The sequence below is a fragment of the Misgurnus anguillicaudatus genome, chromosome 18, assembly GCF_027580225.2.
Source record: "Misgurnus anguillicaudatus chromosome 18, ASM2758022v2, whole genome shotgun sequence".
NCBI classification, from domain to species: Eukaryota; Metazoa; Chordata; class Actinopteri; order Cypriniformes; family Cobitidae; genus Misgurnus; species Misgurnus anguillicaudatus.
Window position 1 is genome coordinate 2,085,869 of NC_073354.2, and position 63,130 is coordinate 2,148,998.

Genomic DNA, 63,130 nt, shown 5'->3' on the forward strand with positions numbered 1-63,130 from the left:
ACTTGATATGTTTAAAAGTATTTGATTCTTTTTGAACTAACAAAAAATAATGCAAACAATCCTAGAGCTTTTTTCAGAACTTCAAAAATGCATGTGATGAACTTTTAAATATTTCTCCTAGGGGTTTATGCGATTGACACCAAACGTGGTGATCATGATGCCGAGACATTGTAATTGCTAAATTGCGAAGGGATTTTTGATATCTCGAAAGGTGCTGCAATGGTGAGGCGACAAATTTATGGAGAAATCAGAGAAAACGTCTAATATCTAAGGCAAAAAATGTCTTATTGGGATGCCATGCGGGGTGTTTGAAGATTCCAATCGCATCAATGTGCCTATTGTGACTCCCGGGTATAGCGCCAACACCAGGCGCCAGGAAGTGTGTCAGTCACAAAGGGGGATTTTTTTAATAGTTCCATGTGATGTTCTTTTAAATACTTCTAGAATATTCATGCGATTGACTTAAAAAGTGGTCAACATGATGCCGAGACAGTGTAGATGATAAATTTGTTTAGGGATTTTTGACATTTCGAATGCTGTTTCCATGGCAACGTGTCAAACTTTGCTTTCAGTTTCCGGCATATTTAAGGCTGACAGTTACATGCTGCGAGCTTTTAAATACTCCTCCCAGAGGATTCATGCGATTGACATCAAACGTGGTCAACATGATGCTGAGACATTGGAGATGATAAATTGTGAAGGGATTTTTGACATATCGAACGCTGTTGCCATGGCATTCATTTTAGCGAGGCAATAATAAGTGCTATACAAAGTTAAAAAGTTTCAGAAATTGCTGGAGATCACAGCCAGCCTACACACATGCATCTACAGCAGGGCTGGGCAACTTCAGTCCCGGAGGGCCAGTGTCCTGCAGAGTTTAGCTCCAACCATAATTAAACACACCTGAAGCAGCCAATTAAAGTCTTACTAGGCATACTAGAAACTTTTAGGCAGGTGTGCTGAGGCAAGTTGGAGCTAAACTCTGCAGGACACCGGCCCTCCAGGATTGAAATTGCCCATCCCTGATCTACAGCATGGCTATCAGCTTGTCCAATTTGTTCAAACTAATGGTGTTCCCATAGTATAAAAACAAAAAATGGTAAAAGTTATAAAAGATCAAGTTGCAAAATCTTAACTAGTGCACTGTTTTACAGATGGAAATACTGTATTTTCGAGTGCCAAATTCGACCAGGATTGTATATTTCCTGTTTAATTGACTCTAAACTAACCCACAATATCACAATAACCATCAGAATCGTGTTGAATGACACACAACAGAAGCGCTCTCTCGCATGCGCGATCAGTTCCAACACGATCACATGACAATGCATATCAATAGTGTGTGTGTGTAATCTCGTAGAATATATACACCAAATTGAGTTTTGGCGTGCATAGCATACCAAAGTCAACTTTACTCACATAAACTGTCATTCCCCAACAGAAAATTGTGGTCAGTGGTAAGTGACTAGTAACTTTGGAAAACTAAGGCCTAGTCCTGGTTTAAGCTAATCCCTGTCCTCCAACACCTCCAATACAACAATTTCTACCACACAACCCAATTTTCTACTAAAATAATTTTTGAGTAGATACATTGATAAAACAGATGCGAAATTGTTTCTTTTTCCTGTCCACAAAATTCACAAGCATATGAAATATTAAGCTTAAATAATCCAACACATATTTAACAGGATCAATTCTAGAACTTTGTACGACACCTCCTTAATTTTACACTCAAAACTTGTTCCGTATTTTCCATGTTTTATCCCAGTATATTAGCCTGGGTATATCAAGATGTAAGGTCTGGCAACTCTTCACACAAACGGCTCAATGCAAGGGGCGGGATATAAGGTTGTCCCTCAAAATGCCTCTGTACGCAATAGGATAGCGCTATGACCAATCAGAGCAACGAAGAAGGTGACGTATGAGTCCCATGCGTTTCCCCACAAGTGGAGCTAATTGGTATATCAAACTTTTACCGTAACCAGTCGGCAAAACTCCAAACACATCTTTCTTGCTTAAAAAGGACTTCAGTAGGGTTATTTGCTCTTCTCTCAAAGAAAAACATAAGTCCTCCAGAGTCGCGGCCAAAGCCGCTTCAAAAGAAAGCTGTTCGCCAGCAGCAGCAGCCATTCTTTGTTTTCAAGTACTAGGAACCGTCGCAGGCAGCTCTGTCGTCATCATGTTAAGCCCGCCCAACAGACGCTACACACGATGTGATTGGCCTGACCAAATTTTGGTTTTTGGAGCTGTTAAGTGTATTGTGAGTGACTAAACCCTGGCAGCAAATATATTTTGCGGCCGCTAGGGTGCGTCTAGATTTCTAGGCTACCAGTATATATTACCAAATAAGGAAGAAAAGAAAAAACTTGCTGCAGGAAAAGAAACAAAACAAAGGGTATTTCTTATAATGTTATTGCTACATTCTTGTTTCATTATCCCACGGGTCTGTTGAATGCTGCATTCTGATTGGCTGAAAAATGTTCTATGGGTGTTGATTATTTTTCTGTAAACCGCACACCTCATTTTTCAAATGTCTTAAAAATAGGCATCAGAGCAATGTTTGTGGTAACCGTGGTATAAGCGGAATAATTGACTCCGGTCCTTTGAATTATTTGATAATAATGCACACCTGCGGTGTAACATTATTTTAACCTTGGTGTGCATTATTTTCTTATAATTCAATGGCCCGTCGTCAATTATTCCTTACAGATATAACAGTTTTTCTTGATTGCTTTGACCTGGTTAAAGAAACTAGGATCCACTAAGTTTTCATCTTCACTGTCTCAGCAGAGCAGAAGACACGTCTTGCAAATGTGTTAACCCTTTCTCGTTGGATTGACACATTTTTGCCACCCTTTTGCAAAACAGTTAACACGGATGTCATTCAAGCAGTCCAAACTCCAGGACCTTGGTTTCCGAATAAAACAAACAATTTGCTCTCATCTGAAATGAGGACTTTGGAGAACTGGGGAACAGTTCAGCTTTTCTTCTCTTTAGCTCAGGTAAGACGCCTTTGACATTGAGTGCATTTACATGCACAGAATAAGCGGATAACTATCAAAAATCTGCTTATTATAGAAAACTGTTTCAATGTAAACTTTCCACCTCCAAGCACTGAAAATCTCTTCTATGGGATTCAAAAATGGGGAATATGCTGAGAGGAACATGTACCCCAAACCACTTATTTACAAGGCAAGAGTGGTGGAAAGGCTTAGGCTACGTTTACACGTGGGCGGCTATTTTCATAAACGGACATTTCAACCTCTCCGGTTTCAAAAATAATATCGTGCACACATGTCAGTTTTCAGACAAGTGTTCATTTACACGTACCCGTGCATATATGTCTTCAAGAGAAGCTCAAGCCCACGTAAGCCAATCACCGTCAGCGCTGGTGGTTACGCGAACTGGTTCTTCGTGTTGGAGGGAGGTGTTGTTGCAGTAGGTGTTCGATGATGTCATAGTACCTTGAGAGCGATTAGAAATTAGACCTCTACGTGTGATTTCTCAACTCGGTCTCGCGGTAAGTTGACATCATTTGTCTGTCGTTAAATTGCTGACCTCCGAGCACTCGTCTCTGCTCTTCGACATAATGGAGCAGCTGTATTTGCAAATACAAACACATGAAACGAGTTTGCACGAACATAAATGTGATCATGGAAGCGTTCAGAGTAGCAGTCACATGTAAACATAGGTCGCACTTTTGACGTAGATGCGAGCTCTGGCGCATACTCTGTGACGTTGCCTGCTTAAACATCCGTTTGTCTCAGTTTACATGCAACCGTGCAACCGAAGATTTTCAAGATCTCCACTCTGGCCGGAGATTTTAGAAACAATCGGTTTCAGAGGCAAGTTCTCCGTTTGCGTGTAAACAAGGGGCACAAACAAAGGTAAATCTCTCAGATTTTAAAAATAACCATGTACGTGTAAACAGGGCCTAAGACCTCCTCCATCCGTGCTGGCAAAGAACAACACACACGTGGCACCTTTTTTATAAGCACTGCACACTGATTGCTATTTGAAGATGTGTGTGAAGGAGTGTCAAACAAGTGCTTCAGTGATTTCATACTGATCTAGGTAGTTTCTAATAGTTATGAATAGATGGTTTCTGTTTGGTTATCATAGCTAAAACAATGGAGTTTGGACTGCTTGAGTGACATCTATGTTAACTGTTTTTGCAAAAGGGTGGGAACAATGTGTCAATCCAATGAGAAAGAGTTAATACATTTACAAGACATTTCTTCTGCTTTGCTGAGATAGTGATGATGAAAACTGAGTGGATCCTAGTTTCATTAACCAGGTGTCACAGTGTGTAAACACCGAATAATGGAAAACAAAAGGAGAACCCAAACGCAGAGGATATATGAAAATATAACTATGAATTTATTAAATAATAACAAAAAACACCCACGTGGGGGTAAAACAGAGGATAAACTAAACACTGTGATGAAACACAAACCAAAACACAGGAACAAAACAGGAACTGGTAATAAAGCACACGGAATACATGAAACACTGAACTTTCAACAACGCACGCGCACAACACAGAGAACGCGAGGGCATTATAAAGACACCACATCAATGGGGAACAGGTGAACATAATTAATTACGTAAGACACGAGTACATAAGGGAGTAGGGTGAAAGTGACAAGACACTGGGAACATGTGTCACACATACATGATGTGAAAAAACACGTGTCCCCACGTAAACACAATGCTGCCATAGCCTTGCCCTCTAACATCCGACCTGAATAATAACCAATGTCAGGCAAGACCATGACAGCCACAAAACACTGGGAACACGTGGAAGCCACACAGAACATAATACTGCCATGGTCCTGTCAGATGCATCCATACCTAAATCCAGCACAGATGTCCGACAAGACCATGACAGTGACAAGACACTGGGAACATGCGGAAGCCACACACACAATGTGACTCCACATGTCCCCACACAGAACATAATACTGTCATGGTCCTGTCAGATGCACTCAGACCTAAATCTAGCACAGATGTCTGACAAGACCATGACACCAGGTCAAAGCAATCAAGAAAAACTGTAATGTAAAGGTTAAATAAAAAGTAAATAATAATTCACTTATTCACTTAAAAAATATTTAGTAATAAAGTAAAATAATAATATAAAGTAATTTTACTGCATATAAAGATCAAGCTTGAGTTCCCTTTCAGTCGGTCACTACGACGTCACGTCGTGACCGACGAATTGGGAACTCGCTTAGAGAGACCAATCTGCTTCGAATACTACAAAAAACGCCAATGAACTTGGCATTGAGATATTTGCATAATGCTGGCGCCGCCCCGCCAGGTGCGTATATAAGGCGCACGTGCAAATAAGGAAATCAGCTTTTTATCGCTTCGAAAGCCGGCAGTATCTGCTACTGAGAAGCTACTTTACTCTGTTGGGATCGATTGCGGAAGTTGGTTGGACTGGCAGTACCACAGCGGACGCTTCGCAGTATTCCACAGGCTCTGCATCTTTTTGTTTTGAGTTTAGTGTGTGCGTTGCCTTTCCCTGTGCGCATCATCAACTGAGCATCTGAGTGAATTTCCCTAAAAGAGTGATACGAGAGAGCTTTGTGCCTTGTTAAAGGCAGCCACTCTCTCGTATATCCGGCGATTAGCGTCCTTTTCAGGATGGCTTTTCGTCCGTGTGATCTTGGATGCGGGAAGTATATGGGTCCGAAGGACGGTCACGAGCGTTGTCTTTCGTGTTTGGGCATCGAGCACGCAGAGGCAGCGTTCGCTGGGGGTAAGTGTTCTCACTGCGAGAACATGTCCCTTGTGGATTTGCGGAGACGGTTGTCTTTCCTCCGGGAAAAACGCAACCCACGTCCAGCGAGTTCCGAACGCCGCCACGGAGCGGCCGTGAGGCTCTCAAAGGATGATCTCCGCATCACTGTGCTGAGCCGGTCGGGGGATTCGTCCTCCGGCTCTCAGCCTCCTCATCCACAGCCGGTTGATGTGCCGATGGAGACTGCAGAGTCGTGTTCTGCGATGTCTGCAGGATCTGTCGTCCCTCCCTCCGGGTCCACGGAGACCGCAGCATCCGAGGGTGGGCCCTCTCCCTCTGAGGATCCGGATGTCCTCCCCCCTTCCGGACGGGTCGTGACGCCGGATTTCGATCCAGAGATGGTGGCCGTGCTCTCTCGTGCGGCGGAGACCGTAGGGTTGGAGTGGGTTCACCCCCCACAGCCCGAACCGTCCCGCCTGGATGATTGGTTCTTTGGAGCTGCCCGGGTTTCACAACCCTCTCCGCCGGTACCATTCTTCCCCGAGGTGCACGAGGAGCTGACTAGGACCTGGAAGTCACCGTTTTCTACTAGATTACGGTCTTTTCAGCCCTCCCCCCTCACCTCCCTCACCGATGGAGCTGCTAAGGGTTATACGGGGATCCCCCCGTAGAGCGTGCGGTCGCGATGCAACTGTGTCCGGCCACCGCTCCCTCCTGGAAGGACCGCCCAACCCTACCCTCCCGTGCTTGCAGACAGTCTTCCGGTTTAACGGGGGCTGCCCACCAGGCATGCGGAGAGGCGGCTTCAGCCCTGCACGCTATGGCGTTGCTGCAGGTACATCAGGCGAAAGCTTTGAGAGATCTGCATGAGGGAGGACACGACTCGCCTGTGCTTTCGGAGCTCCGGGCCGCTACGGATCTGGCCCTTCGTGCTACAAAGGTCACAGCGCAGGCGATTGGTCGTGCGCTGTCCACGATGGTGGTCCAGGAACGCCATCTATGGCTCTGTCTGGCGGACATGTCTGAGGCGGAGAAGAACAAGTTCTTGGACGCCCCCGTGTCCCAGGCGGGTCTTTTCGGCGAGTCGGTGGAGTCTTTCGCCCAGCAGTTCTCCGCCGCCCAGAAGCAGACGGAAGCGATCGCTCAGATCATGCCCCGGCGCAAGCGACCTGCATCTCGCCCTCCAGCGCCGGCGGCCCCGTCTGCTCCTCGCCGAGGGCGCCCTCCGGCGGCTGCCTCCGCCCCCCCCCGCTAGAACATCTTCCAGGCCACGGAGGGGGAACAGCCGTCGGCAGCCCGCCCCGCCCGCCCCACCCGCTTCCCGTGGTAAACGGAGATCGAAGCGGCCCTGAGACGGGCGACCTGGATTTGGATGGGATCACTCTACGGGAGACGGTGATGGCACCACTCCTTCCACCGGTAGAGGGCCGGGTGGAGAATCTTTGGTTTCGTTTTGTTTCTGTTCCGCCGGCTTCTCAGCCGGCACCCACAAAACCACAAAAAGAGTGCATTCCTATTCCTTCTCCAGGTCTCCAGAGGATCGAGAGAGATGTGAGCGGGCAGTCAGATGCTCTTCCTCCCTCTCCTCTATCGCTAGCGGGTGTTCTGGTGAGTTCGAGTTCTCCACTGCGGAGACCGGACCACCAGCATACCCTTCGGAGTCTGCGTCCTCCGCTGAGGAGACCGGACGACCGTCTCGGGCTCAGGTCAGTGTCACACACACACACACTGTAGATGCTTATGCTGTCACGGCAGACGCACCAGCAGTCCCGCCTGTCCCGCCTCGCTGCCCCGCCGCGGGTTCTCCGGTTGTGCCGTTAATTCCTCTCGTACGGTACTTGGGAGCTTGGCTTCAGCTTCCCAACCCGTCTCGTTGGGTTTTACGCACGATCCGCCTCGGTTACGAAATTCAATTCAATCGGCACACTCCCAAATTTGCGGGCGTACGTTTCACCACGGTGAAAGCGTCCGATGCACATGTACTGCGTGCAGAGGTCGAGGTCCTGTTGGCGAAGGACGCGATCGAGCCGATCCCTCTTACCGAGATGAGATCGGGTTTTTACAGCCCGTATTTCATAGTTCCCAAGAAAGGCGGCGGGTTACGACCGATTTTGGATTTGCGGGTCCTGAACAAATCTCTTCAGAAGAGGTCTTTCAGGATGATTACACCGAAACAAATTTTCAGTGCAATACGCCCCCACGATTGGTTTGCAGCGATAGACCTGAAAGACGCGTATTTTCATGTGTCCATTCTTCCCCGCCACAGACCGTTTCTCCGGTTTGCGTTCGAGGGTCGGGCATATCAATACAAAGTTTTACCGTTCGGGCTGTCTCTCTCTCCCCGTGTGTTCACGAAAGTAATAGAGGCGGCGTTACAGCCCCTCAGAGAGAGCGGTGTTCGCATATTGGCTTACCTCGACGATTGGCTTATAATAGCGCATTCTCGGCGGACGCTGTGCGAACACAGAGATCTAACACTTCAACATCTCGCCCGTTTGGGTCTTCGGGTCAACTGGGAAAAGAGCAAACTCTGCCCCACGCAGAGGATCTCTTTTCTCGGTATGGAACTGGATTCGATCGATTTATCGGCGCGTTTGACAGAAGAACGTGTTCAATCAATTCTGACTTGCCTCGGGTCATTCCGAGGGAAGAATGCGGTCCCTCTGAAACAATTTCAGAGACTCCTGGGGCGTATGGCAGCAGCAGCGGCCGTGACACCGCTCGGACTGCTCCATATGAGACCGCTTCAGCGTTGGCTTCACGATCGAGTCCCGAGGAGAGCGTGGCGCGCCGGCATCCACCGTGTAACCATTACACCTGCGTGTCGCCTAACATTCCCCCCGTGGTCAGATCCCGCGTTTCTCAGAGCAGGGGTCTCCATGAGACAGATCTCCCGGCATGCTGTTGTACACACAGATGCCTCCGACACGGGCTGGGGAGCCACGTACGACGAGCTCACGGCTTCGGGGGTGTGGACAGCACCCCAGTTGCATTGGCATATCAATTGCCGCGAGTTATGGGCAGTATATCTGGGACTCGTACGCTTCGCGACGGAGCTGCGAGGGAAAGATGTACTAGTGCGCTCAGACAACACTGCGACTGTAGCGTATATCAACCGTCAGGGCGGTTTGCGCTCTCGTCACCTGTCGCATCTCGCTCGTCATCTCCTCCTTTGGAGTCAGAAGCATCTGAGGTCCCTTTGTGCCATTTACATCCCGGGATCGCTCAATACAGCGGCAGACGCGCTTTCCCGAGCGGCGCGCCCCGGCGAATGGCGACTCCACCCCCAGACGGTTCAGCTGATTTGGAGGAAATTCGGTCGTGCACAGATAGACTTATTTGCGTCACCGAACGATACCCACTGTCGCCTGTTTTATTCACTAACCGAGGGCAGCCTCGGCGTGGATGCGTTGGCACACAGCTGGCCGCGGGGCATGCGCAAATACGCGTTCCCCCCAGTGAGTCTAATAGCGCAAATTCTGTGCAAAGTCAGGCAGGACGAGGAGAGCCTTTTCATGGTCGCCCCATATTGGACGACCAGGAATTGGTTTCCGGAACTAATGCTCCTCGCGACAGCCCCTCCCTGGCGGATTCCCCTGAGGAAGGACCTTCTTTCTCAAGGAGGGGGCACATTATGGCACCCGCGCCCCGACCTGTGGAATCTCCACGTCTGGTCGTTGAGCGCGCGCAAGGTTTAAGTGATTTACCCCAGGCGGTATCTAACACTATCGACGCGGCTCGAGCTCCGTCTACGAGACGGGCTTACGCGTTAAAATGGAACCTTTTCGTCACTTGGTGTTCTTCGCAACGCGAGGACCCCAGAGAATGCCCTATTAACATCGTGCTTCTATATCTTCAACATAGGTTAGACGGTAGGCTGTCACCCTCCACTATTAAAGTTGATATTGCCGCTATATCTGCCCATCACTCACTTATTAATGGCAGATCAGTGGGCCAGCATGATTTGGTTGTCAGATTCCTAAGAGGCGCTCGCAGGCTAAACCCCTCGCGCCCCCCTTCTATTCCTCCCTGGGACTTGTCCATGGTGCTGAAAGCACTTCAGAGTCCTCCGTTCGAGCCTTTGCAGTCTGTGAGTCTGAAGCTTCTATCTATGAAGGCTCTGACCCTACTAGCATTGGCCTCAGTGAAGAGAATAGGAGATTTACATGCATTCTCTGTTGACGAGTCGTGCCTTCAGTTTGGTCCTGCTGTCTCGAGCGTGACATTGAGACCCAGACCAGGCTACGTGCCCAAAGTTCCCACCACTCCCTTCAGAGATCAGGTGGTGAGCTTGCAAGCATTGCCTTTGGAGCAGGCAAACCAAACAGAAGCTTTGTTGTGCCCCGTACGCGCACTGCGATTCTACGTGGACCGCACGCAAAGCTTCAGGACCTCGGACCAGCTCTTTGTTTGTTATGGTGGCCAGCAGAAAGGGAAAGCTGTCACTAAGCAGAGGATGTCTCATTGGATAGTTGATACTATCGCCCTTGCTTACAATTTGCAGGGCATTCCTTGCCCCCTTAAACTGAGGGCGCATTCCACACGGAGTGTTGCCTCATCTTGGGCATTAGCTCGTGGTTCCTCGCTGACAGACATTTGTAGAGCTGCGGGTTGGGCGACACCTAATACGTTCATTAGATTCTACAATGTTCGTATCGAGCCTGTATCCTCTCGTGTTCTTTCCTCACCAGGGAGGGCACGGAGAGCAGACTCGCAAGTCGGCTTGCAGCCTCCGACTGAGGCTCCAAATTGAGTTTCAGTATGGAAGGCTAACAGAGCAAAAATGCGTAATGGTTTGATTTGCTCTCTCCACTGCCTTGACAACCTTTGTTGCGGAGCATTGGCTGTCAGCCTTTCACTAGCTGTATTCTTACGAACCTACGTGTTTGGCCTGGGCCCCACATTGTGTCCCAACGGGTTCCTTTGTGAGTATTATTCCGTGGGGTTAATCCTACTAGCCCACGTTTCCCTTAGCAAAGCACTGCTTTGCTTACACAGCCACGGCTGTCATTTATACCTCAACTACGGTTGACTTTTGCCCACCAATAGCCCTTAACGGGGCGGTGGCTTCCGCAGCGTTCCTATTCCGCTCTGGTAGGGCGCTTCCCAGTCGCTGGCACTACTGTGGGTTAAAGGAACATCTAGTGCCCGGCCTTCTGCCTTAAAACCTAATTCTCCTTATCCTTAAGTGGAACCGGAGGGCTTTACGCAGACACTGGAAGAGGTCAGCCCCTAGTGGCGTTTTGGTAGGGATTCCCAATTCGTCGGTCACGACGTGACGTCGTAGTGACCGACTGAAAGGGAACGTCTCGGTTACGGATGTAACCCTCGTTCCCTGAAGGAGGGAACGGAGACGTCACGTCCCGTCGCCACAGGTGCTGCCACCTGCTGTTTAGGCCGGTCACCTTCCGGCTTTCTCAGCGAACAGAAGCTGATTTCCTTATTTGCACGTGCGCCTTATATACGCACCTGGCGGGGCGGCGCCAGCATTATGCAAATATCTCAATGCCAAGTTCATTGGCGTTTTTTGTAGTATTCGAAGCAGATTGGTCTCTCTAAGCGAGTTCCCAATTCGTCGGTCACGACGTGACGTCTCCGTTCCCTCCTTCAGGGAACGAGGGTTACATCCGTAACCGAGACGTTTTGTTATCAATATTAAATTACATAATAAATTATTTGCAATTTGAATCGCCATGTATTGGGTGATATACAAAAGCCTTTTAATTAAATTTTATATTCTGCAGGCGAATAATTACATAGCTAATGCTAATCATATAGGCCTATCTCTCTTTACCTGTTGCCACTTGTGTTTGTCCTCTTGAATATAAATCGTTAAGCTTGGCACATTTGGCAGCATCATACTCCAATGCCTTTTTCAGCCCCTCCTGGCCTCTTCCTCCCACCCATCTTCCCTAACGAAAACCATTACAGTAGGGCCAGCCCAGCTATAGGTAAGCACCAGCAGTAGCCTACCTGAGAAAAGTTTAAGAAAAGACGGGCTATGGACCCAACCAACTCTATTGGAACTCCCTCACATTGTACAACCCATACAGAGGCTGTGCACTGCAGTGTCAGAATGCCGAACGTGTGCAGTGTTATTTAAGAAAAGATAGACTCACTAATGTGACAAATGTAAACAAAAACTCGACCGGCCCAAAAATTAAGCGGCCCACCGGGAACTCTCCCGGATCTCCCGATTACCCACCCCGGGCCTGTCTATATGAAAAACCTGACATACCATATATTTCATGGCATTACGGATTGTAAAGGCATTACACTATGTTGTGAACATATTTGCTTTTAGAAGATCTGATTATGTTTGGGCCTAGCTTCATGAGACTTTGAAACATTTACAAATCTTTTGTTTCGAATAATTGGGGGGACATTTACACAACATCAAATGTTTGCAATTAAAACCTGTTCTATTAATTCCACAGCGAAGTAAACAAGTACTCAATCAGTAGATTTTAAAATGATGAGAAACAGAACAAGAGAGTTATAAATGCACACAGGTGGCATGTCGTCTCAATATCTGCATGCCACTAAAAATACAAGAACATCAACTCGGTCTTCTGCTCAGCCCTTTCAATATGGACCAGAGAGAATAACATAAATGATAAATAATACAGAAAACATACAAATGAAAGGTGATCAGAATAAAGACGATTTGAGAGGTGAGAAGGTGAGAGTGGGAAGTAAACATTCTCACATGAAAACCTATAGTAAATACCACAGTATTGTATGGTAGTTACTGTAGAACAGTGGTTTTCAAACTGGGGGCCGGGGCCCCCAGGGGGGCCGTGAGATGGTGCCAGGGGGGCCCCAGTTTTATGACATTTTATGAAATACATTAATTTATCATGAATTCTGTGTAATAAAACCTAAAAAAAATAGGCTACTAACCAAAAGCACTACTTTTTGTATAATTTCATGTTTTTTTTATTAAAATGTTGAGTTTTAGAATAGTTTTTTGTCACAAATGTTCTTTGGGGGGCCGCGAAGAAATGCACCGTACACAAGGGGGGCCGCACACTGAAAAAGTTTGGGAACCACTGCTGTACAATATTTTGTTACACGTCATTGACCCAGACTGCACTCGCCCGGAACATAATGCCGACTGATGGGCGATAATTTGCATGTTATTATTATTGCGCATCTCGTCAGTGAAGCTGGTTCCGTGATTAGAAGTAAATCTACATCAGCTGCTTTCAGATGGAGCGGCATTTACTAAACAAAGCCATAGTTCACTGACAATCGGGGCAATTTTGCATTTATTTTCTGCAATATGTATGCGATACACCACTGAAAATATAGTTATGTATAACATATTGCATTTCTGTTTAGAGATCCTCCTAAAAGTTACACAGTGCACATCTAGTTACACAGTGCACCTCTGATTTTTGTAGTAGAAGGCAAATTAAAGCATAAAAGTTTCTTTGTAATGGAAAAAATGTATTTTTAAACTTTATAAGGTAAGAATCAAACAAACTTGATTACAACCTAATGGAGCGGTTTCAAGACTAGGACTATAACTAGTTTTAACAAACACGCCTTTGTCACAGGTGATGTTTTGAACCAACGACGGGCGGAACCCGTCTTCCACATCCTTGGTTGAACCGACGACGGGCGGAACCCGTCTTCCACATTTCATTTCCGGGGTTTCCCCGAAGTCAAAATTAAGCCTGATTGCGCGCAGGTGGGGATAATTTGCACAGCGGTCGCTGATAGGCTGACGAGGAGAAGAGTCAGTGCATAAAAAGACCTTTGGAGACATCAAACGGGGTGCTTGTGGTGTACTTTGTATACGTTGTGTTGCTGCTTTGCAGACGGACCACGCTGGCTGGATCGTGTATTTGGGGAAAAGAGGAAGAGGGACAGTCAGTTGACGAAGGAATATTGAGGGATTTCATCAGAGAAAGAGTGGACACAGAGCTATCAAGAGTGTGGCTAATAACAGTTGTTGACAACTAAGCGTGAGTAACAGCTGTGGTAATTATCTGTGCAATGCTTGTACGAAGAGTTGTTTGGTGTGTTCCTTTGTGTTTTTGAGGTCCCTGGCCCCACTGGAGAGGAGAGCGTGGGCGAGCCGCGGGTTGACCGGAAGCACGGACGAAGCATCTGGTAGGAAGCACCATTCACCAGCAGAATAGTGGCCCTGTGGGAAAACGGAAGCACAGGTGAGCCAGAGGAGTGATAATCAACACACCGGGCCTGTAAATAACACACATCTCACCCTCATTGGCGGTCCAGCTATTGCCAACCTTCCTCTCGAGGTCGTCGTAGCCAGGTGGCAAGGGCGATTTAAAAACCACGTGAAGTGTATAAGAGTGCTGTGGGTGAGTTTCACGGATTGATGGTGTTTACGTTTTACTTGCTGTGTGTATGCTGTGCTTGTAGCGTTCAAACTGCCTAGCCTCCGAGTCACGAGACGACGACATCTGTTGTGGCCTGGGTCCTAAGGAGAGCGAGAAACTTGAGCCCTGTGCCCGGGGTGTGTTAACGAGAGCTTCGTTTGTCCATAGAGCAGACAGTGGTGAAACCCAGTGAGTATTACCAAGAGTGTACCGTGCGGACTGTGGGTTGTAGCGGTGTGTGTACTGACCTCTCCAACAGAAGCTCGTGGTGAGCGGAGCCCCGACGAGAGTTCGCCCCAACTCGTGACCCCGGTCGTGGAAGAGGGAGGGGGGAGTTTGGGAAGCGTTCGGCTCCGTGTCATCGGACCCACTAGTCCCTACGACGCCCGGACAGCCTGAGTGGATGGGCGAAGGAATACGGTGCACCAACACTGTAGTGAAAATCCACTGTTTGCAAGTAAAGCTCTGTGTGCATGAAGATCCTCAGTGCTGTGAGTAACATAACCTGTGAAGTAAATCTGTTCTGTGCTTATAGCAATTACCTACCTGTACAAGTAAAGCTCTGTGTGCATGAAGATCCTCAGTGCTGTGAGTAACATAACCTGTGAAGTAAATCTGTTCTGTGCTTATAGCAATTACCTACCTGTACAAGTAAAGCTCTGTGTGCATGAAGATCCTCAGTGCTGTGAGTAACATAACCTGTGAAGTAAATCTGTTCCGTGCTTATAGCAATTACCTACCTGTACCAGTGAAGCTGTGTGTGCATGAAGATCCCCAGTGCTCAATTACCTACCTGTACCAGTGAAGCTGTGTGTGCATGAAGATCCCCAGTGCTGTGAGTACCGTAACCTGTGAAGTAAACCTGTTCTGTGCTTATAGCAATTACCAACCTGTATAAGTGAAGCTTTGTGTGTGGACGACGATCCCCAGTGCTGTGAGTAACATAACCCGTGAAGTAAAGCTGTTCTGTGCTTATAGCAATTACCTACCGGCACAAGTGAAGCGGTGTGTGCATGAAGATCCCCAGTACTGTGAGTAATATAACCTGTGAAGTAAACCTGTTCTGTGCTTGTAGCAACTACCTACCTGTACAAGTGAAGCTCTGTGTGCATGAAGATCCCCAGTGCTGTGAGTAACATAACCTGTGAAGTAAATATGTTCCGTGCTTATAGCAATTACCTACCTGTACCAGTGAAGCTGTGTGTGCATGAAGATCCCCAGTGCTGTGAGTACCGTAACCTGTGAAGTAAACCTGTTCTGTGCTTATAGCAATTACCAACCTGTATAAGTGAAGCTTTGTGTGTGGACGACGATCCCCAGTGCTGTGAGTAACATAACCTGTGAAGTAAAGCTGTTCTGTGCTTATAGCAATTACCTACCGGCACAAGTGAAGCGGTGTGTGCATGAAGATCCCCAGTACTGTGAGTAATATAACCTGTGAAGTAAACCTGTTCTGTGCTTGTAGCAACTACCTACCTGTACAAGTGAAGCTCTGTGTGTGGACGAAGATCCCCAGTGCTGTGAGTAACATAACCTGTGAAGTAAAGCTGTTCTGTGCTTATAGCAATTACCTACCTGTGCAAGGAAGCTCTGGGTGAGTGAAGATCCCCAGTGCTGTGAGTAACGTAACCTGTGGAGTGAACTCGACCTGTGTCTGTAGCCACCTCTTACCGTTCCAACGAAGGTCCCGTGTTGAACGAACAGCGACTAATAGCAAAGTACCTTACCCCTGTCTGAATTTTATTTGATTCTGCCTCCAGGGAAGCGGAGCGCGCCACGGATTATTGGGCCGGAGCCCCAAAGGAGCCCCTGTCCCCAGTCCTTCCCCCAAGTGGCCCTGGAGGCGAAGAAGAGACACACTAGTTTTAAATTACCCTTTCCCCTTCCCCATTTCCTTTTAAATATTTAATAAAGCTTGTTTTAATTATAGTATACTCGTCTGTCTGGTCATTGGGGTGGTCTTGGGAAACTCCTCGAGGTGGAAGAGTTGAGAGGGGCGTGGCCTTTAGTATAGTCGGGTCTGCCCCCGGCCGTGACACCTTACTAAAAACATACTTGTGTGCATTTTGGAACAAACCAAAGAGCACTGATGTATTTTAAAATATGTCAGTACAAGTTATTTTTTTAGTTTGGACAGCTCTAGGCTTTCTGTTTCCACTTCCCTATCCAGTTATAAATATGTCGATGAATCATTAAGTATCATTTATCATACTTGTTTATCACATGAGTGTTGGTCACATGATGTCCAACAGCTTTTTTGACACTTTGCCTATGTTGTATGTAATAAAGTGCTTTTATTACATAAATCTCAAAGTTTAGATTTCATACGTTTTATATAATTTAAAAATGACATTTCAGCTGTAGATGTGGTAAAAGATAATGTGACACATATTTGTTGGGAAACGGTCTTTAGGCTCTTAGCATTTCCTGGACATGGCTTTTTGGGAAGTAGTAGGATCACAAAAGACGTTAGGTGTGTTCGACTTCATGCGGCGCTGCGCAGACCGATCGGCGGCTGACTTGAAGCAGTGCATTTTGGTTAGTACTTTTGTCCGACTTCAGCTGGCGCTGCAGGCACGTGACTGTGTCATATGGTTTTTAAGTACCGCGAGAGCGATTCGAGATCAGCCGCCTGAGTTAGCCAGCGCAGTTCCCGAAGAGGAGCTGCACGGGCTGTAATGACGACACAGCTGTTTCACCATTGGTCGGATTCACCACATGACAACACTCACGTGTGTTTCGTGTGTATTTTTACGCCCTTAGTTCCACAAATGCTCACAAATCTGTATTTTTTTATAACAGTTAAAGCTCTTTTCATGTAGTCGCGATGTTATATTGTGTCATCTTCATTAAAATAAAATGGATAAAAACGTAGACCCCACTACATTGGTATTTAAATAATATATACTTATGTTAAACTTTATTCTTGTAAAAACAGAGCTGTAAGCGTCTTCAGTTCCACTCATGCTCATACACGGACATTCAAAACAGTATAATTCACTTTTTATGTAGTTTACATCTTACAAATCATGTTTATTGCGATAAAGCAAGCAAACGGCACGTGACCAGGCATGCCTGACGTAAATGCTGCAAACTACGGGAAGCACAGCGCGTCCGACTTCACGGCTGTTTCTCAATTCCAAGAACGCAAAGAACAGACTTGCGTCCTCGTGGAGATCGGTCTTGCCAGGAGACCTTGGAAGAACGAACTCGGAAGTTTTGCCGCAATGACTTCTGGGGCGTAAAGCGATTTCAGCAAGTCTGCACTCGATGCATCCTCGATATCAAGAACACATCCGGGTATTTTCATGCGTCCTCTGTCCTTGCGTTCTTGAGAATTGGAATGAACTTCGACCGTTAATGATGACGTAGAGCGAGGACACGAGGACGCAAGATCGCTGAAGAACGCATATTGAGAAACAGCCCACGTCTCCGTTTTCAGCTCCTCCCCGCCTGCACGCGGCTAATCTCGCCGATCGGTTACATCCAGCCACAGCCGATGTCGAACACACCTAACGCTGGGAACAGGGAAGTTAGCTCAGGTCACATGACCTTAGTTGACATTCAATTAAATTTTATTTATGTAATGCTTTTCACAATTGTTTAATTGTCCTAAAGCAGCTTTACATTAATAAAAACAAGAGAAAACAGACAAATCATAGGACAACTGTACAGTTTAAACCATACTAGTGAGTGGAGTAATAATGTAACATCATGTAATGTAACGTAAAATAGTTCTAATGTCATCCAAAGGGGTTGAAAACAATTTAGAGGTTGTGCACATCTAAAGGAAAAGGTATGATCTTTGAATAATGATAACTACTACATATGATGTAAGGTTAACAGAATACGAAATATAATCGAAAGAGTAGCTAATATAATTCTAACAGTGTGCATTTTAGTGCATTGTTATTATAGTTTTGATACTGCCTTTTTCATTTTGCTAACCACTTTTTATTAGTTATTTTTTGTTTTTGTGTTTTTAATATGAAAAGGATATATAAAATGTAACAAAAGAACGTCTAGTTTTTCAAAAGATTTTTTGATCACAAATATATTTTTTTAAACAAATTAGATAAAAAAAATCTAAATTTGTTTTGTTTGTTAATCGGTTATATTTTCACAGATTTACAACTGCCACACAGGAGGTCATATTAATAACTTATTTCATTTTAAAGAGAGAAACTGACGTTAACAGAAAGATTTGTTTGACTTCATGCGACCCCACAAGAACTGACAAGGCGGACGACAAAGCATCACGAGAGCTATTCGAAATTACACTTGTCCGCATGCTTTCTCGAAGTACTCTCACGGTACTTTGGCGTCATCCGCGTGTCAGTTCTGGAGGTGCTGCAATGCATGAAGTCGAATAGTATTCAAATATTCCTCGGTTGTGGCTAGATGGGATATAGCCTAGAAATCAAGACGCACCCTAGCGGCCGCAAAATATATTTGCTGCCAGGGTTTAGTCTAGGCACTCACAATACACTTAACAGCTCCAAAAACCAAAATTTGGTCAGGCCAATCACATCGTGTGTAGCGTCTGTGGGGCGGGCTTAACATGATGACGACAGAGCTTCCTGCGACGGTTCGGTTCCTACTTGAAAACAAATAATGGCTGCTGCTGCTGCTGGCGAACAGCTTTTTTTTGAAGCGGCTTTGGCCGCGACTCTGGAGGACTTAGACTTAGGTTTTTCTTTGAGGGAAGAGCAAATAACCCTACTGAAGTCCTTTTTAAGCAAGAAAGATTTGTTTGGAGTTTTGCCGACTGGTTACGGTAAAAGTTTGATATACCAATTAGCTCCACTGGTGGGGAAACGCAGGGGACTCATACGTCACCTTCTTCGTTGCTCTGATTGGTCATAGCGCTATCCTATTGCGTGCAGAGGCATTTTGAGGGACAACCTTATATCCCGCCCTTGCATTGAGCCGTTTGTGTGAAGAGTTGCCAGACCTTACATCTTGATGTAGGTCTGGCTAACCAGGCTAGATGGGATACACTTACGGCCAAAATCTCGCAAAATGATCGCTGTTTTTATCTAAATCCTATCCCCAATCTTAACCATAAACCCAACATTTCCCGAGATTTAAGCCGTAATTGTATCATATCTAGCCACAACCTACCACAAAACCAAACCCTAAAACCAACATCTCGCGAGATTTGGCAGTATCTGTATCCACTCTAGCCAGAACCACTCCAAAACGCACCTCCTCCAGCAGATGTGACGTTACGTCAGTCTAGTACTTTTCCCTGCGCAGCTGATTGCGGTTTTACACATATTGACGATAAACACGTTAAACAGCACGGATGCCCTTCAATATGCATGCAACCGATGGTCTCGGCGTTTCTTGTGAAGGCGAAGATAACGAAAACAAGGCGGAAAGGTAATTCGACTTATTTGAACTTTCTTTGCTATTTAATAACTCGTGAGTTTTGATTCGTTTTGGGAGACTACATCATTTGATTCCCTATACCAAATCATACAAACGTATTTAAACAATTATTATATTAATACTATTACTATATTACTGTTATGCTGTTTTTTAAATTGTTGTTAAAGGTTTCACTCGACTTGGCTATTGTGTTCAAGAAATTAACTGAAGGCTTTTTAGCTTCTTTTAATGACATTCTGTTTAATGAAACATGATAAAAGATTAACATTTTAAATGTAGATTTCTCTTAGTGTATGAACTAAGTTATAGGTATAAGGAGATTTAAAGCGTGCAACTGGATTAAAACAAGCTTTGTAACCATGTGTTTCATAGTTCCTTCACACACAGCTTACAAGCATTAGCTATTTGGCCTGTTGATTTACAGCTGGAATGCAGAGGTTAAAGGAGCCATGGGCCACTGCTGTGACTCACCCTGTTTAGTTTTACCTTTACAACAAAGTCTGGATATAAGCACAGCACTGTACTGCAGGACGGATGGATGTTTTAATATAACGGCTCCATTAGTTGTGTGTCTAGACACCTTTAAACACTGGACCAGCTAATTTTCCATTGAACTGACTGAGAGTTAAGTCTGTAGGAGGAGGAGCGGAGAGCCGCTGAGAGACCTCACATTCCTTCTCTTGGAAAGATTGGGGTTTACTAAATATTAGTGAGCTGGCCACTGTTCTCAGACACATTAACGGTTTAATGCAGCTAATCAAAACAAACACACGAGTACTACAAAATATTATTGTCTGGGGCTAAACAGTTGTTTGTTGGAGTTAATGGTCATTCACTTTCTCCTATAGACAGTTTCAGCGGTAACATAAACAAACGGCTTTCGTGGAACAAACGTAACTTCCGGTAAACTTCCACAAAAAAAAACAACAACAACAATAACAACAGAGTCCTTTTAACGTAGTTTATTTCTGATTACAAGCAAAATAAACAAGAAGTAGATAACCTTACTTCAAATCACAGCTAAAGTGTATCAAAAACTACACTGAACTAACGTTACTGTGTAAAATGTGTACTATATAATGTATAAAATGTTAAGTATAGATCGGCTGCCAGACCTCCCTTCACATAGCTCCCCATCGTCTTTAGGAAACCAAAACATTTTTAACCAAAACAGTTTAGTCACTAGACAGAGCATTAAACAAGACCAGAAGTTAAGTTTCGTCCAGACACGTAATGTGACAATGCACATGCATCCAATGAAACCATCTATATAAGAATAATGCTTTATGTGAAGATAACTATAAGCCATTTGTAGAATAATTAAAACATAAACACTGGCACTAACCAAATGATTCATCACAAAAAAATTTATGAATAGAAACAAAACAACAAAACATGAAACATTTTACAAAGCATTATAAGTGAGTGTCATAAAACAGAAATACTGGTTTGTTGGCAGAATCCATTAAGAGTTTGATAAAAAATTCTAAATTACAAGAAATAATTTCAGACACATTTAGAGGGTTTTATCTAAGCTCTTCATATGTGACCCGTCATGGAAACCAGTGACACCAGGGCTCCAGACTGCCCCCAAATGGTGGCATTTTGCCCCTAAAATTTGAGATTGTGCCACTGAATTTTACATCCAGTCGCAACCAGTAAATTTGACCTTATTTTCCAAAAGTGCACAATAAAATGTGACACTGAATTTGAAACAGCACATTGTATTTTCTGCATCTATCATCAAGTATTTATTAGTAATACAGTGGAAATTAGAAGAAATGTGAATATTTGGTAAGCATGTTGATTTACGGTGTGTGCCCCTAAATTTTCTGGTTGCGCCCCTAAAATTTTCAGTTGGGGGCCACTGTGCTCCTAGTGAAAAAAGTTAGTCTGGAGCCCTGGACACAAGTCGGCAGCACAGCTTTCGAGATAATGAGAAAGAAAGTTGTTTTGTGTTTATTAGAACATAACTCTGTAATATTTTTTGGGTTAAAGTCCCCCGTAGTGGATAATTTTATCACTTAAAACTCATCTTTTAGTATCAAAATAGCATAGTTTTTTTCTTTGATAATAATGCCTTCAAAAGCTTGAATGTAACTCTACACCCTTGCCTCGTTTAGCATACACAGATGCCGTAGTTCTAGACACGTAGCTTCTAAAGCCGGATTCACAATGCATACACAAGTTTCAGCACATGTTTTTCTGCCACTGATGTCAACAGGTTAAAATATTTACACACACACACTGCATGTGTGAGTTGCATAGCAGCATGTGCTCATGTCACAGAAGCAGAACTAAAGTGGCAGTCACAGTGCTGCAGTCATTTCAGGAGCGATTATCTACAGTATCTTTATTTTGTGACAATCAGATAAATCCTCTAAGAAGAGTATTTAAAAATTAACTGCATGCACTCACAAGATCCAGTGGCCAACTTCCTGTTGCGCTGTGTTTATTCATGTCAAAGCAAAAATTGTTTAGGTTGATGAGAAGAATGCATACCAAATTTTGTGCATGTGCATATTTGTATGTGCGATCTATGCGTCATGTTTATTTGACATTTAACAAGAGGACACAATCAAAAAACACAGCCAATGAGAACAAATGTCTTTATTTCTTTCCCATCTCGCTCTGCAGCTAAAATGTGTACAAAACACAGAGACACTCCATTCTCATGACTTCCATGATGCTGCAGTCTATGTATAGTATACTAGTCCATGTTTAATGATTGAAATGCATGATGTGCTATCAGCCACAGAAACCACTTCTATAATAGAATCCACTGTTACTTACCTATACATTTTTGAATTTGAATTGAATTTCACGAGTTCACACTTACAAATAAATTGGATAGATTAAATTAGTAAACATATTTGGCGTGCTGTCCGGGGAGAGGGCTCTGAGCTCGGAAATGGGCCCGAACGCAGAGTTTTGTATCACCCTTCACCTCTACAATGGGTGTATAGGTGCACTTGAACAATCCTTCCTAAAACGCATTAAACTTTCGTTTACAAAGACGTGAAACTCACCGAGTGGTCAGGGGTGTTCACTGATATGCTCACACAAAAGATGCTTTCCAACAGGTTTTATCGTAGTTTTTGTCCAACTCCAGTGACTTGTATTAACTATGCTGTGAGGTACGGTATTACTCCGTGCCAGGAACTGTGTTTGTATTCTTGCAATTGGCAAAAGCGGATTATCGCCACCAACTGGGCTGGAGTGTCTATTATTCAAGCTCTCAGCGGAAGAATATACGGGTGTGACGCGTTGGGAAAAATAGGTCCAAAAGTTTACAACTAATGCTAAAACACCTGTTGGAAAGCATCTTTTGCAGCGATTTTTGTGTGAGCATATCAGTGAACACCCCTGACCACTCGGTGAGTTTCACGACTTTGTAAACAAAAGTTTAATGCATTTTAGGAAGGATTGTTCCAGTGCACCTACACACATAATTATAGAGATGAGAGGTGATTAAACAAACACCCGAAAATGTCCGAAGATGTCCAAAATAAATTTCAGTCAAAACCGTTATATTTCATCATAAACAATCTGAAAACAGGGCTTTACATGTAAAATACCGAACTTGTCCTTTAATAATGCGTGTTGCCATTGCCTTGCTATTGCGTGTTTCTGTGATGAGCATCATGTGATACGTAAATAAGAGGTAAATATAGTAAGGTGTGAACTTGAGCACAAATGTTCTGCGCATGTGCACAATGTATTTTTGCATCCGATTCCGAAAAATACTATGATTCATGCGTTTACATGCGTACTTTTCTCCTGCTAATCAGATCACAGGTCGGCCTACACCAGCCCTTTCAGTAAGATTGAAATTTGCATCCGATTTTAACCTCAATCGTATTGATTAAGGTGTTTACATGAAGGCTTTTCAATACGATTGAGCCATGAATACAAAACTGATTCTTTGGATGCATGTAAATGTAACTACTGCGTATCACCAAAAAAACCCAACTATTGCACCAAGCTTATTGAATAATAATTTTGGTGTTTGTTAGTTCATGTTTTCTAATGCATTAACTAATGGTAATGAATGAAGGCTTATAGTACAATGTTACCAATTATATTGACACTTGAGCCACTTCATATTTGGATACCAAATAAGTGTCTTAAACAATTTTGTCATTAAAAAAAAATGTTTAGCCGTAATTTTAGGTAATACATTTTTAAAGGCAAACAAAAACTAGTTTGAAGAACAAAAAAGCCTGTGTGTGTTGGTATGTGGTTTGCGAGGACATGATTAGTGTATAATGACATGTTTACTCTGGGCGGCTTAAAAATATACTAAATGGTACTTTTTCCATTAAAGAAAGAGGAATAGAATATACAGTTTGTACAGTATAAATGCATCGCATCTGTTGAATTGTCCCCGTAAACCACACCGTGTGTGTGCGTGTGTGTGCAAATATTGTTGAATATATAATTCTAATACATAAATGTTGACATTGAAGTTTTGAATAATGTGTTAGTCTCTACTTGCACAAGAGAGTCTTTCAAGTGCTGTATGCAGGTTAAGGCATTTCCTGTAAGCCTGACGCAGCAAAGTGGCATACTGAATTTTCTTTGATGAATGCATAGAAACCCAGGGAGATTAGCCCTACACATGGGCTTGATTATTGCAGGCATTCAGACGGCTCAACGTAACTTTCCCTCCCCCCTCTCTCTTCAGCTGAGACAGGCGATGTGGTCTCTCAATCTCTGATGCCAGAATGAGAACTTACACCCGTGGGTCCCCGACAGTGTTCTTCATAAGTGCACTGTGGGTGCTGCTTATCCCAGTGACGGCTAAAGTAGATCCAAGCGGAGGTATTACATTCCTTGGAGGAAACTACGAAGGAACTCACCCCATATTGTACTTTGGCCAATCAGAGGTTGAAGTGCTGCAGCGGTCAGCAGTGGGAACGCACAAGGCTCTGGCCCAACAAATTCGGGAGGCTGGGGAGGCCATCCTGGAACGACCAGAAGAATATCTGCCCCCCTGGAACCCTGCAGAGTTCAGTGCTCGCTGGAATGAAGTGTATGGGAACAATTTAGGCGTGCTCTCTATGTTTTGCTTGCTGTATCCACACCGTGCTGGTGCACTGGACATAGCCAAGGAATACATGGAGCGAATGGCTGCGCAACCTAACTGGTAAGATAAAAAGTTTGTGTGTATTTGCTTTGCTGCTTACATAAATGTGCACTCTAATACTTCTACTTTAAGGTGTTTTACTTAGAAAGAAATTAACAGGGGATTCAAAAAATGTGCTTAAAACATTTATCTTTGTAAATAATTTTTTCCTGACCTTACATGGAAGGCACACATTATTTGCACAAATCCGATTTATTTTCTTTTTTGGAGCGATTGGGGGGTTCTGGAATGCACACATCCTCATTCATCCAGCTTAGTAACATATATCAGCACATTTCCACTCTTTAAATTTTTACTGCTTCCTTAAAATGTTTCCTCTTTCAAAGAATAAGATAGAGAACAATATCTTAAATTATATATGTTGTTCATTTTTTTGTAGAAAGGTTGATGAAAAGCTTTAGCTCCAGGCAAAAATGTACAGGTCACAGTGTACACGCGATAAATCACATTTCGTTGCCATCATGATCAAATTTAATATGTACAGTACAGGTCTAAGTTGCATACAGGGCTAGCCTTTTTATCATCTTTACCAAGAGTACCTCTCTGTTAGTTTGGTGCTACATGAATCATTCAGCACAACATGCTATTACAAATAACAAAAAACATTAACTTATCTGTAAATAACTGAGATAACAAAAGGAATAGTCTACTCATTTTCAATATTAAAATATGTTATTACCTTAACTAAGAACTGTTGATACTTCCCTCTATCATCTGTGTGCGTGCATGTAAGCGCTGGAGCGCGCTGCGACGCTTCGATAGCATTTAGCTTAGCCCCATTCATTCAATGGTACCATTGAGAGATAAAGTTAGAAGTGACCACACACATCAACGTTTTTCCTATTGAAGACGAGTAGTTATACGAGCAAGTTTGGTGGTACAAAATAAAACGTAGCGCTTTTCTGGGCGGATTTAGGAGAGGAGCTATATTTTATGGCGTAATAGCACTTTTGGGAGTACTTCGACTCGGCGCAGTACCACCCTCCCTCTCCCATTATGAGAGTGAGACGGGGAGCGGACTTTTCAGGCACAAATTAAGCTAAAACAAATATAATAAGACAGCATGACAATCTTCAAAGGTGGTTTTTGCTATTCAGCATTTATTTTATTAACATCATTAACTCATTTTTTACATATAATGGATTTCTTTATGCAGTTAATTAATAAACAATCGGTATCGGCCTTTCTCGTGCTATTGCCGATATGCAGATGGTTTCAAATTCATCAAAAATCGGCCGATAAATATTAGGGGTGGCACGGTTCACAAAACCCTCGGTTCGGTTCGTATCACGGTTCTATGGTCACGGTTCTCGGTTCAGTACGGTTCTTGTTGTTATTTTTTCTTTTAATTTTTAACACTCCAGAAATGTATTATCTTATTAATGTATTAATTATCCATAATTTAGGATACAGTATTAAAAAAGTTATATCATGTAATCATGCACAAACTGAATTTGACTTTAAGCACATTATTGGGACCATCTCTGAGAAAAGCCAGGTGAGATTTTGATACAGCAAGAGGGAAGACATTGATGATTTCAACATGCTTTTCATTTATTTGGCAAAAAAGAGAATGTGTATTGCCATCTACATGAACTTATGTGCCTTTTTAGCACACAAAGATAACTTGCATTTATCAAAATGCCTACTTCAGTGTAGCTCTAAGATTTATTACTGAGAGGCTGCTTAAATACTGCAGAGAGTATATGTGGATGAGAGAGAAACATAACGTTTATACCTGTTATATTTAAATCCGTCTCTTTTGTCCACTTTTGATCATTTCTGTCCTGATTACTTTAAGGGGCAGTTTATGAAATAAGATCGCGCAACTTTCACACGCTAGCAAAATGAAACTACGCGGAAATCAGCCGCTTTCGTTTTATCAATGAAAGGCTAAAAATAGCGCTGAATACGAAAAGACGTAAAACAGTGTTCATTACCTCAGATTAGATAAATGGTCGGAGAGAAGGCTGTCGCGTGTGGTTGTATCTATTGTAGGGCTGCAACGATTCATCGAGTTACTCGATTAAAGCGTAACTAAACCCCTGGTCAGAGCCTGACTCCACCCACTGGCAATTTGAAAAATGCAAGAAAAGTAGGCAGATCCCAACGGAGATAGAGGGGACGACGAACTAGCTCGTACCAAGCATTGGTGAGATCGTAACAAGGGCGTGATGAGCTTGAACCTGCTTACGTCACGAGTTACTTTTTGGACCCAACATCCAATAGAAAAATTCAACTGCAATAGCCACCGTTCAACCTGAAGAGGGCAGCACTTAGACGTTTTTACAGCATATATTACAGTATTGAAACACTTTATATCCAAATGTCAAAAAACTTACTAAAATCAATGAACAGCACTATTAAACCATCATTCTTACAGATCATTAACTAAAAAAAGTTGATTTAGGGTTTAGTTACTCTTTAACTCGATTCAAAAAATTCCTCGAGGCAAAAATTCTGCCTCGAAGCCTCGTTAAATTCCTATGACGCGCACTACACGCGCCGAGATCTGATTCACACGGACCGTTGTTCAATGTTCAGGAAGTACATCATAGCGCGTGATACATTTTGAATTTAGTTGGCGCGATGGCGGAGAGTAAATATGTCCATAAACGGCAGAGAGAGAGAAAGTCTAAAGTTTGGGATCATTATTCTTATCATTACATTACATTCAGCATCTGAAATGAAAACGGATGGCTTGCAGGAATGAAACACATCCACTGGTGTGTCACCAAGCGTCTCTGAAACAAGGTAACGTAGCTTCCGCTGATTTTAATCTCATAATGTATTTGTAGCGATGTCGTTATGCGGTTTGACTAGATATGATGTTTAGCTTTGATGTTTTTAAGTACTAAACGTATTCACGGTCAATTGCAAGAGAGAAGCTTAAAAAAGAACCCCTTCACACACATGCATGCACCCTTCTCTCTCTCTCACGCGAGTCAGACCGATCGCGTAATGCATCACATATGCTTAAACTTTTATGTAGCCACGCAACAATAATTTCAGCTGCATGCATTCACTGTATAGAGCGGGACGTGATGTTATGATTTTTCGAACGGATTCTTAACCTTAAATGCACCGCAATGCAAGTGATGCAAACCCAATGCAGCGTTCTATTGAAAAGTAATGTATGTATTTCTGCCGTAACAAAATGCAATGAAGCAACTGAACGTCTGACTGGGGTGTCACTCTTCCTCATGCGCAGCACGCGTGCATGTGTGTGTGTGTGTGTGTGTGTGTGTGTGTGCACGTGCGCGCACACACACAGGTTGTTACTATAGCAAATAGGCTCAACCCAGAAATGATATATTATTTGTTAGTAATGGTAAATGCTGCAGGTGTAGAAATGTACATTAACCAGATATTTACTTTGATGTAAGGGCTAGAATACAGCATGAAACCTGTTGTGCATATTAATAAATTAAAGTGCTTAATTGTTGGCACTGGCACTTATAAACACTAAATGGGTAAAAATGGAAATAAATAGGCTATTTTTTGCAGCCAAATGCCAATACCTCTGTTTTGTTTTAGAAATAAAAGCCAAATGCTTTAACATTTTACAGCCATGTCATTTTCGTTATGCATTATTTGTTTTGGTTGTTTAAAAACACACACAAAAATTTTATCCGATTACTCGATTAATCGATCGATTCAGTGCTAGATTAATCGATTACAAAAAGAATCGATAGCTGCAGCCCTAATCTATTGTTTTATTTCCGCTGTCATCATAGGTAACATAAAATAAAAAATGTTTCCACACACCAAACTTATACGACGCTGGCGCATCCTCCAACTCCGGCCAGACTTCCATTTCTCTCCATCTTGCCATTTCTACACGTAACATGACCGGCAGCACTCACTCTCCACAGCAGTCACCTCTTCTTTCGCGCTATTCGCGAAAGGGAAACACGTTATCTGGGGTCACATACAGGGCATGAGGCTACATTGCGCATGCCATGAACCGTTGAACCGTACGGCACACACGCGCTCCGAACCGAGACAAGCGAACCGAACGGTTCGGATTTTTTTCATGAACCGTGCCACCCCTAATAAATATCGGTGGCCGATACATCGGTGCATCACTAGTAATAACATATTTTAATATTTAAAATGAGTAGACTATTCCTTTAATAAAGCTAAGTGACATGATGTACAACTCAGCTAGAAGCTAATGTTAATGTTTTCTAATGTTAGGCTTACAGTAGGTTAGAGATGTTAAACATAACCTTCAAATACATTGTTGACTTGGCTTAGAACAGATGTAGACATCCTTGTTTAATTTATCCACGTTTAGTTGGTGTTGTGGTTTACCGCATAACTTAATCCATAGAAGACACTTAACGTTATCTCGGTTGAGATGTGGCTTGAGAAAGGGTAAAAACTACACAACGTCGCCCAGCCTCTCGGGATACCAACTGTCGGAGTTGTCCTCATAGAAAATACACATATCTGTAAAAGCAAAGAGAGAAATCCAAATCTGCATGTCGCACATGAGCAACGCCTTGTAAAAATGCTCGCACTGCGTAAAAAATGCTCTCTAACTGCAGCTGAATTCAGGAGCACTATGATGACAAAAGTGAACAGAAACACCGGTTCATGTGATCGGCAAATTTAGTGAGTACCCATTGAGTCATTTAATGCTGTTGTCGGCCGATACAGATCTGCGGCAGATCGATTTGAGCATCCCTACCGTAAACACAATAGACATTTGAGGGGAACATGTCGTTTCACATACCTGACACTTCTTGGACTCTGGCTCGCACTTGAGCCTGTAATACTCGAGGCTCTGACATTTCCTTGCACTAGATAGGTGTCATGCGTGCAGGGGTTTAAACCATAGACTGTAAAAAAGATGGACGACGCCTGTTCGCTCTCTTCCATTGGTGAAAAGTGAAGCCGCCAGTTGCCCGATATGGCGCTGACATCTTGGGTCTTGAGTCTGCGCAATAGCGATTTCGGGACCAGTAGTGAGCAGGAAGGGAAGGCACGAAGTCAAAACCCCGCCCTCGCTCTCGTAGAATGCGCATATCACACGATATCACAGCTGTCAATCATGACGTGACACCACCGTTTTTATATCATTAAATAACTAACTAAACACAAACCTATTTTAAAAACAAACATTTGACTTTACATCAGCGTGATAAAAACTACAGTAAATGACAGAAACCAGCTTCGGAAAAAAGATAATTGAAGTGTAATACATTTTTTTAGTTGGTCTCAAGTCCCATTGAATAACATGGGGAGGCGGGCTTTATGACCTATACTGGGACCAGTCACTGGGGGGCGATCGAGACGTTTTGGCTTCACTTTTCAGGGCTTGTGCGGCACGCTTGGTTTAAACCAGTGAGTGTGTTTTCCCGCTCCCTGGCACCCAGGAAATTTCAGAGCGCCTGGGCATCAATGATGTGTTTGGATTAAAGGGATCCTTCACCGATTTAGCATTCAGCTTTGTATCAGTAGAAACCCGGCAGTATTTCTGAATGACTGTGTTTCCCTCCCTCATGTCCCCCTGAGAGGAGAGATATCTTGATTTTGGCCAGCGGCAAAGACTACAGACAGTAGTAGGAGGAGCTATTTCCGCATGTTTTCAACCCGCCCATAGGGGTTGGACTGTCAAGTCCATTCGGAAAAATATGAATCAAAATGAGAGTCAGCCATCTTTAATCTTCGCTAAGGGGTTGTGCACACCAAAACTTTTAAATGCAGCTGATAATGCCTGGAGAACGCCGAATGCCAGCTGTTTCTCAGCTGAGTGCCAGCTTTCTTCAGCTGAGTGCTTTGGTAGCTCTGATACTTCAGCTGCGAGCCGGTTGGTTGCTGTGGTAATGTCCTGCCCCTCCTCCACTGTGATTGGACTGCCGTGTGAGAACTGACATTGACGAGTGGAGCTTTACACCCAAAGTTGAATCCCTTTCAACTCTTGACATGCGCCGGCCGCGGGCGTAAAAGTTTTGGTGTGCAGGCTCCCTAAGGCTCTCTTTTTTCAGCAGTAAACATTTATAACAACAGGCAATAAACAGTGTTAGCTATCTTAGTTTTGAAGACTATATGGCAGAAGGGGATTTTAAAGATCTGGTGAGCGAATCCAATGCTCGTGGCTACACGTACGAGCCGCAATACAGCGAGAAACAAGAGGTTGCCGGAGCAGCTGCTTTAGCCGAGGAGCGAGCCTTGCCTGGCGGTCAGGAAGAATGGCCAGAGCTCGGGCAGACTTGAGCTGGGGTGTACTAATTATTTTTTACTAAATCCGATGGAATATAAATATTTCTCATATGTTATACAGTGGGGCAAAAAAGTATTTAGTCAGCCACCAATTGTTCAAGCCCTCACACTCAAAAAGATGAGAGAGGCCTGCAATTCCCGTCAAAGGCACACGTCAACCACGAGAGACAAAATGAGAAAAAAAAATCCAGAAAATCACATTGTCTGACCCCCCAAGAATCTATTTGCAAACCATGGTGAAAAATAAGTATTTGGTCAATAACAAAAGTTTATGTCAATACTTTGTTATATACCCTTTGTTGGCAATGACAGAGATCAAACGTTTTCTGTAAGTCTCCACAAGGTTTTTACATATTGTTGCTGGTAGTTTGGCCCATTCCTCCATGCAGCTCTCCTCTAGAGCAGTGATGTTTTAGGGCTGTCACTGGGCAACTCAGATTTTCAACTCCCTCCAAAGATTTTCTATGGGGTTGAGATCTGGAGACTGGCTAGGCCACTCCAGGATCTTGAAAATATTCTTACGAAACCACTCCTTCTTTGCCCGGGCGGTATGTTTGGGATCACTGCCATACTGAAAGATCCAGCCACGTTTCATCTTCAATGCCCTTGCTGACGAAAGGAGGTTTTGAGTCAAAATCTCACGATACATGGCCCCATTCATTCTTTCCTTAACTCGGATCAGTTGTCCTGGTCCCTTTGCAAAAAAACAGACCCAAAGCATGAGGTTTCCACCCCCATGCTTCACAGTAGGTATGGTGTTCTTTGGATGCAACTCAGCATCTTTCTCCTCCAAACACAAGAAGTTGAGTTTCTACCTAAAAGTTGTTTTGGTTTCATCTGACCATATGACATTCTCCCACTCTTCTTCTGGATCATCCAAATGCTCTCTAGCAAACTTCAGACGGGTCCGGACATCTACTGGCTTAAGCAGGTGGACACATCTGGCACTGCAGGAATTGAGTCCCTGGCTGCATAGTGTGTTACTGATGGTAGCCTTTGTTACTTTGGTCCCAGCTCTCTGCAGGTCATTCACTAGGTTCCCCCATGTGGTTCTGGGATTTTTGCTCACCATTCTGGTGATAATTTTTACCCTACGGGATGAGATCTTGCGTGGAGCCCCAGATCGAGGGAGATTATCAGTGTTCTTGTATGTCTTTCATTTTCTAATAATTGCTCTCACAGTTGATTTCTTCACACCAAGCTGCTTACCTATTGCAGATTCAGTCTTCCCAGCCTGGTGCAGGCCTACAATTTTGTTTCTGGTGTCCTTTGACAGCTCTTTGGTCTTGGCCATAGTTGAGTTTGCATTCTGACTGTTTTAGGTTGTGGACAGGTGTCTTTTATACTGCTAACAAGTTCAAACAGGTGCCATTAATACAGGTAACAAGTGGAGGACAGAGGATCCTCTTAAAGAAAAAGTTACAGGTCTGTGAGAGAAAGAAATCTTGCTTTTTTGTTATTGACCAAATACTTATTTTCCACCATAAATTGCAAATAAATTCTTAAAAAATCAGACAATGTGATTCTCTGGACCCTTTTCCTCATTTTGTCTCTCATAGTTGAAGTGTACCCACGACGAAAACTACAGGCCTCTCTCATCTTTCCAAGTGGGAGAACTTGCACAATTGGCGGCCGACCAAACACTTTCCTGCCCCACTGTACATTGAATAATACACAAATGGATGTTATATTGTGAATGCTTAGCATGGACATTTCAGCAACGCAAACTCGCAAACTGTTTCATAATACAGGTATGTCTTTTTATGAACTAGTGCAGTGTCCGTGGATAATCTGGTTTTGTGTGTGTTTTTAGTAATTGTTGGTTTGGTGTGTTTGAGTGCTCATTGTTACAATTACACTGCAAAAGTTCAGTGACATTTTTATTTGTACATGGTAGAAAGAAAATACTGATAGACATAATGATGTACAAAAAAGAGAGAAATGGAGGCCAGAGTATAAAGTGAGTATTTTGTTTGTTTTTCGACGTCTGTCAGCTGAGCTATGGTTGTTATTAGGGATGTGCATCGATGCATCGCGTTCCCATTAAAAAGACCTGTCTAAAATCAATTCTGAATCGTAAAGGGCGATTTATAGTCGTGCGTAGGTCCGTAGCTACGACGTAGGCTATCCGTAGCCTGTGCGTAGCCTGACGCGCACCTCACAAAATTTTTAACAGTGCGTCAGATCTACGCGGACTGCAAGCGCTGTGATCCATCAGAACCCCTCCCGTCAGGTAAAAAAAACCTGCGTCATAGGTATTTCCGTTTGTGACGGTGAAAACAAAGATGAGGCAAGTTGAGGAGTGATTTAACTCAAACTGCATCAAAAGTCGCTGTTTATTTACTTCCATCATTGCTGGTCTTCTCAAATTATACACAAGAAGTTGCTGTTTCTTCTTCGTTTGTGGGTTAACTTGCTAAGCTGCTTCTTCTTTCACGTTTGTGCTGCTACTGTGGTTACACGCGTGGATACTGCCTACCAGCGGTCGCACGTGTGTTTGCACGTCGACGCGGAGGACGACGCACAAGTATAAATGAAAACCGACGCGGAACGTACGCCGTCGCGGCTATGCCGTAGGACCCACGCACGACTATAACTAGCCCTTTAGGCTCAAATTCAGTGTTTCATGCACAGCTTGTGCATGTACTACGGCTATGTGATCAATAGGAAGTCCTTATCAATCTAAAATCACTACGAGTTTGACTTGTTTATAACGTTCATTTAAAAAAGCAACACTCGTCAAACACAATCATTTAAAATATTCTCTATTATCATGAAAATACCTGAAACAATCTGAAGAACAGGGATATAAATATGCCTCTAGATATTTCCTGTAATCGCGTTTGTAATGCTACTTCTTCTGTGGCACAAATGGAGTTTCTGGACGAAAGCGCCCTCTGGCTTTGGATGTGGCAGCATTTCACCGTAATTCATTCAAATTCATTCATTGAGAAAACGTGCATTTGCCCGATTAATTGTCACAACCCTAGTTGTTATATTTACATATATAAACCGGCAAATGATGGAAACTTACTACTTGTCCTTTCCTGGTTTTCACTGTACATCCCGGTACACAGCAACTTATCATAATTTCGATGGAAAAAAGGTAGTATTTAAAATAATCTATCAACTTACTCGTCATAGAGACTCACATTAACCGGTGTCATTTCAGTTTTCGAGTCAACTTGCTAGTAGCTAGCCTAGTTGACTGTCCCTCCCTCCTGCCCTCTTGAACCGGCAGGTGTGGCCTCATAGAGCAGCGAAGCAATGCATTCTGGGATTTGGTGTTTTTTTATTTTTCTCGGCCTAGAAGGCACCAATTTCTAAAAAAACTTCACATTTGTACTACATACGTGACCTAATTTAATAATATATTCATATTTGAATTCGGTGAAGAATTCCTTTAATGGCACAAGGATTAAGATGGGTGCGATCCAGCCAGTGTTGTCAGCTGCCTTTAGAGTAAATCAGCTCATTTTTTGTCCAACAATTGAGTGGCTTGTCATAAAAGAGTAAAAAATCTAAATGATTAAAAACATTTGGGATAATATAAGTGTAAATAAAATATATAACACTGTGCCAAAGATATGGGCATATTTTAATGCAAAAATCTTACAGATTGTGAAAACAGGAAAGTACAAAAGTGTATTTATGACACAGTATGTGTGTTTTAAAGTTTTTATAGAGTACTGTATGTTTTAGGTTGGTGAAAGATGCTCCGTGGGATGAGGTTCCGATGGCTCATTCTCTGGTTGGCTTTGCGACAGCATATGACTTCCTATATAATGATCTCAGTACAGTTCAGCAGGAGCGTTTTCTGCAGGTGATTGGGAATGCTTCAAACTACATGTATGAGAAATCTTACAACCGTGGCTGGGGATTTCAATACCTACACAACCACCAACCAACCAATTGTGTTGCTCTATTGACCGGCAGTCTTGTGCTTCTGAACCAAGGTGAGCTTTTTATTTCAGAATGTCCAAGAAATTACTTGTCAAATAAATGAACATTTAATGAAATATTTTTATTAGCTTAGCGTATTAGCTTACTTCTATAAATTTCAGGGTGACCTATTGTTTTACTTAAGTTTTGTACAAAATTTAGATTTTCAAATAAAATAAAATAAATATAAAAGTAATTTAGTCGAATACACACCAACAAACCGCCATTCTTCAAAAAAATCTAATCTCATTGGGTGGATCAAATAGCCCTGATAATTTCTTATTGATAATTGACCAGTTTACATGTCATAAACTAAGCGTCATTGTTGGTAATCTACTTGTTGTTTAATTCAAATTCAATTCAATTTTATTTATATAGCGCTTTTCACAATTTGGTAATTGTATCAAAGCAGCTTTACATAATAGATGCAGTGAAAAGCACAGAAAATCGACAGATAGCACAACATAATAAACGATAGCACAAGCAGTTAAATTTGCTACGGCTATAAATCAACATTATAAGCAAACGTATTACTAATGTAACGTACAGATGTTAAGCCCAAAAAGGCTGCCTCCCCGGGTTGAAAAACCCCCTAGGAGAAAAAAACCCCGGAATTTTAGCCGGGGAAGTAAAAAAAGTCATAGGAGGAAAAAACCCTTGGGAGTTATATATATATATATATATATATATATATATATATATATATATATATATATATATATATATATATATATATATATATATATATATATATATATATATATATATATATATATATATATATATATATATATATATATATATATATATATATATATATATATATATATATATATATATATACACATTGAAACGGAAGGAGATTAAGCGGAGATTAAGCGGGTTCTGCCGGTGGTCTTTGGTCAGGCATCAGCTGGACATCACGTTGAAGAACAGCTAGTAGATCAGTTGTGCGCCGACGTTCACATGTACCGGAACTGGATCTGTTTGTCTCGTCCTCGGGATCAAGGATGAGACAGGGAGAGAGAAACAAAATCTTATTAGCGTAGGGGCCGTTCACATAGAAAACAAGTGTCACACAGTAATGTGGTTTTAGTCAGCTCGGTTCCGGACAGGCTAACTATTGCTGGTTAAGTGTATTACATATAGTTGATGATTTTAGAAACGGAAACAGAACTCGTTTATTATGCTTGTTATCAGAAATAAACTGCAATAACTGTTGTTATTGATTCTTTGCGGAGTTTACCGGAAGTTAAGTTTGTTTCACGAAAGCCGCTTGTTTATGTTGTTACTGCTGAAACCGTCTATAGTTTGCATGTGTTTTGTGGCACTGTACCATTTAAAAGGGACATTCCAGAAGACGTTTTTAAGATATTAAATAAATCTTTGATGTCCCCAGAGTACATATGTGAAGTTTTAGCTCAAAATGCCATATAGGAAATTTATTGTGGCATGTTAAAATAGGCACTTTATGGGTCTGAGCAAAAATGCACCGTTTTTGTTTGTATCCCTTTAAATCCAAATGAGCTGCTCAGGTGGGCGGAGTCTCAAGCGCTCGCGCTGTAGACATGACAGCGCATCAGGGAGATATTCTCACGAAAGAAGTTAAGCGATGTTAAGCATTATATATTTGAAGTTTAAAAAGTCAATCATATGTTTTATGCATACTAAATACATGTTTATCAGTAGATGGGAAACATTTTAGAATAAAAATAAAGACTTTTAGGTCTCATAGTGTTTTAAACGGGCACAATGATTTTCAATAAAATACACGTCCACAAACACTCAGTAGTTTACTTTTTGACCAAACCACACGATCACATTTAAATGATCTGTAATAAAACAACACGTTTAATGCTTAAACTTTAGAGAAACAGATCAAATGACATAAGTTTATTGTGATTGAACACATTCACGTTCTGTCAGTCTCTCACTCTCTATCTTATAACTCCTCGTATTCATTTGAAACTTGAGAGAAACATTAAACAACATATTTATGATATGATAGTGAAGTGCATTAATCCTCGTGTTCATTCATATAAACTTCAGAGAAACATATTAAATAACATACTTGTATTGATGAAAGTCACGTTGCGTTGCTCTCTCTCTCTCTCTCTCTCTCTCTCTCTCTCTCTCTCTCTCTCTCTCTCTCTCTCTCTCTCTCTCTCTCTCGCAATATTATTAAAGAGCCAGTAAGATGACAATTTTAAGCATCCTATCACTATTTATAAGTCCCGGACAACAGGTTTAAATGCATGCAAGGTCAAAAAACACTGTAATTTTCTCAAAATATAAATTTAAAATTACCCCATTTCTCAGAAATCCCCAAACGATTCGTGTGAAGCCGTTCAACGACTCAGCCTGCCTAAACCCCACCTTTCAGTAGCCTACTCTGCTCTGATTGGTCAACTGACAGAGTGTCTTTGCACACAATGCACAGATCACAGATCAGTCTCACAGACCACAGATCGGTGGCACAGACCAACAACAGTGCAACATGTATTGACCTCGTGCTAACATGATTTACTGAGAAGACATTGTCAACATCAATACACATCATTCATCATTAATCCAAGCAATAAAAACGACGATTGAAACTAACATTTTACACTCATTTAAGCATTTATCTAAACTAACCGGGTCATAGCAAAACCGTAAATAAGGATGCGTTAGCCGTTTGCTAACGTGACTCTCTGACAGTAAATTAACAGTTTAAACACACAACGTCATTCATCATTAATCCAAACAATACAAACGACGATTGAAACTAACAATTTTACACTCATTTAAGCATTTATCTAAACTAACCGGGTCATAGCAAAACCGTAAATAAGCATGCATTAGCCGTTTGCTAACGTGACTCTCTGACAGTAAATTAACAGTTTAAACACACAACGTCATTCATCATTAATCCAAACAATACAAACGACGATTGAAACTAACAATTTTACACTCATTTAAGCATTTATCTAAACTAACCGGGTCATAGCAAAACCGTAAATAAGCATGCATTAGCCGTTTGCTAACGTGACTCTCTGACAGTAAATTAACAGTTTAAACACACAACATCATTCATCATTAATCCAAACAATACAAACGACGATTGAAACTAACAATTTTACACTCATTTAAGCATTTATCTGAACTAACCGGGTCATAGCAAAACTGCTTGCTATCGTGGCTCTGACAGTATATAAGTTAGAGTTTAAACAACGTTATCATTCATCATTAATAAATGCAATAAAACGACTATAGACATTTTACACTCATTTGAGCAAGTATGTAGCTATAATCATACTTACAGGTTGTGGTTAGGAGACGCATGTTGCCAAATAAAGTGGGTACTGAACCATCTTGCATTGCCAAACGTCTAAATCCCTCCGTTAAAAATTAATTTTAACCAGTGATTCTTCACAGCCAGACACGTTTAGAATATCCCTCCTTGAATAAGTCTCCTTTGGTAGTGAAAACAACAAAAGCTGAAAACAGCATGAGCTGATGTTTACACTCACACACTAGCTACCTAGTGGGCGGGTCATAGTTTTCGTTTCTCCCGCAGGCAAGGCTGTAGGCAGAGATTAGTATCTCATGTGACGTGGATAATATCAGGAAGAAGACTGACTGCCTATAACGACTCGTTTCAGCGATTCAGAGTCGACTCCCTGCTTTAGAAGCCAATTACTTTATTAATCGTGCACTTTTTGGTTCAACTACTTTACACGTTGTTTACGTTGATGGACAGCTACACGACACACTGCAATAAAGGTTAGTTTCGATTTTGGATCTGTGTGGCTCTTTAAAACTACAAGTTATAGGATTGAGGAAATACAAACGCGTCATGCTGTCAGTCACACTTTCTCTCGGTCGCTCACACTCAAGGTAGCGTCATGGTTGGATAGCGCAGTTGAAGGGACGGTATCATTATAATAAGAGCCCTTACCTACGTAATGGCGGGAGCGAAATCCGAATGACCTATATATTCACATGCTTGCAGAGAGAGCCTTACCAAAACAAAGTTACAGGGTTGCTATTTTTCATGTTTTCTGGGTTGGTAGAAGCACTGGGGACCCGATTATGGCACTTAAACATGGAACAAGTCTGGTTTTCATGGAATGTCCCCTTTAAGCCTACCTGTAAAAAAGTTAATTTATTAAACTCTGTGGCTAAATGATTTCCTTTTTGTGTGAACTATCCCTTTAAGAACTGATTCTGTCTGTCATAATGTAAATTCTGATCATAAAAAACATGTGTGTCTTTGAAGAAACAATTCTAATTGTCTCTGCAATAATTTTGATTAATTTCAGGATATCTCCAGGAAGCATACCTCTGGACAAAACAAGCTCTTGCCGTTATGGAAAAGTCTATGGTTCTTCTTCAAGATGTGACTGATGGTTCTCTATATGAGGGTGTGGCCTATGGGACATACACTACTCGTTCACTCTTTCAATACATGTATTTGGTTCAAAGGCACTTTGCTATTGGTCACTTCAATCATCCTTGGCTGCACAAACACTTCGCATTTCTCTACAGGACCCTGTTACCTGGTAAGAGCTTGCTCTGTCTAGTTATTTGTTTGCATATCATACATTTTAAACATTTTATTTTATTTAGGTCAGGTTTTTTCGATACTGACATTTTTCAGGATTTAATTTCTCACCTTTTCTCTGATTCTTTTTATTTCAAAGGCCTGAACTTCGGAAGCCCGTGCATTAAGGGGCCTTGCATAGATCCCATAGAATTTTGTTAATTTAACAATGAGAAAAATGGTTTGTGCACCGAGCGCACGGTCGAAAAGGGTTGTTCATATTTTTCTAATGAGTAATGGGTGTTTTTTGGGCATAACGTGCAATAAACCAATAAGAGTCTTATCTCTCATCCCCTTTAAAAGCCAATTGCACTGGTGCTATGTCTAATCCCTATTTAGATAGACTTTGTAAACTGAAAAAACTAAATGTGGTGTTTTCGTTTTTATTGAAATTTTAATTTTTTTGGATTAAAACCTTTAAAAGCCTTTTTCTTTCAGTCACAGAAGTATAAATAGCAGGCTTTTAATTGCTGTCAATGTATTAATATCCTACATAATCAATGTAATCTCATAAAATTATTTGCAAATATGCAAGAAAAGGTTTGTACTCTAAAAATACAAACAAGAGATAAATTATTTACAAATGCGAGGAGAGCCGAAGCGTTTCAGCACTAGAACAGCGCCATGGGATTTTTACAAAGCATTCCTTAAAATGTTTCTCATCTTACCATATCCACAGGTACAGAGTCATCGTGTACAATAAATTCGTAAGATAGCATTTAAAAACATTTAAAAATAGATGCATTTGTTTAAAGCAAAGCATTTATTTACTTACCAGGCTGCAGGTGAAGCAGCTCTTTGTGCCTTCTAACGTCTCATAATTAGTCCTCATTTATTTCCAAGAGACTCCATTATAATCTTTTACATTCAATCCTTTAATCTTTCATATTTAAAAGTGTTTTTGTGCTGCTGAGTGTTCATGTATGTGATAAGCAAACCCGCGTTGTCGTCCCGTTTATAGGCGCATAATTTACTGCGCTCTTTAAAATACAAAAAACACTATTGCGCCATTGACTTTAGACGTTACACCAGGTTTTTGTTGGTCAATGGCGTAGTCTATTTTAGTTGCCTCAAAATAGCAATGCGCCATCAATGCACCTGAACACACCTCGTTTTCAGACCAGAACGCCCATGGGCGCAAAGGGGGCGCAAATGCATTTGCTATTTAAACAACGTGGCGCTAAACGTGAAAATGAAAGTTGCGCAGGGTTGAAACTAGCAAAAGACACTTGCGTCACGCATTGCGCTGCATTGCGTGGGGTGTATGTTAGAGCCCTTAAAGTTCTTCATAATTAAGGGCGTGGCCACTTTGAGTGATGGGTGAACTGCCACTGCCGTCACTAGAATCGAGCTAGGCTGGCGTGGTTTTCGGTTATTTATGTTTATTTTGTGCTATGTGGGTGCATGTAAAACACAAGCAACAAAATTTCCCCAAGGGGATAATAAAGTTCTAACTGAAGAAAGCTGAGATAGTTGCATTTTTGTAACGGACTTTTGATAGATATCAGATTATATCAGATATAAGAAATATTAGGCAAGATACATATACTTAAGAAACGAAATGACTCAGAAATAGTTTTGCTGTAAAGCAAGTGTTGGTGTTAAAGGCGGAGTCCACGATGTTTGAAAAACGTGTTGGAAAAGGATACGGGCCGACTACCAAAACACACTTATAGCCAATCAAATCAAATCAAATGCTGGGTTGCGTATGTGTGGGGCGGGTCTATCAACAGAAGGTCCAGATTCTATTGGGGTAGGGGCGTGTTTGTTTAGGTGATTTCAAATATCAACATTGGCTTTCAAACATCGTGGACTCCGCCTTTAACAGTCAGGCAAATTCACAAATAACCAAGTCGACAGAGATGTAAATAGCAAAAGCACTGGGTGTTGCAAGAAAAAATGAAGTAAAAGTGAAAATGAATATCAGCATATTCATATACTGTTACAATATTAAAATATTACACACACAGTGATGTTTTATAAACACATACTAATACACGTTAAATACAGTATATAGTATGTACAGTGTTAGGCGTAGCCAGACCTTCAATACTGAAGGTCTGGTGTTTTTCGCTGCTTTTTCTGGACAAAGCCTGCCCACGAGCTTATTGACCGACATGTCAAACAACCAATCACAGTTTGTTTCGTCTAGCGTCACGTTTTTGACTCCCCACAATAACGAGCCGGCTGGCAACAAGTCAGTTATTGAAATAACCAGCCGCAACCGAATAGCATCTAAATAAACAACATTACATTACTCACCATAGAACAACGTTGTGCACTTCATCAACAGCCAAACCAATGAGATGCTCCCGTTAAACGTCTGTTTGAAGCATATCTCTCCACTTTTTAACACATACAAGCAATTCAGGAGAACCAAACTTTTTGACTCCACTAACTGCCTCAAGCAAAACTCTTGGACGTCCTTTAGAGAGTCTATGCTACGAACTTTGCATATTTTTGAGAATCCAATGTTTAGCTGATCATGATAACTGGTCATTATTTTCCACGTGAACACGACTGATTCTCTTCCTCAATGGAACGTCAGAGCTTTGTTTTCCAGGGACCGAAACTACTCGCGTCTCCTGGAAATCCTGTTTATTTCAACCAATCAAAGACGACTTTGACATTCTCACAGGGTTTCCAGAAAAGTGTACGAAAAACATCAGACGTTCAGCCAACAGTCTGTGGGCGTGACGTCTGAGGCAGAGACTAGTACAGTATATACTACATTTAATTGTAGATTGTTAAGATTTGCACCTGTGAACAGTAATCACAAACTTGTGTTCTATATGTTAAGCTGCGGACAAATCGTCACAAATGTGCAAATTGGCATTTACAAGAATAGATACACAAGGCAAACATATTGTACATATTTAAATGTATTCTTAAATCCACATTTGCTGTATAACCACAAATATAGGCACATAGGACCTCTCAGATTCATCACTGCAATTTCAAATCTTAGCTTCTTGACTCTTTTTGCGATGTAGCATACCTCTTGTTGCAAAACAAACCAAGTGGAACAATACAAATTCGTTATCTGTTAGCCACTTTGAATTTTGTTTTTAAATTCAGTATTTTATGAATGGATGGCCTGGTTCATCAGCAATATGTTCTGAAAGCACTTGCAAACATAGAGGCTGGCACCCCCTTGTGGTCAAGAGATTTATAAAGAATTTCTGCATTGACAGTAAGTATGGCAATTAAATAAAAAAATGGATGCCAACTTTTGAGATCAGCCTTGTATGAGATTTACTGGGGATGGGTGTTTGGGGGTAAAAAGAGGGTTGGTATCTTGGGGTGGTTATTAAATTATTTGTACTATATACTAAATGATTATTAAAGAAAAAATTAATTATTGTATACGTTATTTACTAATAACCATTTAGCCAAAGAACCTTTTTGCTATTTATGCAAATTGTTGAATTGTTGCAAAAATCTGAGGATTAAAGGTTTACAATACAAGTCTGTAAACAAGTCATTAGATAAGTAACTATCAGGGATGTACCATTTTTTCAGTTTTAATAAAATCATAGATGAACTCCTTTCTTTCAGCTGTAGGTAGAATTTTAGACATGAGATTAGACATAAAATGCGCTTTACGTCTGACGTAGACTTTACACCTGTTGCACCATCTAGACGTAGCGCACATCTGAGGCTGTGTCTCAATCCGCTCCCTTGTTTATTAGGCAGGGCACTGATCAGTGAGTCGGCCATTTCAAGGGCTGTCTTAATCGCAAAATCCTTCCTACACTGGAAAGTTTTGTTCTAAAAAAAATTCCCACAATGCAACACAAAACCCAGTGAGGATCCATGCTCATGTTCCCTTGCCGGTAATCACATGACCTTTTCTGAAGTTCTTCATCTGAAAACCGCGTGAGCCAACTCAATAAACTTCATGAAATGCATGAAAGACAAACATTTGGTTTAAATGTAAATACACATTGCTAGACAGTAGTGACCACAATCTACTCAATATTTAAAATAATAATATTTAAAATTGTAAAAAAAATTATATTAAAATTAAATCTATTCCTCCAATTTTATGCATGGTTATGTAAGAGTTTTGCAAGGTTATGTACAGTGTTTTTTTTTTTACAATGTACTGTTTAAAAATTAAGTCAGAGAGTTGTTGGTTTTGCCAGTTGTTAATGAGTAACAGCGGTAAATGATCAAAACACGTTTAAACAGCCACGTCGCAGGAGAATAAATGAACAGTGTCCCAATATCAAGTGAGGTGGATATACTGATTCACCACCACAGGAGTTGGGAACGAATTGAGACACATGGTCCGTGCGGAATTTACAGAAATTACTGAATTTTTTTAACAGTCTAAGATTTTATCGCCTAGCTATTTGCCTAGCTTCTCTGTGAACTATGGCTCTGTGTAGTAAATGCCACTTCATCTGAAAGCAGCTGATGGCGATTTACTTCTAATCACGGAACCGGCTTTACAGATATGTATATTAGTACTACTACTTTAAATCAAACAGCACTACTACTTTGTTTAAAGGCCATTTAGCAATGCTGGATTATTCTTTTCTTATTTGCACATACAGGTTTTCAGAGGACTGTGGCAATTGCAGACTCCAACTATAATTGGTTCTATGGACCAGAGAGCCAGTTGGTGTTTTTGGATCGCTTTGTTATGCGAAATGGCAGCGGGAATTGGTTGGCTGATAAAATCAGACAGAACCGTGTTCTAGAAGGCCCAGGACAGGCCGGGAGGGGTCAACGCTGGTGCACGCTGCACACAGAATTTCTTTGGTAAGTCTAATGTAGCTTCTTAAAACTTCTTTTGTTGTAAACTTTTTAATGTGCTGAAGAAGCAGTCAATCTGGCAGCACTTGAGCTACACCAAACCGATAGTCAAAAACTCAACATAACTTTTCTTATACTAACAACTGCATTAACTTCATTGTGAATTAATTGCGATAAATTATCCTTGATTGTAGGGGAAACTTCTGAATCTTTTCAGAACCGAAACTTTAAACTATCTCCTGAGGTGAAGATCAATAACCACTGAACATTAAAGAGATAGTTCAACCAAAAATAAAGATTATGTCATTCTGCCCTCACCCTAGTGATGTTCTAAGAATGTATAAGTTACTTAGACATTTAGATAAACAATTGTTAGCTCACAGTTGACTGTACCTATTGACTCCCATAGTATTTGTTTTTCCTACTATGGAAGGCAATGGGTTGATTGCTTTGTGTATCAAAATATCGTCTGTTGTGTTCAACTGAAGAAAGAAACTCATTCAGGTTTTTTTTAACAACATGAGGGTGAGGAAAATATGACACAATTTTTATTTTTGCAGTACTATTCCTTTAAGCTGTATTGTCAACAAGTCATTTCCCACTGATTCAGCTTCCTTTTTAATTGTTTTTTTCAGCTTTAGGAAATTTATTGCAAACACATCCAGGGCTCAACATAAAGGACTGCCCGGTGGCCCGGGGCAAGTGTGAGAGATGTTCGGGCCAGTAAAAAGTATTGTCACTTGCCCGATTGGGCCAGTGCTTCACCCTCAGTTGCTAAAATATATTTTCATCAATGTATATTATTTAACGTCTTGGAAGCAGACATTTACTTGGGTAAAACACAACGAAAGAAACGTTTCAATATTTTGCACAGTTTGCTGTCAGTTTCCAGGTAAAGCAGAAAAGTTGGAAGCCTTTTTTCGTTAGAACATGTCTGTAGTATGTGTATACAGTTATATTTGACTTTTGAATTATTACTTTTAAATATGTGACACTTGACTTTTTTTATTGCGCCAGTGAAAATTTTGGCAGGGCATGTGAAAACCTGAACCTCTGGCCCGACTAGGCCAGTATAAAAAATTATTTGTGTTGAGCCCTGACATCATAAAAAACCTGTAACACCAACAATATAGTACAAAATAAGTTAGTGATGGGTGTATAACACAGGAGGTCTGTTGCACTGATGGTCAGATTACACTGTAAAAAATACTTTGCTGCCTTAAAATTTTTTTGTTAAATCAACTCAGATTTACAAGTCATGTCAACAGAGATGAGTTGTCACAACTTATAAAATATAGTTGAGAAAAGTCAACTTAATTTTATAAGTTATAACAACTCACCTGTAGTTATAACAACTCATCTCTAGTCAAGATAAATAATAGTAAGTTAAAATGACTTTTAAATCCGAGTTGATTCAACAAAAAATTTTAAGGCAGCAAAGTATTTTTTACAGTGTAGGGAAAATGTTAAACATTTATAACAGTAAATTTTACAGAAATGAGTTACAGCCTTAACTCAAATTTGTGAACATGTAATTTGTAACTGTGAGCGACAAAGTCTTAGACTGTTAAAAAATATTTCTGTAATATTTTTCTCTCTCTTAATAATTTTTGCCTCAGCACTTTCCATATTATAGCCTTATTAAGATGAATTGCAACAACACCCATATACAAAACAAAACAATCACTAACTACTTCCCTGCCCAACTAAACTAACTAAAAACAAAACCAGAAAGTAAACATCTTAGAACAATAAACTAAATCTACACTAACTGAAAAACAAAACATACACAGAATGGCACTCGTTTCTTCCCTCATGTGTCTAACAACACTCAAAACTACATGTTTGCAAGGTGTGGGTGACATGACATACTTCCCCTTTCTTTTACTCCAGGCTGGTGAAGTTTAATCCATGTTAGATGGTCTCTGTCAACACAAAAGCATACAAACAAACCACCATGAAAGACAGCAGCAATACACACACGAGCTGGCCAAGCCAGCAGCTAGCTAAGCTCCTCCCTCTTGCTTCCGTTCTCCACAGCGTTCTTTATCAGCAACTGCTAATGAATGGGAGTGTCACAGGTTATTATTTTTTGGCTTGGGGTCTAACGATTCGTTGTTAAAACTTAAAATTTGAATCAGACTGGAAACATATCAATTGTGACATCAAGTCACTGTCTACCTAGAGGTTCACACCCCTATTTTTCCACTTATACATCTTTGTTATTTCTGATAACTGCTGCTCTTGATTGGATAAAAGTATAGACTCATCCTGCGGAAGTAAACACCAACACTGCTAAACAAACATCCCCACTGTGCAAAGTTTGGTTATAAGTCATAATGACTGAATGGATGAAATCCATGCACAATTATTGCACTTTATCAACCTTTTTAGCCCAAAAAATGTAACTGTTTACTTCCAAACTGATCCTATTTTAGCCTTTTTGTAACTTTAAACGTAAGTGTTTTGGGTGCCAGCAGTGTAAATTGCATATGTATTATGCTATGTTATATAAACAATACAACTCGAAATGTTGACAGTTCCAAGATAATGGTGCCACTGCTGATATCCATAACACCTGTATGTTGCATAGTATACACATTTGTTTTAATGGTTGTAGTCCAAATGACTTCAAATTTATATGCATCATTATTTTAACATAAACGGTGTTTCATATTACTATAATAAAATGCAGTTTCGATATAATTGTAAAAAATGTTTTGTTGCTATTTTGTGTATTGCAGTTTTTCTAAAGCAGATCCTTGTGTTTCTTCTTTTACTGTTTAGGTATGATGCCAGTCTGCAGCCCACTCCACCTCATGATTATGGTACATCCCGTCTGCATTATTTCGAAGACTGGGGAGTGGTAACCTTTGGAAGTGCCCTGCCAGCTGGGAGAGACAACACGTTTTTATCGTTTAAGTCGGGGAAGATTGGTGGCCGTGCTATTTTTGACATTGTTCACCAAAAAAAGTACAAAGACTGGATCAAAGGGTGGCGAAACTTTAATGCTGGCCATGAGCACCCAGACCAGAACTCCTTCACATTTGCCCCTAATGGAGTTCCGTTCATCACAGAGGCATTGTATGGGCCCAAATATACCTCGCTCAATAATGTGGTCATGTTTGGGCCTGCTGTGTCTGAAAGCTGCTTCGCTTCATGGGAGGGTCAAGTTACAGAGGCTTGTAACTCTAAATGGCTAAAATACAAGCATGGGGAAGCAGCAGATTGCCAGGGTCAGGTAGAGATGGCTCTGGAACAACACGGCATGGTGTTTATTCGTGGGGAGGCCCAAGGTGCTTACAACTCTCAACTGAAGATCAAGAATTTTAAGAGGAACTTGTTGCTACTTAATCCTCAACTGCTGCTGATGGTAGACCACATTCAGCTGCATTCTGACAGTCCAGCAAGCAAAATAAGTGCCTTCTTCCACAACACAGACCTGCCATTTCAAAACACCCAAGTTGATGGAGTGCACGGAGCTCTGATCAAAAACGGACAGGAATCATACCAGATGTTCTGGTTAGATGACACGGGCAGCAGTGAAAGGGCAACAGTTGGCTATCAGAGCTACCCACGTGGATACCCATATAATGGCTCAAACTATGTGAATATCACTATACCACTGAAGAATCCTACTAGCAGAGTCGCTTACATCTTCTTTGGTCCTGAAGTGGATGTGGAGAGTTTTAGTGTGCATGGTGATTCAGAGAGACTAAACATCTATCTGGCCACCAGAAAACACACATACACCATCTATATCCTTACAGGTGAGGTTCCCAGCAAACCATATGCAATAGTGTTGATGGATGAAAAGAAAGTGGTGTTTGAAAGTGCATTAGAAATAAAAGAAAAGCAGGTAGAGGAAGTGGAAGAATATGTTAATGTTGTGAAGGACAATCTTCAGCATGTCAAACCAGTCTTCCAGCAGCTAGAACGACAGATCCTGTCACGGGTTCTTAACACGGACAATTTCCATAAAACTGCTGACCACCTCTTAAAATCTTTGGGAAAGAAAAACACAGCAGGGAATATTGAGATGTTTGGCCCTTATAAGAAGCAAGGAAAGATGGGCAAGAAGACAAGCCTTTCTGATAATCTACCAGACATCTTTGCTCGTATTGAGGCAAGCGAGAAGAAGAAGAGGCAACTGATAATGAAGCACGTTTATGAGGAGGTTCCTGAGGAGGCAGATGATGATTCAAGAGCATTTATTGATTACATGGATGTACGAAAGGGCAAAAAAGTTGGATTTATAAAGGGACGGAAATTTAAACAAGTTCACATTGGGGATACGGCAGAAAGTGAGGTCGTGCCCAGCTCCACCTCATACATACGACTTTTCCTGATTTTAAATATAGCTACATTTTTTCTTCTGCTGGCAACGCTGCTGACCCGCTTCAAAAGGGCTGAGAGTTTGCACACACAGCGTTGTCTCTACTGTGTCCTTCTCATAGACAGCTTCATCCTGCTCTGTCTGTACTCCTCCTGCTCTCAGACTCAGTGTTGACCTCAGCATGCCAGTGGTTTTGCCAGCGCTGACCCTGGACCACAAAACCAGTCATAAGGGTCACTTTTTTTACAGAAAGATAAAGGATAAGCTTTAAATTGATATATGGTTTGTTAGGATGGTACAATTGGGGATTATCACGCTGATAGGTAGTACTTCTGCTTTCAGCGATCTTTGTGCACATCCCCTTCCGGTGGATCATAATGCCAGTTCTGCTGGTCCAGATTGAACAGAAAAGTTGTTAAGAAAGGTACGTAAAGGAATTATGGTGTTGCAGAAGTGTAGTAAAGTAAAAGTACAGATAATTTGTTGCAAAACGTAACGAAGTTAAAGTCAAAAGTATGCACTATAGATTCTACTTAAGTACAAATGCGTGGAAAATTTACTTAAATACAGTAACAAAGTATTTGTACTCGCTAACTTCCATTCCACCTCTGCCTAACAGGATGCGCTACTTTTGGTTTAAGCACAGTATGTGGTACTGGTAGGTCATCATGAGGAATTGATCCTCTTTCATAAGCAGACTCCCTTCTTGGCAGTCCCAAGTTGTTCCACTGGAAACAGGAGCGCACAGACCTGATTATCAGAAGCTTGATGTGACCCCGGTTAGTAAAGTTTGCCACGTCAGCTAACGCTAGTCTGCTAGCACTACCGTTAGTGTGGTCTGATTCACAAAAGTGCCGGCTACAAACAAACGTGCTACCTTGTTTTTGATTTAAAGCTTTGCCCTTCATCCTGACGAACCATCTTCCTTAGGCTCAGTTCAGTCGAGAATCCATGAAAACTTGCGTAGGGTTGGCATTGTTTGTTCAACTTACAAAGTGACATTCATTGTTGAACCGCGCCCGTAGTGGATAAAAGTTGTCAAGTCCTGCCCACGAAACCCAGAAGCGTGATAATCCTCTATATTTGGCAAAGATACGACTATTTGAAAATCTGGAATAAGAGGGTGCAAAAAAATCCAAATACGGAGAAAATCAACTGCAAATGAATTCCTTAGCAACACATATTAATACATTTTTTATATTTACAGTTAGAAAAGTACAAAACATTTTCATGGAACATGATCTTTACTTAATATCTTTTTTAAATTTTTTGCATAAAAATCAATACTTTTGACCCATACAATGAATTGTTGGCTATTGCTACAAATATACTGTGCTACTTATGAATGGTTTTTTGGTCCAGGGTCACATTTTAAAAGTGTTTTGCATGATTCCATCACAGACAGAATCAGCTTTGCACCTGCCTCTAAAACCTGCAGGTGTCAAACTAGAAACTGTTAGAAGGTTAGGGTTAACCATTTTTAACAAAATACAAAACATTAATTATGTATAAAACTAAATAAATAAAGCACAGACATTTTCTATTCATTTTCAGACCTGTGGTTATCAATTTCGTTCATGTCTCTGTTGCTTGCAATGACTTGTTTAGAGTTTTTTAGTCATGTATGAGTCCCTCAGTATTTCTAAATGCCTAAAGTGGACCTCAACCTCTTTGAGTCTCTGGGGTTGAGAAGCGAAATGTAGAATATGCAGCGAAGCCAAAGAACTTTATAATTATACAATTTTAAGAGTGACCTGTTGTTGCTTACATGATGTTAAGAATTTATCTGTGAAGTTTGTGGCCATTTGCTATCTTCTCTTGTGGATTACATGTAAATATATGGTTTGTCACATTAGGCATTATGCAATCTTTATGATTTATCATAGTTTTAAAAATGTTGCTGTTTCTGCCAGCGGTGTATAAAATATCATGTTACATACAGTTTTGCTTCTATGAATTTATTTTTGGTTTGCATAACCAATTATTGCACCACCACCCGAACAAGTTCGTTTTCCCCCTTGGTGCGGACCTTTTGGGCAGGTGTGAATACAGCAATCGAACTCTGGTGCGGACCAAACAACCGCACTGAGACCCAGCTGAAGAGGTGGTCTCGGTCCGATTCTCTGGTACGGTTCGTTTAAGGTGTGAACATGTACCGACCTCGATTCGCACCAAATGTATTATATTATTGTTATTCTGCTAGTGGGTGATGCACTAACAAGCAGTTTATGTCGTGTGTGTGTGTGTGTGTGTGTGTGTGTGTGTGTGTGTGTGTGTGTGTGTGTGTGTGTGTGTGTGTGTGTGTGTGTGTGTGTGTGTGTGTGTGTGTGTGTGTGTGTGTGTGTGTGTGTATCTATATGGCGGCGGTCTAGTACGTGGCTGGGCTCAGCTGACGCAGATTTGTCAAAGGGCCTGGCGTCCGCGAAGACCATTATGAGGTGTGGCTTATGCATCTGCTTTGCAAACTAAGAAATCAGTCGTGCCGATGGTCGCGTACTTTTCCGTGAGCAGAAGTCGTGACCAATGAACGTGTGATACTACGTAGCCTACGTGTGAAGCTACGTACGTTTGGGCCGATTTTTTTATTATAATTACATGTTAAAACCTGTTACACTTTTAATGACAAATAAGTTAAAATAATCATTTGAGAAATATCTTACGCAAAGGCACATTTATTCAATAGTATAGCAACACATGGCATAAACAGTACAATCTTACAGATTCTCTTCACGTATTAAGTCACATGATGTAAATTAAAAAATGCCTTGCATAAAATCAGTGTATGGCCTCTGTTATGTGTTGTCCATAAAGTATTTATTGTGCAATTTTTTTACATAATCCATTGTTTGGCACTGACAAAACAAGGTGAACCACAGCGCCACCTTGTGGCTATTCAAAGTCAATTTATTTCTGTAGCACCATTAAACACAACAATGTTGACCAATGTGCTCTGTTCAGCTTACACAATAAAATTAATATAAAAACAGTAAAAAGAATAGTTGAAACCATACATCATCATCATTTAAAAACAATAAGTTATTTAGATTTAAAGTGTATTTACCAAATAGAGGAAAAACTTCACACCTGAAAGACATCAAAGATGTAATGACTCATTGAAGAACAATAGGGTCCTTGCACCTCGGTGCTTGGCCCCTATTAACTTGGTTCAATGATTCAGGGGAAATATCATTTTGTTTATAGCCTTTGTGGTTTAGGGGGCATTAACAGACATACAAATACTTTAAAGTAGGCCTACCAAATCTTACCCAAACATTTTACAGTAGACCAACACAACAGAAATTTGATTACTGTACATACGTTAAACTCACTTTGCACTCCTTTTAAATCATGATTGTCATACTTATTTTTACTGTATTTTACCAAACAAAAAGGCACAGTCAATGTTCCCGAAATATGTTCCTGAAGGCACACCAAACACTACATATTCTCCAGCACTTCTTACCTCATCCCAATCAACTCGTCACATTTTCAGAAAATATTAAATAACAACCTTTATTCTTTTTAGGTTTCTTCTGTTTTAGACCTACCTATTTCACTACCACCTTAACCATCTTCCACTTTATATGGAAATATTGTATATATCCAGCTCTGGGTAGATTACATAAAAATTGTAATCAGTTACTGATTACAAACTGCCAAAATTTGTAGTCAGTAACCTATTCTGTTAGATTACACATTTTGTGTAATGTAATATGAGTACTTCTAATATTGATTACATATACATTTGACCTATGTTTATTTGATATCACATATTTAAGTAGGATAGTATTTTGACACAGTACAAAGAGCAAGAAAATATATGACAATTTTAAACAAGACATGTTTGTAAGTGCATTTGACATGTATGCAAAAATAAATAAACATCATATCAGCCATAAAATATGTATTTAGATCAGATTTCACCACAGTTAGCACATTTTGTTAGAAAACATCAATGATGGGAATGACTCAATGACACTTTACAATGCTTTATATACAGTATGTCAAGATTAATAGAATACACATATATTTTAAAATGCAATGTAATTTAAATACAAGTTCTTGATTTTTGGGATCTGATTACATGTACTACCCTCTCTCTCTCTCTCTCTCTCTCTCTCTCTCTCTCTATCTCTCTCTCTCTCTCTCTCTCTCTCTCTCTCTCTCTCTCTCTATATATATATATATATATATATATATACCAAGTCAGTTAACCTTCGGGAATATCAATTAACCCGGTACGGAAGCATAAGTGATTGTAAAACTTTATACATATTTTGGTGCAAATACAATTGAAAACAGATACATTGGACAGGCAACAGCAAGAGTGGTTTAGGGAGGAGTACAGACCTCTACATGCTATGAAATATCGAGATGAAATCTTCAGATCTATTGTCAGATCTTATGCTGGTGCAGTGCAGAGACCTCCTGATACATGATGCACAACCTTATTTGACCAGAGTCTGTAGGCAGTTTCTGGACGATGAAGGCATTGATGCCATTGACTGGCCTTCACATTCTCCAGACCTTAATCCAATTGAGAACCTCTGGGATCTCATGTATCTGAAGCCATCAAGTAGCACCATATAGACAGGAGCTCACTTACGGGCTGATCCAGGTCTAGGAGAAGATACCTCACACCATGTGCCATCTCATCAGGAGTAATTCCTGTCCTAAATGTGTTTATGATTTTGGCTTTCACTGACTTTTGTTACACTATTTTGTTTTCACAACATTAGGCAACATATTAAAGTTGAAGAGTTTATCTATAGTCTATATCAGTAATTCTTAAAGTGTGGTCCGCCAAAAGATGACCTAAACTAGGCAAGTTTTTATACAAAATCACTTAAGTAGATTTTTAATGCACTTGCGAAACTGTGTTATCACTTCTTGCCTTTCTGTTTTAATAACGTAAAAATGGATCGGTGGCTAAACCAAAGAGGAGTCAAAAGAAAAGATCAAGCATCAACTGAAAGCAGCTAAAATCCACAGATCTATTATTTTTGAAATGTACTAGTTTTTGTTTCATGTCTTAAATCCCTGTAATCTCAGTGATTTTGGAGATTAAGGGATTAAGTGGACAGATTGCATATTCCCATCTCAAAACTAGTTGTGTCCCATTAAAAATGTGATGCTGGCAAATGACCTAAACTCAGGTGGACACCACCCACAATCACATGACTCTTCTTAGCAGCGACGGCTCCACAGTGGAGTAATGTTGGAAGTTTTATGTCTTGTTACAGAAATAAAGCTACATAATCTTGTATAATCATTTCTCTGTGTCCATTGCATATTGTGACATTTTACTTCCTGGTGGTTTAAGCTGTTCTGGGTCAGTATGTCTACCTTGCCAAGTGTTTAGTGTAAATGCAGATTGGACACGAGTGTCACAGGTCGGAGAAGCGGACCGCCCCTGTCGCGGGTCACGCTCCTCCTAGTTCCCACCTCGAGGAGGTTCCCAAGACCACCCCAATGACCAGACAGACCAGTATACTCAAATTTAAAATACAACTTTATTAAATATTTAAAAGCAAAAAAAAGGGGAAAGGGGAAGGGCAGTTTAAAACACTTCTTTCTCCCTCTGGTTTCTGACGGGGTTCCACAGGACGTGAGGGGGGGGGGGGTTCTCCGGACTCTGGGACCCTTTTCTCCTCCTCCCGGATTCAAGACTGGGCTTTCTGGTTTCTCCACAGGTTCGCTGCCGACAGAGGTAAGTGGTCAATTAATAACACACGTTACTCACAACTTAGGGCTCTGGATCGATCTGCACAGGATTGCTAGGAGCAGAGGTAAATTAGCATTCATAGAAGTGCGTGACTCACAGACTGGGCTTTCTGGTTTCTCCACAGGTTCGCTGAGGACAGAGGTAAGTGGTCATTTAATAACACACGTTACTCACAACTTGGGGTTTAGGACCATTCTGCACAGGGTTGCTAAGAGCAGAGGTAAGTTAGCATTCATAGAAGTGCGTGACTCACAGACTGGGCTTTCTGGCGTCTCCACAGGTTCGCTGAGGACAGAGGTAAGTGGTCATTTAATAACACACGTTACTCACAACTTGGGGTTTAGGACCATTCTGCACAGGGTTGCTAAGAGCAGAGGTAAGTTAGCATTCATAGAAGTGCGTGACTCACAGACTGGGCTTTCTGATTTCTCCACAGGTTCGCTGAGGACAGAGGTAAGTAGTCGCTTGATAACACACGTTACTCACAACTTAGGGCTCTGGATCGCTCTGCACAGGATTGCTAGGAGCAGAGGTAGGTTAGCATTCATAGAAGTGCGTGACTCACAGACTGGGCTTTCTGGTTTCTCCACAAATCACACTATTGTTACAGGCAAGTAGTTCCTATCCACTGCGCTGGTCAATTCGACACATTGTTATTTTCACACGGAGTCTCTGGGATAAAACAGTCTTAATCTCCAAAAGAAAAGCACAGCACTACACTGCAAGCTTCAGTGAAAACACACAAATTGAAAATCGGGACTCATCCACAGCATCACACGCACACACTCATTGTGAGGTAAGGACATAGACAGAAAAATCTCAGATTCCTCCTGTGGCTCGTCGGCCGAAATTTCCAACACAAAGGAAAGGTGGAAAGCGATTACTCTTGGATTTGTTCTTCGTATACACTGGACGTTCATCAGCTCACCCACGCTTATTCCTCCGGTGGGGCCGGAACTATCAATAGACACTCCAAACACGCACAATAATTTCACCTCTGCAACGTATGTACAACATCCCAGCTGTACTCACATGTCAACCCGTCTCATGCTGCTTTCTTCACCCAGTTATCCTCGTATAAGTTCCTCCTCACGGTAAACATCCACCTCTTCCTGTTTCTTTCTTCCCCAAGGGAATTAGATCGTCGCTCTCCAGCCTCCAACACAGCCAACAGTACACCAACACCGGTACCACAGAGAAGCACACCAGTGCAGTGTTCCTTTAATTCTCACGCTCCGTCCTTTTCGCCTCTCTTGGCTGCCGCACTCTTTCCTTCCGCTATAAGCGCTTTGTGGATCAACGGCGCCCTCCGGCTCCTCCAAGGACGGAGCGTGTGATCGAGTCTGCCCTAGGCAAAAAGGAACTCGTGCCTGCAACAACCACCCTCATTTGGGCTTCTTTGGGCCTTTTTATGTCTTGTCTCTGTTCCCAGCTAATCTGTCGCACCTGTTGCTCATTTGCCCATCATCTCTGTTGCTAGGGAGACCAGGAAGTAAATTAGTATCGTTAAAAATCGAGTCCGGGCGGAAACCATCTTCGGGCGGAACCTTTCTCCGCCACTTTTGGTTCCGCCCCATCATAGTCACCCTGTGACATCCCCCCCTGCCAAACCGTTCTAGTCCCTAGAACGGGGTCTTGGTGACGGGGAAAAATTGTGTGGGGTCTTTTAAAATACAGTAGGCCATTGGGGGACCTTGGTCGCTCAACCCGAGGTGGACTGCCGACTACGCCAAATCTGTCACAGGTCGGAGAAGCGGACCGCCCCTGTCGCGGGTCACGCTCCTCCTAGTTCCCACCTCGAGGAGGTTCCCAAGACCACCCCAATGACCAGACAGACCAGTATACTCAAATTTAAAATACAACTTTATTAAATATTTAAAAGCAAAAAAAAGGGGAAAGGGGAAGGGCAGTTTAAAACACTTCTTTCTCCCTCTGGTTTCTGACGGGGTTCCACAGGACGTGAGGGGGGGGGGGGGTTCTCCGGACTCTGGGACCCTTTTCTCCTCCTCCCGGATTCAAGACTGGGGTTAGAATCACTTTCTGATGGCTGAGTAACGCGAGACCTCACGAGACCTGGTGCGTGATTCAAAATGGCGGCTCTCGCCTGCTAGCTTCCAAACAACTTTCACACAACTTTCAAGCAACTCCCGTAAAAATACAGAAATCAAACTTTTTTTTTTCATCGTCCATCCACATTACTATCATTTCGTTTTTTTTCCCCTCCACATCAAAAACCGGATTAACACTATACAACCTGGATCATCTCGAGGATTACATCGACGGGCACTACAACACATTCTGCTGCACCATGAACAAGGACAAAAATAAAGGTAACATCCCAATCTCCAAGAGACCTCGTCCAGATTCACCTATCACCCCAAGTACAACTCCATCCACATCACCAAAACCGCCATGCTGCACTGATGTAAGCGACATTTTGCTCTCAATAGAAAATAAACTCACCGCACTCGACAATAGGATTGCAATAATAGAAGTCATACACAAAGAATTCCAGGAACTACGGCACAGCTTAGAATTCAGCCAAGAACAGATAGATACACTCACTAAAGAAAATAACTTCCTGAAGGACTCGGTTCACGAACTCACTGCTCAACTCACTTCTGTCGTCACCGAAAATAAAACCATTAAAGAAAATATTTTGGACTTACAATCACGCAGCATGAGGGACAACTTGGTTTTCACAGGCATCCCGGAACAAACTCCAGACGACCCCGAAAAATCAGTTAAGGACTTTATGATAAAACAACTCAAACTACCAGCGGAAACCGTACAGAGCATCACCTTTCACCGTGTTCACCGCATCAGATCCAAAATCATCAACAACCGTCCACGAGCGATCATCGCGAAATTCGAGCACTACAAACATAAAGAACTGGTTCAGAGACAGGGCAGACAACTCAAAGGAACAAACTACGGACTCAATGAACAATATCCAAAGGACATTCTCGAACGCCGGAAACAACTCTTCCCAGTCAGAAAACAAAAAATAAACGAAGGAAAAAAGGCAATCATTACAGTGGACAAATTATACATAGATGGACAACTATATCGCGATAAGGACATTACTCCCTGGCTTTTTTGAACACTCTACTTCAATCCGTAAGTCAATAACTATCATAACCAAACTAAACGCATTCACTATTTTCTCTCTTTTTTTCTATTAGATGTGTAAATTAGTATCGTTAAAAATCGAGTCCGGGCGGAAACCATCTTCGGGCGGAACCTTTCTCCGCCACTTTTGGTTCCGCCCCATCATAGTCACCCTGTGACACGAGCTTTCAAAAAGATGATGTAAGCAGGTCAGGTCGTAAAAAAATCAGATACAGGCATCTAAATTTTAAACAACGTATTTGTATTCTAATGTGCACAATGACTGTGTTTATAAAAACACATTTCTTGTTTTCTGCAACAGATCATTATTCATAAAATGAAAAAGCTATTATTAATTTTAAAAGCTTTTTTTAACATGTTGAGGAACATTTTTAATAGTTTAGAGCAGATAGCCTTTCTAAAGAGGCCAATAACTGTGACTATTGAAATCTGTGCCTATTGTGAAGGCCCAGTTATTGCATGACAAAGAAACCTTTAGCTTTCCTCAATACGTAAACATGTAGAAACATGGTTTAACCTCAGCCTTCAAAAAACTAATTTGCCAAATTATGTTTGCAAAATTCAAGGACTGTGTGTTCGCTTTAGTGTGACTTTCGACATTGCATCTTTGGTGTTTGTTTGAAGAATAACAAAGCTGGCCTACTTATCTCATAGTCAGTGCAGTAAAGACTATTGCCTAAACAACATCAAGCCATATTTACATTAACTGTAATGCTGTGTATGTTCCCACCCAGAGACAATTACCCCACATGATAATCCCTGTAAAATTCCCTTGGTTGTGAAACATGCTTGCTGTGCTTTCAGAGCCAAACTTTTCTTGCCTATTAGGGGTACAAGCAGCAAAGGTGCAGAAGCCTTTTTTGTATTTGTACTGTTCATTTGTCCCTCTTCTGTTGTCATGGTAACTGATTACATCCACATGTGCCATGATTAGTTTACACTTCATATTTAGTTTTGCATATTTATAATCCTTGTTCTATCAGTTGTTCCTTGGTTGTTTTTTGTTTGCATTTGATGAGTGTATAGTTGCTTCCATAGATATTCATAATAAAGGCTAGATGTCTCGTCCGGGCTTCTGGCCAATGGGGGTTGACACCGCACGTGGCGGCAATCTTGTCACGTGTAGCTCCCTCACTCGTAACATTGTTTTAATGGTGCATGTACTTTTTAAATAATCATAACTTGCTATTTTTTTTACCAATTTTCAAACTGTTTGGTTTGTTATTAACGTCAGAGATGTACTTCTGACACTGCATACTTATGAATAATTTCATGAAACATGTTCAATAGTGATGTTAGGTTCTTGAACGAATCGTTCTTTTGAGCCGGTTCTCAGGAAGTAACCGGTCGAGCCGGTTCGCAAATCGAACTGAATCGAACTTTAGTTTTGGGCATAGGTTCCGGGTTGATGACGCAGGACGCACAGCCGAAATAGCACGTCGGACTCATAAAGAACCGAACGAAGTTTGTCGATGATTGCCGAGGCGAGGATTGCCGACGACTCTGACGGATGAGTTGCTGACACTGCGTGTGAATCACCGAGGATTTGAACGAGCCTGATGCGCAAAGTTTTTTGTTTTATTAGTTTCTTGATATGCTTGTTTTATTAGAAAGCTTTAGTTATGATACGATTTATTTTGCATGCAAATCATATTGTAGTTGTTTAAGGAAGACCAATGAGTTTAACACACAAGTTTATTTATTATTTATACTTACACATATCCGTAATTGTGCATCAGTGTCTTTTAGGAATCTTATTCAAGTTGTAGGTTTGTCAAATTTTTTTTACGATTTATTAATTATTTATGATCTGCGACTTAAACTGTGACCACAAACATTACTAACTTGTGAATGCAAGGCAATAAATCAGCTATGCCTTCACAAAAACAACTTTTTATCTAAATGTTTTAATGTGTTGACACAAACGACTTTATTTGAATGTTTCATTGATACAATAAATGCATATAGTAATGTCATTTCATGATGACGTCAGGAACCGGTGAATCGGCTTTTTGAACCGGTTCAATGAGCCGAACTGTCCGAAAAGAGCCGGTTCGCGAAAATGAATCGGACTTTGCATCACTAATGTTCAAGCAACCAGAATTATAGCCATGTTAATAACGTTTGTAAGAAACCAAACCATTTGTAAATTCATCAAGATTTCAGCGAGATAAGAGTATTTGAGCACCTTACATCAGGTTCCACAGAGCCCTCCGGAAAGCTTGTCTATGACAAGATGGCTGCCGGTGATGATGTTAGAGACTCCGTTGTAAGACGTCTAGCCTTTATTATGAATATCTATGGTTGCTTCACTCATGTTCCTGATTTCTGAATGTTTATTATAAGGTGACCAGATTTTTAAAACGAAAACCGGGGACATTTCCTAGTTAAATGGTGAAAATATCATTAAAATCTCATTTTTTGTTATCTATGAATTAAAAAATGGGGACACATTTTTTTCTAAGTTTTCCTTTTTTATTGTTGTGGGTTCACTGCAAAAAATGACTTTCTTCTTAATAGTATTTTTGTCTTATTTTCAGTACAAATATCTAAAAAATCTTTAAACAAGATGCATTTTCTTGATAAGCAAAATCCCCTAAGAAAAATCTAGCTTTAAGACCAAAAAAATAAATTTAAGTCAATTTGTGCTTAAAACATGCAAAAAATATTTTTCTTGAATTAAGTAGTGGTAGGTTTTTTTTTGCTTGTTTTAAGCACAAATTTGATATTTTGGTCTAAAAATTAGACTTATATTCTTAGGTCATTTTGCCCATCAAGAAAATGCATCTTGACTTAAGAATTTTTGTATTTGTACTGAAAACAAGAGAAAAATACTAATAAGAAAGTTATTTTTTGCAGTGTTTCTAATTCAATTAATTGAACAATTTCTGTAGCCTAAAATTTTAGTAGCAATTTTCTCCCGTTTTTTACACAAGAGACATACCTCATCAAAAATGACTTCTAAGGTACTACTTCAGCTGATTTCATAACATTGTAAACGTGAAGAACAGAAGGAATAATGCAAAATGTAAACATAGCCTACACAAAACAAATGCTCCGTAACATACTGTGATCAGTCACTTCATTGGTTTATTATTTTAATTTAACATGAGTAGTTAGTACCCTAAGCCCCCATAACTTTAACTGTTTTCATGTCTTATGATAACTTGATTGATGATAATGATGCTTTCTCATGCATAGATATGTATAAAGGCTAGATGGCTCAAGGCGGAGTCAGCTGTGTCGTCACTTGGCGGCCATCTTAGGTCAGTGCTGCCATAGTGCTGCTCCCTGCTGCTGTGGACGGAAGGTGAGTGACATACGCCAACTAAAATGCTCGTAACTTGCTGAATTCTTGACGGATTTACAAACGGTTTGGTGTATTACAAACCTTATTAACGTGGCTATGATTTGTGCTGATGCCAATGTTTCGATGTATAATTTTTCACAAGTATGCAGTTAAATAGCTGCATCCCTGACGTTTATGACACACCAAGCCGTTTGAAAATCGGTTGAAAATTTAGCAAAATATAGTTATTTCAGCACTACATGCACAATACAATGTGTCTCATTGTAAATTCTTCATCGCTAAATCAGTGACGTGCGCAAGTAATAAGTAGATCGCGGCCCCCTCTGCTGGTGAAAATAATCATTACATGATTGCTCCGGTCTGGTACTACAAACGCTATGTTGAGCGGGTTTTTCAGTGTATTTGCTGGTTGTTTTGGACATGCTGTTAAACGGGGACATTTCCGGGGACAGCTTCAGTCTGGGACAGAACATCAAAAAATGGGACTGTCCCCGGAGAACGGGGACGTCTGGTCACCTTAGTTTATTATTGAAATGTTTACCTTCCTTGTAAGTTGAAGTTCCATGATACACCATACTGTTATTTATACTTTCTGCGTCATAGGTATTTCCGTTTGCGAAGGTGAAAACAATGATGAGCCAAGTTGAGGAGTGATTTAACTCAAACTGCAAAAAAAGTCGCTGTTTATTTACTTCCATCATTGCTGGTCTTCTTAAATCATACACAGCAAGTTGCTGTTTTTTCTTCGTTTGTGGGTTAACTTGCCAAGCTTCTTCTTCTCTGTCGGTCGCGCTGCTACTGTGGTTACACGCGTGGATACTGCCTACCAGCGGTTTGCGCGTGTGTTTGCACGTCGACGCGGAGGACGATGCAAAAGTATAAATGAAAACCGACGTGGAACCTACGCCGTCGCAGCTACGCCGTAGGACCTACGCACGACTATAACGAGCCCTTTAGGCTTGCGTCTGACCTGCAGCTATCATTCTGGCTTGGTGGGATGTCAGCCAGCGAGTCCTCTGATTCTGACCTTGTTCTTTTACTACTCAGAGTCTAAAAAAAGGAGGGCATATTCAGTGTTCATTGTATTTTCATTTTAACCGAGCAGCTATGGTTGTGCGTTTCACACACAAACACACACCTCTCCGGAGCACGTTGAAGCTGACTGACTTTTAACTTGTAAACGCAAGGGTGTATGGGTAATGTAGTCTCTGCTCTCGGTGGGACGAATTAGGAAGCGTACATTAAGGGCGCTCTGAAAAGCCGCAGCGCAGCCAAATGATTAAAGTAAACCTCTGATTTTTAAACAGATGTGCAAATGAGCATTCCAGGTACACTAAAAGCACGTTCTGGTCGCACAGAGAGGTGGTGGTACGCTCAAGAGCTATTTTTGGAAGTGGCGGTACTGAGTACCGGGGCGTTCCGGCCCACTTAAAGCACTGATTGAAAGGGAACCAGGGTTACGTGAGTAACCTTATCGGTTCTGAAGAGTGAGATTTTAATATCAGGAGTGCACATGTGAAATTTGCGTTCCAGCATGTTTGCCTGCCCATGCAGTTTTCCAGACTCACGCTGCACATCATCACAGAGGTCATCTCTTATCACATATTTCAGATATTTAACTTTCTTTACAACCTCTAGTGCAGGGTGGGGAATCCTGGGTCCTTGAGGGCCACTGTCCTGCAAAGTTTAGTTCCAACTCTAATCAAACACACCTGCATTTCATTTCCAAGTAATCCTGAAGACTTTAATTAACTACAGGTCCTAACGACACAGATAACATGGATCCAGGAAGTATGCCATGCTTCATTAACCCAGAAAAACATAAAGAAAGTAAAACTGAAATATTTTGACTAGCGTTTTTCAAATGTTCTGCTGTTATTCTATCCTGCCCTCAGGCTTTATTCATTTAAGTCTGTCAATAACATAACATACTTCCTCCGGCCTGATGACTACACCATCACTGTGAGCTATCTCGCCCATGTTAAACACATCACTCTTCACACAGTTAAAAACGTTTTCATAATGTTCTCCTCCAAAGCTCTGCAATGTTCAGGTTCATGTGCATCAGCTGTAGATATACAATGGTCCAGCCTGGATGTAGTATGCCAAGCTTCACTCACATATATCAGCTGTATAGCTATTCAGAATAAATTATTACCTATACTCGTAATTTTAAATAGAACATTCTCAGTAAACCTGAAAGAGACTTTGCCATTCATTTTACATATATTCAATGTGCAATTATTTCAATGATTAATGGCACAATAAATAACTGTTCTCTTTAAAGCATGTGAATTTGGATGTGGTAATATTAACTGCCATCATCAGCTGACCTAGTCAAATGAGAATGAACCTGATCACACCTAACAAATTGGTTATATAAGAACACTGGTTGAGAAGAAAAGACAGTTTTACTGAAAAATGTAATTGTATTGAAAACCAGCCTTTTCTCCACTGTT

At 41.3% G+C, this 63,130-nt stretch overlaps 1 protein-coding gene and 1 long non-coding RNA gene across 2 annotated transcripts; both read left to right on the plus strand.

Annotated features, from left to right (window-relative positions):
- Window positions 1–15,106: 15,106 nt before the first annotated feature.
- LOC141350418 (uncharacterized) lies at window positions 15,107–16,035 on the plus strand. Its single transcript, XR_012358528.1, has 2 exons — window positions 15,107–15,231; window positions 15,276–16,035. It is a non-coding gene; the product is annotated as an uncharacterized lncRNA (long non-coding RNA).
- Window positions 16,036–19,272: 3,237 nt separating this feature from the next.
- On the plus strand, window positions 19,273–50,051 carry dse (dermatan sulfate epimerase). The gene is made up of 6 exons (XM_073855511.1): window positions 19,273–19,488; window positions 24,185–24,646; window positions 34,580–34,833; window positions 39,124–39,363; window positions 43,967–44,174; window positions 46,956–50,051. Exons 2-6 carry the CDS (start codon window positions 24,225–24,227, stop codon window positions 48,676–48,678), a joined length of 2,847 nt encoding a protein of 948 aa, XP_073711612.1. The 5' UTR covers window positions 19,273–19,488; window positions 24,185–24,224; the 3' UTR covers window positions 48,679–50,051.
- The last annotated feature ends 13,079 nt before the right edge of the window (window positions 50,052–63,130 follow it).

Bases quoted from the DNA above. Each gene is read 5' to 3' on its own strand.
- dse (XM_073855511.1), top strand. From the start codon at position 24,225: ATGAGAACTTACACCCGTGGGTCCCCGACAGTGTTCTTCATAAGTGCA. The intron at 24,647-34,579 runs GTAAGATAAAAA...TGTATGTTTTAG, and splicing joins ATGGCTGCGCAACCTAACTG to GTTGGTGAAAGATGCTCCGT. The intron at 44,175-46,955 runs GTAAGTCTAATG...TTTACTGTTTAG, and splicing joins CTGCACACAGAATTTCTTTG to GTATGATGCCAGTCTGCAGC.